A 72,089-nucleotide genomic window follows, 5' to 3' on the forward strand; every position below is an offset into this window, starting at 1 on the left:
ATTGTCTCAATATGGTATCCATTTTGTCGAATATCTTTAAAACTTAGTAAATTTCTTTGAGACTTAGGGGAGTATAATGCATCAATAATTTCCAATTTTGTTCCCCTTCGCAATAAAACATTTGCACTTTCGGAGCCTTCTATAATCTTTGTACTGCCCAATATAATATTCACACTAATTTCTTTCATCATCAATTGTGAAAAATATTTCTTATTCTTAAGTATGGTGTGATTGGTAGCACTATTAACTAGACATAAATCTTCACCATTGGTTGATGATTGAGCTCCAAATTAAAGCAACTAATATAAAATAAGATTCACAAAATCAAATAAAATTAATAAATGAATAATAATGATTATAATTAAATATCCGAAAACATAAATTGTACAAAAACACATGTCCCATAAGGCATATGTCATAGTACTACGATCAAATTCTATAATAAAGTAAATGCAAGCTAATAGAGCTTATTCACCAATGGGGATCATAATTTATTTAATTATTTTCTTCAGGAGTTGTAAAGAAATCAACCGCTTCCAAGTGGGTTGTATCACCGTAGTCAAAATCACCTTCGACATCCTCGTACACCAAATTTGTTTCCACTTTCTTTCCTTTCTATTTGATTGATTGTTGATAAAGGTCTACGAGATGTTTTGGTGTGCGACACACACGAGATCAATGGCTTTTTACTCCACAACGGTAGCATAAATTTACATTTTTATCCTTCTCATTCTTATTTCCATTTTTATTGTCCCACTTCTGGTGAGAGTATGAGTTCCTAAAATGACCACCTCGACCACGACCATATCCACGTCTGCGGTCACGGCCCCGACCACGACTGCTGACGTGGTCTCTATCCTTTTGCTCTTCCCACTATGGGATGTCGCATTCGCTTTAGGGAATGGAGTAGAGCCAGTTGGGCATGATTCATGATTTTTCATTAATAGTTCATTATTTTGCTCAGCCACAAGAAGACAAGATATCAATTCAAAATACTTTTTGAAACCCTTTTCACGGTATTGTGTCTGCGGGACAACATTGTTTGCATGAAAAGTAGAATATGTTTTTTCTAGAATTTCTATATCCGTGATTTTCTCTCTACATAATTTCAATTGTGATGTAATTTTAAACATGGCTAAGTTATATTCACTCACAGACTTAAAGTTTGTAATCTTAAATGTAACCAATCATAACGAGCTTTTGGTAATATCACAGTTTTCTGGTGGTCATACCTTTCCTTTAGATTGCTCCAAAGGACTTGTGGGTCTTTAACAGTTAAGTACTCAGTCTGGTGATGGCGAACGAATATCATAACTTTAGCCTTGTCTTGGCTTGTTGCTGTATTATTTTGTTTGATAGTATTACCAAGTCCTTTTGCATCTAGATGTATTTCAGCATCTAAGACCCAAGACAGATAGTTGTTTCCAGTAATATCAAGAGCAACAAATTCAAGTTTAGTAAGGTTTGACATGATTCACTTTTCTAGCGGAGGAATTGTAAAGTTGCTAATATTAATATGGCTCCTTCATACGTTTATTTAGTCGGCTATGGTGCTGATAACGTGTTAAAATATGGAAGAGAAATATAGAGAGATATGAGGGAAATTTTGTTACGTTGTCTATATTATTCTATCTAGTACGGGATATATATACAAGTATATTATCTAGGGTTCCATCATCGGATAAGATCAAATACCCAACTCTAGAATATTCTAAATAGTACATGGGATAATAGTTATCCACTTATTATTTCATAACAAATAAGAGATATTGTATCATATGTCTAAATTTTTTGCATTATCAAAAGAGACAATATGACCCTATTTAACATTCGAGCCAAAAAATTAATCCTAAAATTTTATCAACAATATCTAGGCATCGCCTGGACACAAAACTAGTATATAATAAATTAATTAAAGTAGGCATTTTTCGAGAGCATTCGGCGTGCCACATAAACAAAGGTATTATTTCGACCAATTTAAAATTAGATTTGTATTTTATTTAAGAATTAAAAAATTCACTTGCTACATAAGCAAAAGTGACGAATGAAATTTAAGAATTTTGCCACGTAAGTAAAAACGACGAATAGTGATTTATTAAGATTTAAATTATTTTGAAACTACAAAATTATCTTTTTTAAAAGATGAGCTTTTGATATTAGGATTTAAATTCAAAAAAAAAAAACTATAAATTATACAGTTTTTTTTTTTGAACAGCTAAATTATACATTACATACAAACGCTTTAAAAAAATATTTGAAATAATAAAAAATATGTTCAATTTATTTATTTCTTTAAGAAAACGTTCAATCAAAAACCATTTAAAAAAACATTTTAAAAGAAAAAAAAATTATTAATAATTAACCAATATTCTTCAGAAAAAAAAAGTCAATTTTTATCTTATCTAGAAAACCATATCATGATTAGATAAAAAAAATATAAGAGATTTATTTGCTATTCCGCATATATATAAGATAGGATGATATTAAAGATTTGTATACATCCTCTCGAAAATATAATTTTTTTTTCTATTATAAATAGACTCTATATATATACTTCACACGCACAACCAATCCACCTCACTATATATTGGAGCTTTAATTCATTAAAACTATATAATACAAAAATGCAAACATGTGAATATTATTTATCTAAAAAAAATCATATATATAGGGAATTGATAGAATGAGAAATGAGAAAATGAGAAAGCCTCTAGTATCCTAACACATGTCATTGTCAAAATATGAGAAAGTTAAGAATAAAAAGAGGAGGGAATATGAATTTAAACCAAGATGATGTGTCAAGAGATTAGTGGCTTTCTCATTTCTCATCTAGCAATTCCCTATATATATATATATATATGTATGTATATATATATATATATATATATATATATATATATATATATATATATATATGTATATATATATATGTATATATATATATATATACACACACACACACACACTATCTCCGTTTCATATTAGTTGTAATTTTGGGATATTTTATATTACACAAATAATACAACTAATATTTTATATATATTTTTCAATTGCAGCCATTTAAAGTTTGTATTTTGCAAATTGCAGCCCAAAAATATTAATAAATTGTAAATTACAACCCAATTCAATTATTTCATCGATTTGCGTATTGAAAAATGTTTTGTTAAGGTTTTAGGGTCCATTTTAGCCATTTAGGATCCAAAACGAGCTCGAAATTAGCAAAAAAATTAACATAAAGGCCTCGTTTCACGGCAAAAAATAGTTGCACACAAATCGATATATTTTTTATATGCAAAACGAAACACTTACATCATTCTTTTCCAAATTCCGAGCTCAATTTAGGTACTTAAGTACTAAAATGACCACTAAAACCGTAATGGAATATTTTTCGACACGCAAATCGATAAAAAATTGATTTGGATTGCAATTTATAATTTATTAGTACTTTTGGGCTGCAATTTGAATTTTTTTTTTTTAAAAGGCTGCAATTTACAACATACAAACTTTAAATGGCTGCAATTGACAAATTGGTTTTTTCCCTAGATTTTAGAGCACAACGTAGGATTTTTATTTTAAAAAATTATTAGAGAGCCATGTAGGATTAATATTTTTAAAACGCTACAATAGAATTATGCCACCTAAGATTAGTTAACGTGCCATGTAAGATTATAAATTGTAATTATATTCAATAGATAATTCAAATGCAACATAAGCAAAATTGACGAATTAGATTTTAATGTTTAAATTTATTAAACACAAAATATTATCTTTTGAGATTAGGAATTTCACCTATATTTTTAAACAAAAATATTAAATGATATACTACATACAACTAATAAAATAATAAATATAATCATATAAATATGAAAAATATTTTTAAAAAAAATACAAACAGACCGTGCATCGCACGGGCTTCATCTAGAAACACACACACACACACACACACACACACACACACACACACATATATATATATATAGCCTTGTAGGTTGAAATTTTCTTAACGCTCCATGTAGGATTATAAAATTTAGTTATAGCCTATCAAATACATAGTAAGAGATTTGAAAAATCTTTTAGAATTAAATAATTCAAATGCTATGTAAGAAAAATTTGCGAATGAGATTTTAAAGTTTAAATTAATTAAATATAAAATATTGTCTTTTGAGATTAGAAATTTTATCTTAATATATAACGTATGAGAGGAAATTCACAATTTTTTTAAAATAAAAATATTAAATGATCACTACGTACCAGAAACAAAATAACAAATTTTATCAAATAAATACAAAAAATATTTGTTTTAAAAATAAAACAAAACGTGCGTCGCACGGGTTTCATCTAGTAAACATTGAATGTTGCCTGCCCCACATAAACCGTAAGTCTTTAATTTTAGTTTCTCTTTCTAAAAAAATATTTTCAAAAAAAAAAAAAAAATCTCATTCATATTTTTTCATCGCCCAAAAAACTTTCTTTCATGTATATTTCTTGTGATGTTTATTATACTATACAAAGTATTATTTAATCATGTTCTTTATTATAATATACGATGAAATTTATATTGTCTGTAATGAACAATATGTTCAATTATGCTTTTCTCATGTTTGTTATTATATCTTTTAATAAATCATTTTGACTATTCATGTCCATCGATTATAATTGTAATGTAATTTTATTGTCACATAATATTCAATGTTTAATTGTTATAATGAAATGTTCATTTGAATTTTATCTTTGGACTTTACCGGTTTATTTCACATGATAATGTTCATTACATAGCAATATTATGTTTTTTATTAAAATTATAGATGTTCTTTAGATTTGAAAATCAATCATCAACATAGGTGGTACCAAAATTAAATCGTCATCAGCATGATCTTGATTTTTTTTTTTTTTTAAAAAAAAAAAAACTAAACAAATATTATATGATAATAAAAAAAATTAGATTGAAAAAATGATTTTCAAAATTAATAAATCAAATAATTATAATGTTCATAATAATTATAAAATGATGTTCAAACTAATTTAAAAATGACATCTCTGTAAGATTGAAATTGTTTAAGGAAAAATTTAAGCTTAACAAAATGAACAAAAACCCGAAAGAACATATGAGGCTTAAAACAAAACGAACATGAACCCCAAACATCATATATAATCAAGTAAAATAAAAATAAAAAAATATACTTTGTATTAACTCAAAGAACACTTTAAATTTACATACCTTTAAAAAACATAGTTTGATATGATAAAAGAACATAAATCATAATCCGATGAATATTATCTTTGACCTCGGAAATTAACACAAAAACAAAAAAATAATTAATACTTGTATAATAACTAGAAAAAAAATTGAAAAATACATTTTCTTTCCGTAATGAATTCACGTCAATTATATTTCTCTATTATTATATTCATTGAAACGAAAAAATTAACGATGCAACTACAATTTGAATCACTTCGAAATTCAAAATTCGCCATTGTTTTTCTCTCTATTAGCCTATTGGGGGTAGTGTTTGAGAGCGAGAAAAAGGACGAGTGCAATTAACTAAACAATACTAATTAAGTAAAATTTACTATATTTACGGTTAGGCTTGACATTATTGAACTTCCTAGGAGGGAAAGTATATATGTTGTCATATGAGGGTGAGGGATAGCTCATGCAGTTAGCCTGGTTAGAGCTTCTCTCTTTCAACTTCAGGGAATTGATTATAACAGCTACCCTTGTGGCTTGATCTCTAGCTTTATTACCTTATTTTGGGAAAGTGAAATTAAATTTGTTGAATTGAATTATTTTAAAGGACTAAAATTATTTTTGCTGAATTTAAATTATTTTTATTGAAGTGTAATTAATTTACTAAACTGAAATTATTTTTTATTGATTCTCTTTTATATTTTTTTTAAAATTACAGATTTTTATTGATTAAAAATTATTTTTAACGAAATAAAATTATTTTTACTAAACTGATGTATTTTTACTGAATTGAGGTAGTTATGAATTTTTGCCTCCTCAAATTGAAGATTTTTAATTAGACTAACAAAAAATGGGAGAAAGTAAAACAAAAACTTAAACTAATAAAATTATCTCACCAAGTCACCAGACTTTATGAAAATGCAAGTCCCTTTCCGATATTATTACTTCATGAAACCTATCAATATATCATATTATCACATTGTCATTTCTGTCAATCACGAAAAGTTATGATGTATAAGAATAATAAGATGAAGAGTTAACGTATTCTTTCTAATTGTAATAATATCCAAAAATAAAAACAAAAATAATTGACATACAAAAATAAAAACATGTTTAAGACGTGATAGAGTAGAATTGAGGCTGAGTTTAGCATGGATGATTAAATAATTAGTGATAACAATAACACCAATGATGTATGTATGCCTCACTTTAATGAAATAACGCCGAATTATAGAATAGAAGGTTGTTTATTTTAAAGATATTACTCATTACTTTTTACGAGTATATTTTTTAGAGAATACTATTATCCAATAGTTAGATCGATGTTATACGCCGAATTAATTTGTCTCCTTTTTCACTAGAAAAAAATTATTATTATTTTGTGATTGAGTTGATATGTGTATAGGATAATAAAAGGGGGGAATCATAATATTGTACATATGAGGTGTTTGATAATTAGCATTATACGTATTGTACCTATGTTTGTAATAAATGCATCATTTTGATTTTTTTATTTATAATACACTTATGTGACTTACAATTTTTTGTTTTCTAATATACAATGATAAAAGTCATTAATTTAATTGTTATTTGATTAATCTCGATGTATATTATCCAATTATCAAATTTATAAATTTTACAAATATATAGTCAAAGATATAGAAGTTAAATCAAGTTTTTAAACAATTTAAAAAGTCAATGTATGCATTCATTAAGAAATACTTCGTATATTCTTAAATAAGATGCATTAGTCATCTTATACTTTTATAAAGATCCATAAAATTATGTATAGTAATGCATTAGTGCAAAGAAAAACAATACAATTAATATTATATATAGTTATATAATATTTCTAATAATTTTCACCATTAAAAAAACTTAATATATTCATCCTCTCCCCTTTCCTAACCTCAAAATCCACCGAAAATTCGATTTTGTCTTGTTTAAAATGAACACCCCCTAAAGGTTGTATTATTACAAAATAATCCAAATGTTGTATTATTAAAAAAGAACCGGCCAAAGGTTATATTATTTTTGGCAATTTTTCTTAATATATATTATTTTGTAAAATTGATTATTAAATCGCAAAGATTTACAAGATTTGAAGGATGGTAATAAAAATATAAAATTATAATTTTTTTTACTTGAATGTGTTTAAGGGAATTATATACTCCCTCCGTGTTTATTTTATTGTTACACTTTGACCGGCACATAACTTTATGCAATTTAATGGACTTAAATAAAATAAGAGGTAAGTGGGGTTGTTGGAGTATTAAAAATTGTTAAAAAAAAAAGAAATTGAAATAATGAGTTGATAGTTTATTGAAAAGTAATAAATGTAAAAGAAAAGATTTACTGGGAAAAAAAAAAGGATAGTGGGTTTGGGTAGGGACAGGATAGAGATATATATTATACTCCCTTTGTTTGCAAATGTTCTTCTCATTTGGATTGTGCACTTTTGCCAAAATAAAACTTTGACCATAAGTATCGTTAGTGGCTTATTAGTGAAAAATATAATAATTGAATATTAATAAACTATTCATTAAGACGAATCAAATAAGACCCGACATGATTATGTTATGTTTCATATATGAAGAGTAATTTAGAAGATTTTCTCACCTTATGAATAGTGTCAAAATTACAAATAAGAAAAACAAATAGGGATGGAGGGAGTAAAAATGTAATTTTTGGCAAAGAAAGTGTAAGATTTTAAAAAAAACACGGAGGGATAATAAAATTACAAATAGAGGAAGAAGGATCTAAACTCACAAATTATGGTGCACAATGTCTTGGTCTTTAATATACTTTTTTTTTTTAAAGTCAAGTTATTTGTTTTTTTTTTTGGGACACAAAAAAAGTCAAGTCCCTAATTTTTTATGATAATACTTCGTAACAATTAGAGGTCTCAATTCGAATGATCAGATCGGATCTGATGAGATCGGGTTAATTTTTAAAGTTGAATCGTGCTAAATTATTGTGTCTACCCGAGTCTATATCTAAATCAGAAACTTCGATTATGGGGAGTTACCCCTTGGCTTATACTTCCTTAATTTTTTTATATACTTGCAACACTTCTCTTTTTACGCTTGTCGATAAATTTATATCAAGTGCTTATATCTCTAATTAGAAATATGTAAAATCATAAAAGTTTGATATTAAAATAGTATAAACCGTGATGAATCTAACAAGATTCCACATGACTATGTTTTTAACTAACTATAAATCATCAAAATTAGTCAAAGTGGAGCATATGAATAATGTAAAAGTCAAACTATTGCAAGTAATAAAAAAAAAAAGGAAATTTTTTAAAAAAACCACCCCCAAATTCACCTCTTTTCTAAAAAAACCACCCCCTTTTTTACGAAATTTAAAAATACCACCTGCAAAACACAAAACCAGTAGGCATGACCACCCCCTCCCATATTCCGCCCTGTTTCCCGACCTAGGATCCACCATATTGAAAAAAAATCCCAACCCCCTTCCCCTTCAGTCCTTCTTCCATCCTACTGGAAACACAACATCAAACCAACCACCTTCTGGACCACCCCACCCAACCAGCCACCACCCTTGTCGGCGAACCCCACCAAGCCCCCATCCTTGGCCTGCTCACGAACACCCACCAAGCCCGCACCCTACTCGCAAAATCCCAGCCAGCCCCCATCGCTGCCGTAAAACCCCCACGCAGGCTTGCTCTGCTAGACGACCACCCCACAACCTCCCTCTCTTCTCTGTCCTCTTCGTTCTCCCTCTCGTGTTCCATACCTTCTTCTTTGCGCTGCCCAGACCACCGCTAACACCACCCAATTCATATCCACCAAATCATTTCTTTTGTTCACTTTCTCTCTCCAAACACTTGCCCGCTCACTTTCTCTCTCCTCTCTTTTCTCTAGGGTTTTCTCTTTCGCCTGCTCCACTCTTCTTCTTCTTCCCCAATTTTTAATCAATTTTTTTCCTCAATTAGGGTTTTCATCAGGTTAGGGTAGTTTAAATTCTTCGTATTTCGTTCGAAAATGGATTTCGGTGATCCTCGCAAAAGAGGCGAACCTTCTCTTAACGGCAATGGCGGCTTCAAGAAATCTCATCTAGGTTTGTTGAATTTCTAGGGTTTTTTTAATTAAGTTTTAGTGATGATTTGGAGTTTGGACTTTTTTACTGCGAGCAAGGGTGAGCGCCTGGTGGGGTTCGCCGGTAGGAGAAGTGGTTCAAGGTGGCTGGTTGGGGTGAGGATGGTCTGATAGGTGGCTGGTTTGTGTGGGGTGGCTGCCGGGGCTGGGGGTTAGGGGGATATTTCTTGTATTTATTTATTTTTTTTTAAAAAATTGATTTTATTTAAATATATTTATTTTAATTTAATTTTGGCTAATAGAATAATGACACGTGGACTCTTGAATCGGAAAACAGGTTGGAAAAAGGGACGGGTGGTGATTCGTTTCTACTGGTATTGGGTTTTGCATGTGGTATTTAAAAATTTCCTAAAAAGGGGGTGATTTTTTAGAAAAGTGGTGAATTTGTGGGTGGTTTTTTAAAAAAAAATCCTAAAAAAAACGGAGGAAGTATAATTGAGATAGACATCATAAGCTTCGATTATTTAGTAATATCAAAAGTAACTTATCAAAAACTCGAATTTTAGTAGTGTACATACCCCACTTCCGTTATCACACGCACAAGTACCTCACCATCTTTTCCAGCGTCTCCTCCGCGGATTTGCCCAATCAAGGGTTTTAACTATTCACAAAGATCTTCTTTTTTATGGGTATTGTGATCATTGGGAAGGCCCCGGGCCTAGGCCAAAAAAATAGCGATTTCTCGGGTCGGGTCGAGCCAAACTTCAAGCCGTAAAGTTTGTTCCCAAAACCGCCCAAAATGGTCAGGCCGTGCGGGCTTTTTCGGGCCAAGCTAAAAAAATCAACAAAATTCGTTTTTAAACGTCTTCCTAAGTCCGTCTAAAATTTTGATAAATCAGGCCGAAAAAACCCGCCCAAAATCAGGTCGGACCACCTTTGATCAGCTCGATCTAGTATTTCCTCAATTTTCTCATCTTTATAACTTGAAGATGAATTTGTTACTTTTGGATATATATGTTGCTGTTGCCGCCTCCTTCCATGGCTAAGAGAAGTTTTGTTGATGTTGATGAGATCATCAAGAGAGAAAAATATTGATTTTTAATAACCATTGAAAAATGCAAAGAAAAATTTGATGAGAGGAAGAAATTGTTACATGATATATAAGAGAGAGCCATGGAACATGGAAGCAAATGAATAAATGATGATAGTGAGGGAAATCAAAGAAGAGTAGGCACCTAAAATTGTCATCTCATAATTCGTAGCGCCCGATGAAAACAAGGCGCTTTGTTCTTAATGGTCGCCCTGTCAGGCAACAAAAATCTTGTTAAAGGAGGAATAGAGCTTAAAATTGAACCCATGGGCCATGGCCCTCAATCTAGCCTAAAAACTGCAAATAATTACCGCTATATAACCTTAAACTAGGGCTTAAAAGCAAAATCAAACTCGAAAACGACTTTGGCCAAATTACAAACCTCCAAAAAAACCCTTTTCCTCAAGTGAAATCCTTAAGGACGGGGTTAAGCACTCATCTAACCCATACGTGTGCCACCTCCTGAAAAATACGCGAAAGGTTCCTTTCCTTAACCCCTAAACACCCTGGAAGCAATCTTGGCTTCCAGGTATTGGCGCAACACGCATAACCTGCAAGGCGTCTCTAGAGTAAAATCCTTATAAATACCCCCTATTTTCCTCATTTTAACAAGCACGAAGCATATGAAGCATACATAATTGCTTCCCAAACACACTCCTAAATTATTTCACTTTCTAAACACTAATCACCCTACTATCACTAGCTCGCTCCTAAGAAAATATTAAGCAATTGATTTTTGAAGAAAAGATTGGAGCTCGATCTAAGAGTTCCTTAAGACCAAAACAAAGCTGGTAATTTTCAAAGTTTTCTAAGCATGTTCTACTAAGAAATGTTTCACTAAAAGTATTCAAAACATATTTTACTAAGAAATTTACCAATACAAGTATAACCACTTGTAGCATGAACTAGGTTTCATTTATGGTGACAACCATGATTGGAGTTTTGCTCTTGGATTCCCTAATTATGGGATTCTAGCCCACACTAGTTTTCAAAGTTAAGAAAATTATTTCAAATCCCTTTTTGTTTTTAATCTTGATCTCTTCTTAATATAACCTAATCTTTGAGCATGAAAGCCCTAATCTTGGTTGAGGTTCATATTGCGTTCAGAGTTAATTACAAAATTTATGTTTTCAATTGAAATTACAAAACTCTTTCTTCTTGTCCAAGGAAAACCTCATCAAAGGCAACCCTTTATAGGGTGAGGACCCCCCCCCTTTTATGTAGTAATCTTCATGTTCATATCACTTTAGAACAAAATAATTCGATTATAATGTCATTATTGCTCAATTACTGCTTTAATATTGCCTAACCTATATAATTGTTTTACTATTTGCTATTTGAATTGTTGCGTGCATTCCTTTTTCTATTGCCATTTCTTTATGTATTCATTTAGACAAATGATAGATGTAATAGTAATTATGTATCTCTCTCTATACTAAATCTTTATGTGCCAAGCCTTAACCTTTGCATGTAACTTGAATAATTCAAAGTGGTCACATAGCAATCCTATTCAAAGTATGCTAATGTTAGAAAATAACTATGGGGATGAAGAATAAGGGACGTGTTTACACTGTCCTTAAAGCAATTTTAACCCCCACTATGATTGCTATGGGTTACCGGTTAATATGCTTCTAGGATTTTCCCTAAGTTTGAGATCAATTAAAGCAATGTAATTGAACTCCCAAAAACACTTTAAGAACAATTAGAATAGAAAAGGAAGAAGAAGATAAAAAGTGAAAAGTAAGTTATAATTTTGGAATCATTAAAATATATAATGAACAACCTTTTAATCCAAGAGTCACCCTTTCCAAAAAATAATTAATTAAGATAATCTGACTTTTAATGAATAGTCACTATTATCCTAATCAATTTAACCATAGAAAACTTACCGCATACACTCACCCGATCGGGCCAAGCCCGCCCAGTCAGGCAAATAAACAGACAAATCTTTTAACTAGGCTCGCGCCCGATCGGGCCATCTATACTTCAGAAAATAAGTTTGCTCTCGCGCCCGACCGAGCTAACTTAGCCCTATCGAGTGAGCAAATATTATTTTCCTAAGTATATGTTCGCGCCCGACCGGGCCCATGGTCATAAACCATGACACACATTAAAATTTTGTCATGCTCTAAATATTAAACTTATAGACTAGCTCCAAGTTAAATTTTTCTATTTAACCAATGTGGGAGTTTCCTCCCAACATCAAGTTAAATAGAATAGAGTAACTTATAGAATAGCTTCAAGCTAAACTTTTCTATTTAACCAATGTTGGAGTTTCTTCCCAACATCAAGTTAAATAGAATAAAGTAAGCTAATATCCTCTATTTAACCAATGTGGGAGTTTCTTCCCAACATCAAGTTAAATAGAATAGAGTAAGCTAATATCCTCTATTCAACCAATGTGGGAGCCTTTTTCCAACAACAAGTTAAATAGAATTGAACAAGCTAACTTCTTCTATTCTACCAATGTGGGACTTCCATCCAACATTTAGCTATATAGACTAACCTATACAACCAACTTCTATTCTACCAATGTGGGACTAATTTTCCATCATTCACAAAACCTATTATGAAGACTACTCTAACAATCCCCCACTTAGTCTTCAAAATTGGGTATGTTCTTAACCAACAAAATTATGCATCAATGAAGGTATCTTATCGATTTGAACCTCCACCTAGTGTTAACTTTCAAAGTAACAACAAAATTAATGGTAGCATGTAGCTTTGAACCATAATCTTAAATATCATCACCGAAAATTCTACACACACAATTTTGTTAAACCAAATGTTCTTTGAATTGGTAGCACTATTATGGCCATGTGCTCATCCTGGTATTCATGAACATCTCCAAAAATAAAATACACTTTTGCTAGGAATGACACCATTTCTATGTGTTCATATAGGTGAAGTACAAAAATAACCTTTGAAACTTCATTAAGAATCTAAAACTCACCCTTGCACATATATATTAATTATACTCAACAATAATCAATATATCATTAACAAACAACTTGTTTTTACCACATTGTACCTTTAAAATAGGGGTAGTACTATAGGAAAGGTTGGGTTTCCGTTGTTCTTGATTAAATAATTGGTTTCAAACCAATTTCCTTGGACATTGTTTGCACCATGTCCCTTGGTAATCCTTTTGTAAAAGGATCCGCCAAATTATTGCAAGACCTTACATACACAACAGTTAATATCCCATCTGATATTAACTGACGTACATATGCATGTCTTAAACTAATATGTCTAGATTTTCCATTATAAATCTTGTTATACGCTCTAGACAATGTAGCTTCACTATCACAGTTCAAAGAAACGGCTGACATCGGTTATGGCCACAACTCTATGTCTAATAACATGTTCCTCAGCCATTCTGCTTCTTTCGCTGCTGCTGCTAAGGCTAAAAATTCAGCCTCCATGGTGGAATGAGTAATACAAGTCTGTTTCTTTGAAGCCCAAGAAACAGCACCTCCACCAAGCATAAGAACCAACCCACTAGTGGATTTATTATCACCAGTACTAGTAATCCAACTAGCATCTGAAAAACCCTCAAGAACAGATGGAAATCTATTATAATGCAAACCAAGATTTTTAGTTCTCTTTAAGAAACCAAAAACTCTACCAATAGCTTTCCAATACTAGGATTGCTAGTAAATCTAGAAAGTTTGCAAATTGCAAATGCAATATCGGGCCTAGTACAATGTGATGCATACATTAAACTACCTATTGCACTTGCATACTCAAGTTGAGCAACCACTCTACCATTATTCTTTTCAAGTTTACATGACGAATCATAAGGGGAATTGGCTTCTTTGATATTCAAATGCTTAAATTTATCAAGCATTTTATCAACATAATAAGACTGACTCAAAGCATAACCCCCACTGTGTTTTATAGCATCGATTCCTAATATTGTATCTACGTCACCCAAATCTTTCATTTGGAAACAAGAAGATAAATATTCCGTAGTCTCATTAATGTCTTTTATATTCGTCCCAAAGATTAACATATCATCAACATATAAACATAAAATGACTCCATAATATTTTGTAAACTTAGAATAAATGCATCTATCAGCAGAATTATGATAAAAACCATGTGACAAAATTGTAGAATCAAATTTTTCATGCCACTGTTTTGGAGCCTGTTTTAATCCATACAAAGACTTAACCAACTTGCAAACTTTACTTTCATTGCCAGGAAGAACAAAACCCTGAAGCTGCCTCATGTACACTTCCTCATCTAAATCACCATTTAGAAAAGCTGTTTTTACATCCATTTGATGAACAAGCAAGCCATAAATAGAAGCTAAAGCCATAAGAACTCTAATGGATATAATTCTAGCAACGGGTGCATAAGTATCAAAATAATCCACTCCTTCCTTCTAAGTAAAATCTTGTACTACCAACCTAGCTTTAAAAGATATTATCTTCCCATTTGTGTCCTTTTTAATTCTAAACACCCATTTCCAACAACTTTGGAACCAGGTGGAAAATCCGTGAGATACCAAGTATTATTTGAAATCAAGGAATCCATCTCATCATTTATTGCCTCCTTCCAAAAAGCTGCGTTTCTAGAAGCCATTGCTTCTTTAAACGTTTTTGGATCATCCTCTACATTAACATCAACATTAAGTATAATGGATATCTTATTAGTAACCTCACATCTATCACCTTCTACAAGAAAGAGAATAGCTTGTGAATCAATAAAATCTGGACTCAAATTTTTCTCCTTCCTTGCCCTTACACTTCTTCTAGGTTCACTAGAGAAATCGGACAATTTTCTAACATTACTTGAGCTAGAAACATTATTAGGAGAAACTTGTGGTAGTGCCGAATCATCAATGTTTATGGAATCCCCACGAAATTTATTCTCAAAAAATTCAGCATCTCGGGATTCCACTATAACATTAGAATCCAAATCCAAAAATCTATAAACTTTTGAATTTTTAGCATATCCCACACAAACACTCTTTAAAGCTCTAGGACCTAAGTTAGTTTTCTTAGGTTCGGGAACCTTATAATATGCAACACAACCCGAAACACTAAAATAACTAATATTAGGTTTTTTTCCTTTCCACTGGAGATACTTTATTTTTCTTAGAAGGAATTCTATTGTGTACATGACATGCAGTTAGTAAAGCTTCCCCCCACAAATTAAGCGGGAAATTTGCATTAACAAGCACGGCATCTACCATATCACCTAAGACACCATTCTTTCTTTCAGCCAGTCCATTTTGTTGGGATCTATATGGGGCACTAACCTGATGTATAATGCCATTAGATTCACAAAATTCAAAAAATTCCGTGGGAAAATATTCTCCACCTCCATCACTTCGTAATATCTTAATTATCTTATCCTTTTGTGTTTCTACCATGGCTTTATACACTTTAAACATATCAAAAGCCTGATATTTTGTCTTTAGCAAATTAACATAGGTAAAACGAGAACTATCATCAATGAAAGTTATGAAATACCTATTACCACCTCTAGTCAAATTTCCATTGAACTCACAAATATTAGAATGAACAAGTTTTAATATTTCAATATTTCTATCAACTTTAGGAAAAGGTTTTCTCTTCATTTTCGATTGCACACAAACTTCACATTTATCATGACTATCATTGCCATAAGAAATCATACCACTTTTTGACATAATTTTCATAGTCTTATAATTAGTATGTGCTAAACGATTATGCCATGAATAGAAAGAAACACATTCTACATTTTGCACAACAAAGTAAGCATAATTTTCAACTTTATTGATAGATAATTTGAACATTCCATCACAAGCATAGCCTTTTCCAACAAAGGTTCCAGCCTTAGATAGAATTACATTGTCAGATTCTATTACAACTTTCAAACCCTTCTTAGACAACATAAAACCAGAAATTAAATTCTTCCTAATTTGAGGCACATGAAGTACATTGGTGAGAATGACTTTCTTCCCAAAAGTAAATTGCACTTCAACCGTTCCAGAACCTTGGTCCTTGGAAGAATGATGATCACCCATAAGAACTTCATGATTAGGGGAAGAATCGGTATAGGTCTTGAAAAGAGCCTTATTGTTGTACACATATGTTGTAGTACTCGAATCACACCACCAATCATCACTAGTAGTGAGCGAAGCCATATGCATTTCTTGGATCATACCAATGTTTAATTCAGAAATCATGGCAACAATATCATTGGTGTTATTTTCTACAACATTTGCCTCACCACCTTCCTTCTGTTTTTTTGTCTTCTTAGGGTTCTTGCAATATTTTTTAATGTGCCCTTTTTCGCCACATTTGTAACAAACAACATCAGACAAATTCTTTCTAGGCTTTTTGTTGGAATTTTTCTGCTTATTTTGATTATTAGCCTTTCTTTTCTTGCCTCCCCCCTTCTGATCATTACTTACATAATTTACTTTGGAACTAGAACCACCATCTGATTTTTTATCACGATTTCGAGTTTCCTCTTCAATTCGTAAAATGAATCTGAATTTGTTCCAAAGTAAAATCCTCAGAAGTATGCAAAAGTTTCTTCCTATAATCATTCCAACTAGCGGGTAATTTTGCAATTATTCCCCCACAAGTAGTTTTTCTGGAATGATTATAGCAAGATCCTTAAATTTAGAGGCCAAGATAAGAAATTCATGCACTTGGTCTAATACAGATGAAGAATCATTCATAGTAAATTCAAAAAATTGCATAGTTATAAACTTATCTGCCCCTTGCTTTTTTGAATTATACATAGTTTCCAAAGAGTCCCGGATTTCCTTTGGATTCTTCATCGGTATGTAGAGATCATACAAACAGTCTGAAAGATGATTCAGAATATATCCTCTGCATAATGTTTGGTCCTCAACACATTTTTTGCGTTCAGCCTTCACAACATCAGTTTCATCTTCATTCAGTTCGGGAATGGGCTTAAGTTCAACGTCAAGGATGTAGAACAACTTCATTGTGATGAGAAAGAACTTCATGGTCTCCTTCCAACGAGTAAAATTGGAACCATCGAATCGATCAAGTTTCCTAGCGTCACCAACACTCTTCATGACATTCTCCATGACAAAATATTAAAATTGCTTTAAGATTGTTAGAAAATATTTATGGGGTTTAAGGATTAGGGACATGTTTACACTGTCCTTAAAGCAATTTTAACCCCCACTATGACTGCTATGGGTTACCGGTTAATATGCTTCCAGGATTTTCCCTAAGTTCGAGTCAATTAAAGCAATGTAATTGAACTCCCAAAAAACACTTTTAGAACAATTAGAATAGAAAAGGAAGAAGAAGATAAAAGTGAAAAGTAAGTTATAATTTTGGAGTCATTAAAATATATAATGAACGACCTTTTAATCCAAGAGTCACCATTCCCAAAAAATAATTATTTAAGATAATCTGACTTTTAATGAATAGTCACTATTATCCTAATCAATTTAACTGTAGGAAACTTACCGCTTACACTCGCCCGATCAGGCCAAGCCCGCCCGGTCGGGCAAATAAATGGACAAATCTTTTAATTAGGCTCACGCCCGATCGGGCAAAGCCAGCCCAGTCGGGCCATTTATACTTCTGAAAATAAGTTTGCTCTCGCGCCCGACCGGGCAAAGCCAACCCGATCGGGCCCATGGTCATAAACCATGACACACATTAAAATTTTATTCTGCTCCAAATATTAAACTTATAGACTAGCTCTAAGTTAATTTTTTCTATTTAACCAATGTGGGAGTTTCTTCCCAACATCAAGTTAAATAGAATAGAGTAACTTATACACTAGCTCCAAGCTAAACTTTTCTATTAAACCAATGTGGGAGTTTCTTCCCAACATCAAGTTAAATAGAATAGAGTAAGCTAATATCCTCTATTTAACTAATGTGGGAGTTTCTTTCCAGCATCAAGTTAAATAGAATAGAGTAAGCTAATATCCTCTATTCAACCAATGTGGGAGCTTTTTTCCAACAAGTTAAATAGAATTGAACAAGCTAACTTCTTCTATTCTACCAATGTGTGTGGGACTTCCATCCAACATTTAGCTATATAGACTAACCTATATAACCAACTTCTATTCTACCAATGTGGGACTAATTTCCCATCATTCACAAAACCTATTATGAAGACTACTCTAACAATCCCCCACTTAGTCTTCAAAATTGGGTATGTTCTTAACCAACAAAATTATGCATCGTTAATAGTGTACAAAATTTGTAACCAAGTCAAAACGTAGGGAGAGGCTAACCCCGCATAAAAACGAGGTATAAGCCCATCAAGCACTTCTTGCCCCTCTACAGAAAACCAAAAAAAAGGATCGAAGATAGTGTTGGTGGCAAGCAGCAAGGAGCGAAATTAGGGGCCAAAAATAATTTCATATTCAAGGGAAAAAGTTATAGTCAGGGAAATCGGGAAAGCAAGAAGAAGAAACGAGATACCAAAGGTGGTAAGCAATAGGGAGTAAAATAGGAGGGGAAAGATAATTTCATACCCACGGGCAAAAATGTTTCTTACTGTTCATAAGCACAATAACATGCATTTCTTACGTTTATATACGTAGTAGATATTACAATAAATATCAATATATCTCTTGATATTGATGTTATTAACTATAGTATCCTGTTATCTTTGGTATAATAGGATATTATGTTATATAAATATCTTTGATTCTAATTTAATTAATAGTTATATAGAATAATATATGAATATATCAAATATAATAATACAATAGTTTATAACATACAAAGTCAAGAGCATATCTTTTGACCACTCTAATAATTTAGCTTCTACTCTATAAATAACCCTTCATTTCCCTTTGACATCTATCTCTTGATGTCCCTTGGTCCCTCACACACTTTGAAAATAAAATGTCTATCAACCCTTTTGATCTCTTCATTTTCTTCTATCTTTTTCTCTTCATTTCCTCTTTCATATACTTCCTATTCCTCACATCCAAACCACCATCATTCTCAACAAAACATTCTAATACTACCATATCACATGGTCCTCCTTCTTACCCTATTATTGGCTGCCTTATCTCCTTTTACAAAAACAGGAAGAGGCTCTTAAACTGGTACACCGACCTCCTCTCCGAGTCACCGACACAAACAATTGTAGTGAGCCGGCTCGGAGAACGTAAGGTGATCGTAACAGCTAACCCGAAAAACGTTGAATACATTCTTAAAACAAACTTCCCTAACTTTCCAAAGGGTCAGTCGTTTACCGAAGTTTTAGGAGATCTTCTAGGTTATGGTATATTTAATGTTGATGGCGAATTATGGGCGAATTATGGGCGAATCAAAGGAAGTTAGCGAGCCACGAATTTACAACGAAATCGTTACGAGAATTTGTTGTAAAAATTTTAGAAGACGAAGTTGACGGTCGACTTATTCCATTGCTTCAACTTGCTGCTCATGAAAATAGAATCATTGATTTGCAGGTAAATTGTTATGTTTAATTAGTTGTTAATTATCCATGTTGATTACTTATATAACATATGTCATGTTATCATAGTTCTTTCCTTTTATTTTAAATAGGATTATTTTCATTTTACCACCCTTCAAATCACCCCTTTTTACACTAGTACATAACTAATCTTAAGTAACACCCAAAAAGTGTTACATAAAGTGGTAAAAGTGTTATTATAGACAATAGGTAACACTTTAGTGGGTGATACATCCGCCCATGTTACCTAAGGTCTTATGTAACACTTGGGTAACGTATCGTAACACTTTTAAAAGTGTTACTATAAACCCTCTTATGTAACACTTTTTAATAGTATAAGTATCATTTTTAAAGTGTTACTTTTTATTTCTTACGTAACACTTATGTATCTTTAGTAACACTTTTAATCATATAGTTACACTATCTGACATTGTGTAGCACTTTTACGAACTAATATAACACCTTGTTGATTATTAGGTAACACTTTTCAATCATCTTTTGACATATAGTATCACTATATTCGACATTATGTATCACTTTTTGCAAAGTAAGGTAGCACCTTGTTAATTTATTGGTAACATTTATTATTATTCACTAGTAGAAAGTGTAATGGGCACTAGTTCAAAACCGGCTTAGGGTTTCGGTTTTGAACCGGTGCCTTTTTGGGGGTTGCCCATGACAGAGGTTTTGGCCACCGGTTCAAGGGCCAAAATGGTGCCCTTAATGTCAATAAAGGGCACAAGTTCTTCCCTTGAACTGGTGCCCTTTATGCCCAGAAAAGAAAAAAAAAGTAATATTGATAGACAAACCATTATATATACATATATAAAACATAGATAATATTATTAATAAATGCTTGTAATATTACAATTACAACAAATAAATAAAAAATTACAATGTGCAAAACAATAACAGCTCGAAAACAGAACATCAGCAGCTCGGAAACAGAACAGCAGCAACTCGGAAGCTGAACATCAGCAGCACATAAGCCGACCAACAGCAACAGGCAACACCAGCAGCAGTAGCATCAAGCAAGCATCAAAACCTAAGGACATATACTTGCTATGAAGAAGTGGGCAAGAATTTACTTCTCTCTGCATTAATTCAGCTATAAGGAAACAGCTTAATACAACAGCTTATAAGTTGGAAGAATAGACAATATTACAGCTTATAACAACCCTTTCCTCTGATCATTCTAAAGTTTGGATCTGAATAACGCGAAGAAAAAAAAAATCTCTTCTTAAAAATAAACTTGTGGTACTGTTTGTGCCTTCAATAGAAACAGAGTGAGATGATACTTGCTACACATGTTCACTAGAAGTGTAGACTTCATGAGTGGTTCTTAAGGTATATGTTTTCATATGCAAGCTACTTAATGACTTATAAAACAAGTAAAAAGATATGCCAATGATAACTGACATGTGTGCTGTGCTAATAACTGTCATCAAATTGAATGTTGAATAGCATACTTAGACATACAACTAGGTCATTATCATGGGCGAGCATAACTTCATTTATAAATACACACCAGAAACAAGGGAGAGTATTAGAACCAAGTCCTAGTCTGAAGTTCATTATGAGATGTTAAATTTACAATTTACCAGGCTTATAGTCAATAATCACAGAGAGAAGAATGCAGTGTACCTTGAAACTGCTGCGGACTATATATTGAATTGTCAATCCCTTGAGCATGATAGATGATGCAATACTAGCAACTATCTGAATTGTTCTGGACTTGATCGAACATTGTTCAATATTCAGAGTTCAGACTATAAAGTCCTACATAGTAAGACCAAGAGAATTGATTTGAGTATTTCATGGAATTACTGAAACCAAATCAGAACATATAAAAAAAGAAAATTTTCACCTTTGCAGTTATACAATATGATGGACAGGTAAATTCCACAAGCATCACTCAAACGGTTTGCTGATATGTTTAGAACCTCTAATCGACTAAAAAGCACGGGGCACTCACATCACAAAATCTGAGAATACAAAAGAGAACGATATATAGAAAAATCAAATGTAAACTAAAAAGAAAAGACACTAGTACATAATTAACCTCAAGTAACACCCAATTGAAGGTTAGTGTGAATTTTGTAGGATGCTTTGAAACTCATTTAAATTTCTTCTTTGAAATTTTTAATGTCCACGATCAATTTTTTTTAATCTAATTGTGAAACAACACAATTTAGATTACCAAGTACTCCCATGGACATTATTGATTCATTTAAAAGTGCTAAAATTTTGTTGTCTTCTATTTTAAAGTTATTTTATTTACCAGTCACTTATCTGCTGTTCCTATTCATTGTTGTAAGATTCAGGCTCTCTATAGTTCTTATAATTCAAGTCCTTCATAGAAATAATTCATTTTGGGATCTATTGTATCTTGCTTATTGGATTCTGAAAATGGCTTGGAAAGGAGAAAACAAGCAGTTCAGTTCCAAGGAAATTGCTGAAAAATTCTGAAATTCAGGTGTGATAAAGATCCTTACATACAATGTGTGGTTCAGAGTAAACTTAGACGTGCATAAGAGGATGCAAGCTATCGCTGAGCTTATTCAGCTACACTCTCCTGATGTTATCTATTTTCAAGTTTCTTTTTGTGGTTTTACAAATTTCATGAGATAACTGCTATTTATTTCTATGATATCTAGCATATGTAACTTGTTTGTCTTTGGCTTTTTAGTAGGTCACTCCCAATATCTATGACATTTTTCAAAAGTCTATGTGGTGGAAGAAATATCAGTGTTCTGTCACCTCTCAAAGAGCATCCTATGAGATGTACTAATGCATTCAGATGATTAATCTCAATTCCCCTTAAAGACCTCTTCACTACGAAACATTTTCACTTGAAAACAGTTTCACTTGACTTAGCTTGTTCTAATTATATTCTAAAAAAGAAATTGCATTTAGATCAGAGAATTCTACACGAATTGCATCAAAACAGTCTAACATTACAGTTGTCATGGTCAACTTCACTACTTGTATCCAACCAAAAACAACATCAGTTAAAAAAAAAAAAAAAAAAAAAAAAAATCCAAAATTGAATTTGAACCCAACAATATGTCCAACCATATTTATCTAATAATTTTAATTAAAACTTTGACCAATTGTCTCCCAAAATTCTCACTAATTTAAAATCAAGATCACCCACATAGAGGGGGTGTGATGAATGACTTTCAAAATTTATTGATCAGAATAAACAAAAAATCATACTTCGTATAATTAGAAAGAATAAATCAATATAATATGATTGAAATTCAGGTTTCAATAAAATAAATCTTTAAATATCAGAGATAAAGGTACTGAAATAAATCAGAGGAGTTGGAGGTGAGCTATTGAAGAACTCCTTGGTTGATTAAAAAGAACTGATAATGAGACTAAAAGGCTGGTTCATTTCTACCTCAAATGCGGACAACTCTGCTCCACCCATGGTTATGTCTGCCATTGACAAACCTTTTTTAAAAACCTATAAGAATTCCCTTAAGATGTTGGTTGATTTCTGATCGAAATGCGAGCATCTCTACCTCGATCACCAGGCCCATTGCTATATATGGCCGCCACACTGACAAAACAATAAAAACCCAAGAAGTTTCGCCTTAGAGAAGAAATAAATGTATAAGAGAAATAAATTACTACAATTTGGAATTAATTAACTCAATCAAATGCCTATTTAAAACAACTATTTTCATCAAAACCATCATATACCCAAGAATAGAACAACAATTCACAAAATTGTAATAGAAAGAAGAAAATTTGAAGAAAAAGGGTGAAAGTCAAGTAATAGCGGAAATCAGAATGAATAACAAAACACTAATCGATAATCAAAATTACTTAATCTTTAAAAACCCTAAAATTTTACCCCTTGCATTGAATAAGCACCAAAAACACCCTAGATTGAAAATATTGACAATGCGAAATCAAATATCAAAGAAAACTCACAGCTTTCTATTGTTAAAAGTGGCGTGCTTTCTGCAGTTGACGCCGCTCTTTTGTTGGTCCATCTCGTCGGTGCTATTGACTGTGACGCGGGTCCTCCACCTGCTCCGTCCTCTTCCTTCGCAGCTTGTTTTGCCTCACCTTAGAGGAGAGAGAAGAAGACATTAAGTAAAAAGGGAAAACTGAAACCAAAACAGAGAAAAAAGAAAAAGAACGGACAAAAATGTCATTTGTTACTAGGGGTGATATAGAAATAAGGTTAGTGACTTAGTGTTAGCATATTTTTCAAAAAAAAAAAAAAAAAAAAAAGTTTAGTGTTACCCTAAAATGTTACCTATTTCAAAAGTGTTACTTTATAATGTTACTTATGATAAAAGTGTTACATTGAGTGTTACATTCTAAAAAAAATGTTACCAAAGTGTTACTTATAAATCTAATAATTTTGCATTTCAAAAAGTGTTACTAAAACGTGTTACATAAACTCAATTATGTACTAGTGTTATTTAGAAATTCTATGGTAGTCATCCACGACTGTTTTTGTTATACTAATTTTATATTGATTGATTTTTATTAATTTTTATGTCAAAATTAATTATAAATGTTTTTCTTATTTTTAAAATTTATATTTTTATTTTTATATATTTTCATAATTAATTTATGAATTATTTTCTAGTTTCAATAATATAAAAAGTGAATTTTGTAAATTAGTTACGATAATTATAAAAAAAAAAATTCAAAAACTATTTCAAATTTAATAAATGATTTTTAATTAATTTTGACATTAAAAAATCAAAATTAACTAATAAAAAATTAGTATACTGATAGTCATTTTCAGAATAACTACCATAAAATCATATGTTTTTTTTTATTTAACATCCTTTAACTTTATTTAAAAATATCATACATAAAATTACATTTCACCACCTTTTACCTTGATGCCGATTAACTTTCCGGCTGTGAGGTCCGTATAATGACTATTTTGACCATTTCAAAGTCTTTTTCTCCTACATTGACTACTTCTATTCTATTTATTTCAACAAAAACGTAACATGCATTTGGATGAATAAGACGAGCATTAAGCATTAAATTTTAATAATACTCCCTCCATTTTCTGATGTTAGTCTCATTTACACACTACTAGAAATAGGCCAATTACCGACGGACTGTTTTCGATGGACACATATTTCCGTCGGAAATTTCTGACGAATTTTAACAATCCGTCTAAAATCCGTCGGAAATTTCCAACGGAAATAAAAATCCGTCCCTTAATTATATAAAAAAAACCAACCCTCCCCTTAATCTCTGATCTTTTCTCTCTCTCTCCTCTCCTCTTTCCTCTCCTCTTCCCCCTTCTCTCTCCTCCCTCCTTCTCTCTCCTCCGTCCTCTCTTTCTCTCTCTTCTCCTTCTCCTTCCTTCATTTCTCTTCTCCTTCTCAGTTCTCCTCTCTCCTCCGCCCTCTCTTTCTCTCTCTTCTCCTTCTCCTTCCTTCATTTCTCTTCTCCTTCTTAGTTCTCCTCTCTTCTCCTTCTCCTTCTCACACCAACACCACCACCGCCGCTGCGCAATCAACACCACCACCATGAGTTTTGTTTTGATTATTTTGAAGGTTTTTTAGGCCAAATTCGACCATTAAAAGCCTAGATCTATGTTAAATTGTTTTGGTGGTGAAATTCGAAACCCATTTCAATTCAACGTATGTTTTATGTTTTAATTTTTCGCTTTTCTGAGTTTTTTTTCTTTGTTTTTTTAAAAAAATTTGGGTTTTGAGTTGTTGTGTGTGCGTGTGTGATGTGTGGGCTGGTGGTGGGTGGCGATTTGTGAATTTTTGGGTGGTTTCGTGGTTTCTGGCGTGGGTTAGGGTGATTAGGGTTTTGGTGGTTTCGTGGGTTTGGTGGCGTGGGTCTGGGTGGTGGTTGTGGGTGGCCGTTTGTTCTAGATCTGGGTGTTTTGGGTTTTTTTTGGGTGATTTCGGGTGGTTTCGGGTATTTTTGGGTGGTTTCGGGTTTCTGGGTGGTCTGGTTGGGTTTGGTGGCGTGGGTTAGGGTTAGTTAGGGTTTTGGTGGTTTCGTGGGTTTGGTGGCGTGGGTCTGGGTGGTGGTTGTGGGTGGCCGTTCTAGATCTGGGTGGTTTCGGGTTGTTTCTGGGAAGGTTAAGGTGGTGGGTTCAGGTTAGGTGGGTCTGGTGGATGGGTTCTAGTTAAGCTGGTGGCGTGGGCTGGTGGTGAGGGTGGTGGGAGGCGTTTTTTTTTTTAAAGCAGTTTTTGACGGAATTTCCGTCGGAAATTATCGGCGGATTTGTATTCCATCGGAACTTTCAGACGAAGTTTCCGGTGCCGGAATTCCTCTTCCGATGAAAAAATTCCGTCGGAAAAGGTCGTTTTTCCTACAAGGGTTTTCCGACAACCGGTTCCGACGGAAATTCCGTCGGAAACGGGTTTTCCTACGGAATTCAGGATGATTCCGACGGAAAATGACCTGTTTTCTAGTAGTGACAGTTTTTTGACTATAAAAAATTAGAGGAAATCTTCTAAATTTCTCTCTATATATAAGAACAAACATAGTCACATGAGATCTAGTTTTATTCATCTCAATTAGTATATTATTAATATCTAATTGTTATAATTTTTTCTAGTGTGAGATTAAAGATATTTGCGATTAAAGATTTGCATCGATATACGTAAATAAGATTAACATTAAAATATGAAGGGAGTAGTAATTTATACTCCCTCCGTTCCTAAATATAGGGACCATTTGACTGACTTTTCACAGAATCCAATACGTGTCTTAAAACATCTATATGTATATTTATTTTCATACACGTAAAAATTATAAAAACTTGATATTAATAAAATATACAATGTGACGAATCCAGCTAGATCCTACATGAACATATAATCTTCTATAAATTAACGGAAATTTATGGTCAAAGTTTTCAAGGGAACTATATTTAGGGACGGAGGAAGTACAAAGTATTAGTTAGACTACTTCGTTATTTAGGGATTCAAAGAGTGGGGGTGTTGAATTTTATGGTCAAATGTGGTGTGTTTTACGAAAAGGTCAAATAATGTTGTATAATGCACATATTTTATAGGATGATAAACATAGCCCTAAGGGCTATGAATAAGGAGCCAAAAGTGGTAATATTTGATAAAATCAAGCATTTATTACATTGATTTGCGCGTGAATTTGTCATGAATTTACAAATTATTTCCATTTTAGGAAATATAATAATGGCTTAAACATAGCCCTTAGGGCTATGTATAACGTTACCCTATTTTATATAACATTATTTGACCGCTCCGTGTTTTTTTTTTTTTTAAATTGAAACATTTTGACATTTAGTACTATTTATTTAATTCACTTTGACTAATGTTAATGTTTTTTAGCTAAGAAAAAGTATAATCTTGTTGCTATTTGTTGGAATCATCTTAATAAATATTTTATTAATATTCAATTGTTATAATATTTACTTATCGATAATTAAAGATGTTATTGGTTAAAATTTTGCATTGAACATACATGCCTAAGAGTTCACTTAGAAAAGGGAAGGAGTGTACGGAGTACCTTTTTATAAATGATAAGTATTTTATACTACATAGTAATAGTAAAAAAAATATATATGTGATTTTAAGAGTTGTATCGTATATATTATATTTTTACTTTTATCGAATAAAAAATAGCTATTGTAAACTTAAATATTTGTTGTTTAACTTTTAAGTCATGGGTATTAAGGTTGTGATCAGATCTGATAAGTTCTATTATAGGTGGGTTATCTACGTTCAATTTACAACTTAAAAAGGTCTAATAATAAGGTTGAAGTTTTACTCCGTAATAAATTCGGATAAGATAAGGTAATTAAAAATAAATGTTATTTTATTTTTTTGATACAAAAATTTATTCAAAAATAAAATGTCATACGACATCCACAAATAGATCTAACAAATGCATGATAAATAAATAAAATAAAAAATCCTTTCAGCAAAGCTATGATCGTTGTTGCAAATCCTACATTCTTCATACAATAATACCATTTTTCATATCGTTATGATTTGCAATCTTTTTCGATGAGGTCTATTGATCTGTTGTAATTGTGAAGAACATGCTTGCTCGATTCAAACGTTTGTAATAAAAAGATTAACTTCTTTTTCAATCTCGCATATATTTTTACCCGTGAAACAACTTGTACAATACCAAACAACTGAACTTGAACAAGACCCAACACAATGACACTTACTACACCTGAAGAATGTAGTTTAATTAATATTAATAATGATAAATAAAAAAATAAAGGATCGGTTAAGGGTTGAAAATAGCCAAATTTCCAAAGAAATTTAATTATTTTCGGTCTAAAAAACACTAATTTTAAGAAACCTTAGAGACAGAAAAAGGAAAGAGAATAAGGGAAGACTAAATATATAAACTTGATAATTGAAAGTAATTAATAATTACTATCTTTCAAATAAGTTTAAATTAGATAAGATATGTTCAAATAAATGAAAATCAAGTGAATAGAATGCATCCTAACATGTAGATTATTATTTATATATTAAGGTGGCAGATATTTGTAGGATATAATGATATTAAATTTGAGTTAGTGCAATCAATATCAAGCACACTTAGGACTTTTTCTCCTCACCTTATAATAATAATTAAATTAAATTCAGTTAAATAATTTAATTTAGTAAAAATAAGTTTAGTTCTTTCTTTCAAAAAAGTTTAGTTCAGAAAATATAATTTATTTTCAATAAAAATAAGTTTTAATTGGTAAAAATTGATAACTTTAATAAACAAATATAATAGATAATCAAAAAACAGAACGCTTTGTCAAAGTGGTGTTAAAAAATAAATTAATTGCGAAAATAGTATTTACTAGAAAACATTTCTCAAACTAGTGTCCATGTAGGATTGGAAAATAACCCAAACCTATAATTTATTATTGCTTTGTGTTAAAAGTCTAAATAAAAAATAATTTGGAGAGATGTTATATAGACCCGAGTGAATCGTACACTCATGAGTATTTTGTTCTCATTTTGATGATTGTTTCTTTTAATCATTTCATGAAGAGCGAAAAATAAAGGAAAATTTAACAAGAACAAACCAACTTTTGTCCCGTTCTCCCAAAATGAATCAACTTTTAAATCTGCCCAAAATAAACACAAGTTTGTATTTTTTTTTCTCCCGTAGTGAACCTAGCAGGTCACTTGACCTGTTATAGTAGGTTGCAATCCACGTGTCACGTTCTCATTAGTTAATTTTTTTTAATTTTTCAAATTCTGATAGTTAAAAAAAAATTATTTTTATTTTTAAAATCTAATAATTAAAAAAAAAAAAACACCCTCCCTTCCGATCAATGCCAGCCCCCGCTCCCCACCAGCCACCCCCTCCCTTGCCGACGACCGGCAGCCGGCGCCTGGCGCCCAACCCATTCCCACGGGACCGTCGACCTCACCGCCTTTCCCTTTCCCCCACCCACGGCAGCCCAGCCTTCCCCTTTCCCCATTTCTACTGCCCCCGACACCACCCAAAGCGAGAAAACCACAAGAGTAAGAGCAATAGGAGAGAGAAAACACAACTAGAGGAAACGACAACATCAACAAAGAGAGAAAAACGCCTGATTAAAAAGAAGATTGAAGAAGAAGAAAAGAAGAAGAAGAAGAAGAAGAAGAAGAAGAAGAAGAAGAAGAAGAAGAAAGTGCAACCCTACGCAATTTCTGGTGCTTCCTCTGCCTTAACCACCTGATGCGGTGGTGCCCTGCTCGCTGCTACTATTGTTGTGCTGCTCTGCTTTTCCAATTCTTCCAATTCTCACTCCAAACTTCCTCATCGTATCACGCAGGTTTCTAGGTTTAATGATGTTTTCTCTTACTGGTATAAATGTATAATCCCCTTCCTTTTTCCTGAATTTTACAAAACATTGAATTGAATTTATTTATTTTAGTATGAGCAAGGTCGAGGTTAAATTTGTTTGAATTGAATCAGCCGGCGCCGGGAAGTGAGTTTGGCGCCGGCCGCCGGTAGGAGGAGGGAGGGAGGAGGGGTTGGCAGTGGGTGAGGATGGTTTAAGTTATTTTTTTTAATTTTATTTTGTTAATCTAAAAAAATAATTAAAGAAAAATAAAAAAATGACTGGATCTTCCGGTCACTGGTCATTTGGGTTTACTAGGAGAGAAAAAAACACGAACTTAGATTTATTTTGGGCAGATTTAAAGGTTGGTGCATTTTGGGAGAACGGAGCAAAGGTTGGTCTGCTGTTGTTAAATTTTTCAAAAATAACCTTGGGTTAGTTGGGTGTACGGTGCACCCGGGTGTATATAAAAAATTTTAGGAGTCTCAAAATTAGTCCTCTCAGGTTCACTTCACCATTGTTCCAGACATTGATGTTAGACGCAACATCGGCAAGGAAGCATAGTCAATCTATGATATCACTATCGCTCCATCTGTCCTATTCAGGTATGTTTTCCTTCTTTTCTAACTGAAATTTCTATGAGCTTACATGACAAGAAGATTAGAACTTTGACTAAACAATGTAAATTAGTACTGTAAAATTTAACCTAAAAATGAAATTGTTTCGGGGTTTTCTGATGTCCTGCGGGAGAGTTACAATTCCGAGACTGGAACCGGACGCCTGTACCTGCAAAATAACGGAGACTCCTGAGAGCTCCGCCTCCAACGGTCAAGTTAGTACCTGATTAGGGAGTAATTAATACGGAAATTAAAGTAATAAGATCTCTCTAGGTGAGAGTGTTTAATGTAGGTAATCTGCTTTGTTAGCGAGATTAGCCGGTTATTAGTGTTCCGTAATGTTTCTGTTCTGTTCTGTTCTTCAGGTGAGATTAGTTGCTTGATCAATTGCTCTCTCAATTGCTTGATCCCTTTAATGAGGATTAATTAAGTATTTATAGTCTTGAGAAGCGTGCCACTCTCTAGGTTTAGGGTAAACCTAGGGCTGACCGGGCCTCTAGACAGGATTGGGCCTTGTTGGCCGGTTTTCCCATTTGGCATGGGTGGACACGTGGCGTGCCTCGATTGGTCCGTAGAGGACGTATCTGTGATTGACACGTGGCAGGCTCCTATTGGCCTACGTGAAGGACACGTGGCGGAACCTGGTTGGTCCACTTGTCAGACGGTGATTGGTGGATAAAAATCCCCTAATCATTTGCCCCTCACAGGTGGCACGTGACTGGTCACGTGTCGCCTGTGACAGGTGTCGCACGGTGACAGGCGACGGCCTGCTACAGGTGTCACCTTGCAAACGGCTGAGAGATTTTCCCGCCCAAATTTTGAATTTGGAAGCGACCCTTCGCCTTCTCACTTTGCCTATATAAGGAAGTGCTGACTTCGGTCATTTTCACATTTGAGAACTTTGCGAGAACATTCGGACCCCTGAACTTGCTCTGACATTTCGGACCTTTTCTGCCTACCGCCTGTTCTGACAAGCCGACTGCACCGGATTTCCTGAACCTCATCAACCATCACTCGTTCAGGTAACTCAGTTCTCTTACTCTTAATTTTCTTTTTATTTTTTGAAATGGCACCACGGAAGCACACGACACGACCTAAGTTAGTGATCAGCCGGTCACCGGGGACGGCTGAATCTAGGACTAGGAGTGTCGCCTGCCCTTTTCTGGACCCATCTTTGCCCTTTATACAAAGTCCGACTGTATCTGTGTCTATGCAGAACGTGATGGCCAGAACGAAAAAGACTGCTATGATCTCAAACTCAGACGGCTCCTCCCAAAGGGTGCTCATTAGTGAAACATCTGACCAGGCGCCAGATGTAGAAGTGAAACGAGGCGGCTGCCAAGCCGACAGTTCTGAGAGAGGGGTCAAGGTGGTCCCTTCCCATTTTACCGTTGATATGTCTAATTTTCCTCCTACTCCTTCTAAGGGAGAGGAGGCGGGCCCCTCTGGGAGAGGGGAGGAGTCGTCCTCTTCGGACTCGTCAGAGGACGAGTCCGAGTCCAGCTCTTCTGGCCACAGTTCTCCAGGCTCAGAAGAAAGAAACAGCCGCCTACAAGAGGCGAGACTTTCTCATGCAGTTGAGAAGGGGGACAATTAGGCGGAGCCGTCCGCCTCTTACAGAGAGGAAAACGCCCCCTACTACTGCATGGTACCCCGGGGCCGGATCGCAACCATGCAAGACAAAGTGGAGAGCTTTATTGCTAACCACAGAATGGGCCCGGAATTTTTACTGTTCGTGCCGGATCCAGAAGACACTGTCGTCTGGCCGGCTGGTACCAGCTATGATGACGGCTGCTTTGGCTGCTATGTGGCGGCCATCAAAGCTGGACTGCGCTTCCCATTACATCCGGTTGTTCAGCGGATTTTAGATGGGTATGATTTGGGGTTATGGCAGTTAGCCCCCAACTCTTGGGTAAACGTACTCGGCTATGTGGCCGGGTGCGAAATGTACGGGGTGGAGCCAAGCTTTGAGGCTTTCGCCCACATGAACTATCTCAGCCGGACCCCTAAGTCGGGAGGTACCGGCTGGTATCAATTAACAAGCCATAGGGGTTACCTCATGACGAGAGGTAAGGCGAACAAATGGAAGGATTGGCAAAACACCTTCCTTATCATCGAGGGTTCAGACACGGAGCTGAACCAACGCTTTAACAAGTGGAATAGGGATCCGCCTCTTCTCGCAGGCGGCCGCAGCATGCCACCTGTTCCCCCAAAGGCTAAAAAAGAGATCCTAGACAAAGGACTCTTCAGGGGTACGAGAGCAAGTACCCCTAAACTGCGTCCCGAGCTTCAAGTGGCTCTATGACGAGTACTTTTTGGCCGCCTGTGGCCTCAGCAGTCGGTGCTCTAGAGGTAGTCGGCCTGTAAAATACTCTGTTTTTTCACGCTTTGTTTACTTGGGATTTTACTAACTTTGCTGTTCATTTTTTGCAGCTGACGCCATGAGTAAAATAACAGCATCCAAGACTGCGGCGGCCATGTTGCGGGCCTCTCTCATGCAACAGTCTTGTACCGACTCCCCCAACAAGGGGGCACCCTTGGTAGGCTTCGAAAACTCTTCCTCTTTTAGGAGTTGTCTTATGCATATACTAACTCTTTTTATTTTCAGTCGGGCACTCCAAGAGCTTCTTCCTCGCAACAGCCGGACCCCAAGGCCCGGAGGACGACTGTTGCAAGCTCTCCTGGGTCTTCCAGGAAAACAGTGGCGGCTGAGAAGCAGCCGGCCACTTCTTCTAAAACCCCGGCGGGGCCGCCTAGAAGTATGGACAATTACTTGTAAAAACTTTTACACTTGCTTCCTTCTTGACTAGGTCTAACTTGCTTTTTTACGCTTGATGCAGCCGGCCCTCAGGGGCTTGACTTGGTTGAGGTAGCCAAGTCCATGATCAAAGTAGTTCCTCCATCTGAAAGGGAGGCGGTCAGGGGTGCCGGCACCCTTGACCTTGATGGGATTGCAGGGGTCCTTGCTGAGGTATACTTTTTTGAGTATTTGAATTCCAGGACGCCTGTTATCTTTTTTGGAAACTGACGCCTGTTTTCTTTTTGTACCTAGGCCCTGCCCGAGTTAACAGCCTTCGCAAGCCGCTTGATCGGAAAAACAAAGAGGTAAAGGCTGCAAAAGCTATGGCCGCCTCCAACTGTGATAAGGTAATGTTTCAAATTGCCCAAAATGAAGTACTGACCATTGATATTCTTTATTATCAGGCGCAGGCTACCGCCGCTGTTCGGTCTCAGTTAGAGGCGGCCCAGAAGAAGAATGACGAGCTGGAGGCGACCATCACAAATCTTAAGGCCGAGCTGAAACCTCTTCGCCAAAAAATGCACTCTTACGAAGCCATGGAGAAATCCTTGGCCAACGTAAAAGAACGCATGGTGAGCCAAGAGAAGAGTCTTACCCAAGAGCTCTCGGAAAAGGCCGAGCAAGAGAAGAAAGAGCTCGTCCGGGAGATGGTGGAAGACTCCGCTCAAATCCAGCGCATGACCTGGGGCCGCCTGTTCCCCAATGCCGACTTTGCCTCATGGGAAAGAACGTACCGCCAGTGTTCGGAAACATATAATCAAGAGATCCTGGCGGCTGCTGAAGAAGAGGCGTTGGGAGATGCGTTGGAGGAGGAGGAAGAGCCGGTTGTGGCGCTTGTGCCACTTGGGGGTAAGGCATCAAAAGAGGATGCAGCTGAAGCCGAGTCCAGCAAGAAGAGTGCTGACCAGGCGGCAACTGCTAATACTGAACTGCCCCCTTCTTAAGCTTAATGTATCTTTTCCACGGCCTGCGTGCCGTTTGCTTTGTATTTACCCGGCCAGGGGGCCGGGGCTTTGAATATTTTGCTGGTCTTTAATGACCGGCTTATTTTTAATCAAATTTTTGTTTTGATTCAAATTTGTCTAAGTATTCCATATCTAATATCCCATTGTTCACTAGACCGACTGTTGTACATGGCCGAACGTTGCAGACAGGTACAAATAGTAAGTACGCCGCCTATGCCCCTGGACGGCTGGTTGTCTGTTTCCAGGATAGACGATCAGTCGGCCATTTATTCAATCGGTATTCGAACTATTTATTCAATCGGTCTGACCAAGTAAATAGTATTACCTAGTCGCCAAGGAATTAAGTAAGTAGGATAACAAGCGGCGGGTACCGGTTGTATCCCTTTATTGCCAATGTTGGCTTTTAACTCGTAATTTGTTAACCTAGCAAGAGTAGTGGTTGAGAGTCCCTGTTTGTTAAAAACAGGCGGACGACTCATACCTTTTAGGCTCCATACTAAGTTTGAGTGACTATTAAGTTAACATAGGAGTTACTTAGTCTTCGTCACACTCTAGATTGAATAGTAGAGGTACCAGGCGGCGGAGGCCGGCTGATCCTCTTGATTTGCCAATGTTTGTTGGCTATTAACTCAATAGGTTACCTATTAGGAATAGGGGTTTGAGTGCCCTTGTTTGTTAGAAACAGGCGGACGACTCAAACCTTTTAGGTTCCATACCAAATTTGAGGGAGTGACAATGAGTTAACGTTGGAGTTACTCAGTCGCCGTCACTTTTGTTTGAGAAGTAGAGGTACCAGGCGGCGTAGGCCGGCTAGACCCCTTGATTCGCCAATGTTTGTTGGCTATTAACTCAATAGGTACCCCCTGCATTTATCCCAAGTAATACAGGCGGTCATCTGACTCAGATGTCAACTGCTACCACTGGTTTGGTTAGTGATAGAGTTATCCTTGTCTCAAAGACGGCTACGTGGTTGCCCTTGGGGACAGTCGTATAGGTGCCGTGTAATTAGTTTATAGAACAATGTTCCACCCAAAAGGGAGCTGCTCTCTGCGACGAATTTCATCCGGAGGGATGCCGTCGGACGCCTGCTATGATGTTGGGACAGGTCGTATTAGTTTTGTAGATTTGATCAGTTGGCTTGGCGCCTGGTCTGATCATTCGGCCGGTGGCCTTGGTAAGTTCTTGGTGAACGTAGGTGCTAAGTAAAAGAAGGGTAGCCGCCTGTTAGGCACAGGGTCGGCCAGGCCCTAATCTTTTTAGCTAAGTATTGTGAGTAAAATACTCAATGGAGAGTAGCCGACTGTAAAGGTACAGACGGCATGCCCCTCTGAAGATAGAGTGAAAAAATCAATGGAGAGTAGCCGACTGTAAAGGTACAGACGGCATGCCCCTCTGAAGATAGAGTGAAAAACTCAATGGAGAGTAGCCAACTGTAAAGGTACAGACGGCATGCCCCTCGTAGTACAAAATTGAATAGTAAGTGCAAACTTTTATTAAGTAGCTCTTTACTTTACATCATTCAGAAGAAATATTTTTTAAGGTTATCTACATTCCAAGTTCGAGGCAACGGTTGTCCGTCTGGTGTTTCCAGACGGTAGGTACCGTCCCTGACTTCCTCATAGATTCGGTAGGGTCCTTCCCAGTTGGGAGTTAGTTTGCCAGACTCATTAGCCCTACCAACTGCTTCCATTTTTCTAAGTACAAAGTCCCCTACTTTGAGTGGACGCCTGTGTACTTTTTTGTTGTATGATCTAGTCATTCTCAGGCGATAGATCTCATGGCGCAAAACAGCATTGCCCCTCTTTTCAGGAAGTGAGTCTAATGCCAGGCGCATGGCATCCCAGTTTGCCTCTTCATCATATAGCATTACTCGAAGAGTCGGCTCGTAGTGTTCTATTGGAAGAACAGCTTCCGCACCATAAGTTAGGAGGAATGGAGTTTCTCCAGTCGCCCCTTTTTCAGTCGTCCTAATGGCCCAGAGAACATGTGTTAGTTCATCCGCCCATAGGCCGCCTGCTCGTTCAATCTTTTTCTTGAGACCGTCTGAGATGATTTTATTAAAGGCTTCTACCTGGCCGTTTGCTTGTGGACGGCCGACAGATGCAAAGTAGTGTGCAATTCCTTGGTCTCCCAACCAGCTTTTGAGAACAGGCGTCTCAAATTGGGGACCATTATCAAAAACCATAGACATGGGAACCCCGAACCGAGTGATGACGTTTTTCCAAATGAATGAAATTATATCTTTCGTCTTGATTCCCTTTACAGCCTCCGCCTCTACCCATTTAGTGAAGTAGTAAACGACAACAAGTATGTACCTTCTGCCGCCTGTAGCAGGCGTATATGGACCCAGAATGTCCATGCCCCACTTAGCAAACGGTAGTGGGCTGTGAATGGTAGTGAGGTCAGTAGCCGGACGGTGAATTAGTTTGCCAAACCTTTGGCACTTGTCACATTTTTTCACCATCTCCATTGCATCTGCTTCCAAAGTAGGCCAAAAGTAGCCATGCCGCCTTGCCCTTTGAGCAAGCATCCTTCTACCTATATGAGAAGCACAGTAACCAGAGTGAAGATCATCTAGTATCTCTCGTCCCTTTTCAGGAGTAACACACTTTAAGAAGGGTTGAAGGTACCCCCTCTTGTGAAGTTCTCCCTTAATCATTTCAAAACAGGTGGCTCGTTTTTTCAGTGCTGCCGCCTGTTGAGGATCATCCGGCAGTGTACCGTTTGTCAGATATGCCCTGATTGAATCCATCCAGGTTGAGCTTCTGTCTAGGATTCCAATAGGGTTTTCCTCGATGCTTCTCTTCTCCATTACTTCCCAAAAAACAGTTCGAGGAGTATCGGAGGAGGCGGATGATGCTAATTTTGACAGTGCATCCGCCTGGTTGTTTTCTGATCTCGGCACTTGGATCAGATGGAAATCCTCAAGGGAGCCGACTGCTTGTCGGACCGCCTGTAAATACTTGATCATGGCCGGATGGGTTGCTTCGTATTCGCCATTGTACTGACTCACTATCAATTGTGAATCAGAACAGGCGTCTATTTTTCTTGCCCCTGCCGCCTTGCACATGCGGATCCCGGCTAGTAAAGCTTCATATTCTGCCTCATTGTTTGAAGCCTGAAAACTGAAGCGTAGAGCATACTCGAACCTGTCGCCCTCTGGAGATTGACATACGACGCCTGCTCCACAACCATTTGAAGTAGAGCTTCCGTCCACATATACCTTCCATACTTGGTCTGGAACTTGAGAGTCAGGAGGACGAGTCATCTCTACAATAAAGTCAGCAAAGGCTTGCCCCTTCACTGCTTTTCTAGGCTCGAAAGTAACTTCGAGGCTCTGTATTTCTATGGCCCATTTGATCATTCGTCCTGACGACTCCATGATGGTAAGGGGCCGCTTGATTGGTTGGTCTGTATACACGACGACTGCATGTGCCAAAAAGTAGGGCTTCAATTTTTTAACAGCCATGAAGAGTGCAAGACCAAATTTCTCCACTAGGGGATACCTCAACTCGGCATTTTTCAGTACGTGACTGACAAAGTAGACCGGGTGCTGACAGTCGTCCCTTTCAGCAAGGAGAACAGCGCTTAACGCATGATCAGAGACGGCCAGGTACATGTAGAGATCCTCTTTGGGCAAAGGGCTGACCAGCCTCGGCAAGGAATGCAAGTGAACTTTTAATTTCTGGAAGGCGGCCTCAGCATCCGGCCCCCATTCAAACCTTGCCTTTTTCTTTATTGCTTGGAAAAAGTATAGGCATTTGTCGCCTGATCGGCTTAGAAATCTTCCCAAGGCCGCCAGACAACCTGTTAACTTCTGAACCTCTCGGATGGTACGAGGCGACTGCATGTCGATGACCGCCTGCACCTTCTCAGGGTTCGCTTCTATTCCTCTCTGATTGATAAGGAATCCGAGAAATTTCCCAGACTCAACTCCAAATACACATTTCTTGGGATTGAGCATGACATGGTGCCGCCTGAGTGTGGCGAAAGTTTCTCGGAGGTCCGTCAGATGATCTTTCTGAAGTTTAGTCTTGACAATCATATCATCAATATATGCCTCGACGTTTCTCCCAATCTGATCAAAGAACACAGTGTTTATCATTCGTTGGAAGGTAGCCGGGGCATTCTTAAGACCAAACGGCATGACCGTGTAACAGTATAACCCCTGATCAGTGACGAAGGCCGTCTTCTCCTGATCTTTCTTCCATAAGGGAATTTGATGGAAACCAGAATAGGCGTCCATGAAACTCATCAAGGCATGGCCGGCTGTTGAGTCGACCAGATTATCAATTTTAGGCAGAGGGTAACTGTCTTTGGGGCACGCCTTGTTTAAGTCTGTGTAGTCTACACACATTCGCCAGGTGCCATTCGGCTTTTTAACAAGTACCACATTTGCAACCCAGTCTGGGAAGTAACATTGCCGAATGAACCCTGCATCAAGTAATTTTTTAACTTCGGCGACTGCCGCCTGACTTCTTTCTTCGCCATGGTTCCGCTTCTTTTGCCGTACCGGCTTCTTTTTCGGATCCACAGCGAGTTTATGTACTGCCAGATCAGGACTAATGCCTGGCATTTCATGGACTTCAAATGCAAAGATGTCCTTGTATTCTTTCAATAGGTTGTGAAAGTCGTCACCAAGGTTTCTCAGAGCAGTCGTCCCAACTTTGACTGTTCGGTCAGGACGTGAGTCGTCTAAGATCAGGTCCGCATGCTCACCAGCCGGCTGAGGGCGGAACTCATCCGGCCGCTCCTCTGCCAATGATTGCTATTTTCTTGCTTTTCTTGCGGACTCTGTCTGGGACGCCTTTCTCTTTTTGTCGCCTGTTTCTTGAACAGGCGCACTCTCCTTGACATTGTCAAGGTCTGTTTTTTCTCCACTTGACCTAGTGGCCATAACAGTGGGCTTGACATCCGAGAGATAGCACTCTCGGGCCGTCCTCTGATCTCCCCTTAGGGAGCCGACTGTTCCATTATCCCTCTCAAACTTGAGCAACATAAGAGACGGGATTATAACAGCCTTGGATTTATTCAGGGTTGGTCGACCCAGAATCATGTTGTAGGCCGAGAGTTCCTCTACTACTAGGAACCGGACTACCATGTGTCGTCCTTCCCCTTTTTTGCCCAGGCGAATGGGTAAATCTACTCGTCCCAGTGGGTGGACGACTCCTCCTCCAAACCCTATTAAAGGGTGGGAGGCCGGATGTATGCAGTCCGTCTGATATTTCAGTTTTGACAGACATTTGCTGCTGATGAGATCTGAGGAGCTCCCGGTATCTATGAGGATTCGGCCAACTCTCTGGTTGGCCACTTTACATTCAATAACGAGAGGGTCGTCATGCGGCCCCCTTACCCCTCCTAGATCCTCTTCAGTGATGACAATCTCAGGAAATGTATATTTGGACGGCCGTTCTTGGTGAACGGAATTTACATCTAACCGCCTTATATTATCTTTGTTGCCCCTAATAGTGGGACCGCCTCCTGAGAAGCCGCCTGCAATGGTGTAGACGACTGCATCATCTGTATCGGAACTGTCGGCCTGTTGATTCTTTTTGGCCGACTGCTTTTTTGAGGAAGAGTTCCCCGTAGATTTCTTGACATAAGTGTCAAGATCACCTTGCTCAGCCAAGCGGTCTAGGTACCGCATGAGACTGATGCAGTCATTGGTGTGATGACCAACGTCATCATGATAAGCACAGATTTTATCTTGGTTCCGGTTGTTTGCAGAACCCTTCATGGGGACTGGCTTCTCAATTGAGAACCGTCCCTTTATTTCTTTTAGGATAAACTGGTTATCCTTGTTAAACACATACTTTGGGGAGTATGGTTTGAATTCTTTTTTCTTTTTCTGGGCCGGCTGTTTAGAGGAATCAGCCGCCCAGACCTCTTTTCTTTTCTCATCTTTGTTAGACGACTGTTTCTGTCGTCCTTCTCGTTTGTCGAACCTTTTCCCGTCCGACTGTTTTATCGTACACAGATCAGTCGCCTGTATATAAGCTTCTGCTTCAATCAAGGCCTCTTGAAGAGTCGCCACCCTTTTTCGAACTAAATCAAATTTGAAGGTAGACCCGTCTTTGAGACCTCTAAAAAAGTCAGTATAAGCTACCTCATCCGGTAACCCTTGAATCTGTATTCTCATCAGGTTGAACCGCCTGATGTAAGAACGAAGCCCCTCCTTCTCGCCCTGCTGAATTGTTCCCAAATCAAGGGTCGTTTTCTTCGCAGGGATGTTCATGGCGAAGTTGGAGGCAAATAAGTAAGCAAGCGTCCTGAAGCTGTTTACACAACCAGTCGGCAGGTTGCCGAACCATTGCTGTGCGATTCCCTTGAGAGTCGCTGGGAAACACTTGCACCAAGTGGGATCATCCAACCCTTGAAGGTACATCAGGTTGGTGAATGCCATCAGATGGTCTTCTGGGTTAGTAGTGCCGTCATAGGCGCCTACTAGTACATTTTTTACTTTGGCCGGCTGAGCGGCTTCAGTAATTTCCTTGGAGAAGGTCGACGGCTATTCACCAAGTCTAAGCAACCGTAGCTGCCAGTCCATAGGTTGGACGTTTTTTGCTGCAGGTCCACCAAATGGAGGTGGCTGCATAAAATACTGTTGTTGCGGCACAAATGGTAAGTTTGGTACCGCCTGGGCACTATGAAAGCCGGACTGACGGGAGGTGCCGCCTGACTGACTCTCATGGTTCGACTGAGTATGCCTCATCGAGGCATTTCGCAAACTGTCTTGAAAATTTGAAGTAGAAGCCGACTCTGACAATCGGTCACTCTTCTTCTGCTCTAGCAGTAGCCGAGCATCTGTGAATGTTTGCTTTGACCCGTCCGCCTGAATATGACGAACCGGTTTCCTTTTTCCTGTAGGATAACGGAATTTTGTGAAATCAAGGGCAGGTGGCTCCCGCTTCCTAGATTTAGGATGAGGAGTCGCCTCTCGCCCTTGAACTGGCTTCCTCTTCTGTGAAGTGGAAGGTTTCTTGGCCGACTGCTCCTTGACTGAAGCAGGCGGCTTCTTGTTGATCAACTCTTGGATCTCTCCCTTGAAGTCCCTCATGAAGGTCATGAGTTCGTTCCTTGTGATGGGAGCAGATCCATCAGTCGGCTGTTGCCGAGCAGGCGGTGCGCCTGCTGGCTCGCTTCCTGTTTGAAGATGCTCCCGTTCCCTCCTTTCGGTATGACGGGTACGTCGGGCCCTTAGGGTCCCGTCTGGAGCTGTATGAGTTTCAACTTCAAATTAACTTTCGGTGTCATGGTCCGACTGAACTTGAGGGTCGTTTAGGGGACGCCTCTCTTCAGGAGTCGGTACAGACTTGGATGCCATCTCTGAAGTACTCTCCCCACAGACGGCGCCAAATGTTTCGGGGTTTTCTGATGTCCTGCGGGAGAGTTACAATTCCGAGACTGGAACCGGACGCCTGTACCTGCAAAATAACGGAGACTCCTGAGAGCTCCGCCTCCAACGGTCAAGTTAGTACCTGATTAGGGAGTAATTAATACGGAAATTAAAGTAATAAGATCTCTCTAGGTGAGAGTGTTTAATGTAGGTAATCTGCTTTGTTAGCGAGATTAGCCGGTTATTAGTGTTCCGTAATGTTTCTGTTCTGTTCCGTTCTTCAGGTGAGATTAGTTGCTTGATCAATTGCTCTCTCAATTGCTTGATCCCTTTAATGAGGATTAATTAAGTATTTATAGTCTTGAGAAGCGTGCCACTCTCTAGGTTTAGGGTAAACCTAGGGCTGACCGGGCCTCTAGACAGGATTGGGCCTTGTTGGCCGGTTTTCCCATTTGGCATGGGTGGACACGTGGCGTGCCTCGATTGGTCCGTAGAGGACGTATCTGTGATTGACACGTGGCAGGCTCCTATTGGCCTACGTGAAGGACACGTGGCGGAACCTGGTTGGTCCACTTGTCAGACGGTGATTGGTGGATAAAAATCCCCAAATCAGAAATTATTCTTATATGTTGCCCAATTATACTCATATAAGGTTGGTTAATTAGATTTTGCAAGTGGAACTTGTTAGACATGCACCACTTACACTTACACTTGCACTTAGACACAGAGTCATAATACCCATTATACAAATGCATGTATCAAATATACAAAAATGCTAGACATTTTTAAACATGTATAATATTTCGTATTCATAATCCATATGGTTGGTTAGTGATTATTGTATCCATTTTTACTACAATATTAAAATACAGAAGCATCAATTATTAAGACTCAAGGCTACAGAGATCAAGATATTGTAAGCGTTAATGATAAAGAATTTGATGCATACGTTAATACATATTTATTAGGATTTTATTAGAAATAGTCATCTCTTCAATGATTTTTCTAGCCATTAAGTTATAACTCCTAGCTTCGTATTTTCCAATCCTACATGAACACTATTTTGAGAAATATTTTCAAGTGAACACTATTTTCGTAATTTATTTGTTTTTAACACCAATTTGGCAAATCGTTCCAAAAAACAAAAACAAAAAAAGAAGAAGTTATAATTATTAAAATAATTAAGGAAAATTTGTCAAGAATAATATGACCTTGTACGGGTCTTCTAAAAATAAAATAATATTTTGATTATTTTGGAATAAAACGACTTTTGGCATGCATCTGCTCAAAATAGAATAAAATATCGTTTACCTGTTAAACAGGTTAAACCGGACATGTGTCTTGTTGTGAATTGTTTGGATTTTTTATTTATGTTTAAAATTTTAATTTTCTTTTTAAAAAAATTATTTTAATTATTAAAAAACTTACTTTTAAAAATTAAAATAAAATTCCCCTCCTCTCCAAAATCCCATCCCGTTCAACATGCACTCCTATTTAGCCTCCTCCTCGCAGCGCCACCCAGCCCACTCCCCCTCTCCCTTTTGCTTCTACTTTCCTTTAAAACCACCATATTCCCACACCGCAACCACCCTCTATCAGCCACACCTTTTCCTCCGCAGTTCCGCCCCTAGATTTGGTTTCGAGGGTGGCTTCAAGGGGTAAGGGTGGTTTTCGAGGGGATTTCGGGTGAGTTTGTTGTTTTTAGGGTGTATGTTGACGGGGATTACTCAGGTGGTTGTGAGAAGTGGGGATGAGGGGCGGGGTTTCATCGTTTAGTGCAGGGTTTGGACGGTGCAGTGGGTGCGCGAAGGGATTTGAGTCATGTTTGGAGGGGTTCGAGTCAGTGTGCGGTGGGGTCGTGGTTAGTGGGGTTGGCGTTAGTTTGGGTTGGGGGTTAGCTGGTGATAAGGTGGTGGTTATGGAGGCCTTAGCTTGGAATAGACTGAAGAACTGTAGGAGGAGGTGATGGAAGAGAAGAGGAGGAGAGAGAAAGAGGGTTTATTTTTTTAAGAAAAATTTACAAAAATATATTTCTAAAATAGAAAAATATAAAATTAAAATTAAAATTAAAATTCATGATCAATCACAATGTGACACGTGTCACATTTAACCTATCAAATAGGTTATCATCCGGTTACATTCTATTTTTGGAAGAATTGTGAAAGCTCGTATTATTCTTGACAATTTTTCCAATAATTTAAGTCTAATAACAAATAATTTCAGTTCAAAAAAATTAATTTTATTTCAATTAAAATCATATTAGTTTAACAAAAATAACATAAAGAGAACGTAGCTTTAATGTAATAGACTAACCACTAGACAAAAACTAATGACAATCTCGCAACATATACTCCATCAACATTATTGGAAAATAACATACAATAAGAAATTTGGATATCCGATTACATTTGGTGGGATTGTAAGCAATGTTTTAGATTTCAATATCATTGTCAAATTAGATTAAGCAAAAATTTGTACAACTCGTTATCATCAAATACATTTCTCACAAATTCCATAATAATAATAATAATAATAATAATAATAATGATAATAATAATAATAATAATAATAATAATAATAATAAAATAAAAGTCATACTTTTCACAATAAAAAAAGATGTAGACCTTTTGATTATCATTTATTTTGGGCGTTTGTTGGAAGTATATTACAAAAATAGAAAGTTGTAACTTGTAAGGCCTTTAATATTATATATCTTTGGCATATTGCAAGCTAAGTATTATTTATATGATTATTTCATGTGTGAATTGTGTTCGGGGAAGGAACTTTGATTAAATGATTTATAGAGGTTTTACTTAGTTATCTATCCAATCACACTATTCACTAACTAATCAGTGACAAAATGAAACTTAGATATGTTTAACAACGATGTCTGAAAAGAAAGTAAAATTGATAAATGAAACGACATTAATAAGGCTGGAATTAAAGTACTTAAGAAAATTTTCTTAATAAAAAAAGTACTCTAGAAAAATAAGTTAAAAACTTGTTTTGGGATGGAAATTAAGTAGTGAATCAATTTAGGTCATTTTCTTTCGCTCATATATTATTTAAGGTACTTGTCAAACAATTCAAATAATGTTTTAAGGTGTTGAATATTTTCAATCTTACCCACCTTATCATTTTGGAAGAGGGGTTTTTTTTTGTTTTTAATGAGATTTGAGGTATTTGAGATGTCATAGTCTAGATATTTGGTTAATTAGATTTGTTACGGACCCTATCTCCTTCCTTTCATCTTTAGTTGTTAAATCAACATTTCCCTTATTCGTCACCAACCAAAAATTATTATATGTACTTTCTTCAAAAAAAAAAAAAAAAAAATAATAATAATAATAATAAAAAATTATATGTACTTTAGATTAATTTTATGATATTATTTACAAGTTGATATTACCAATATTTTTAGCAATATCTTCTCAGATTTTTAATTTTTTTTTTATCCTTTATTTAAGCATAAGTTGCATTAAAATCTCAACAAATGCAATTATATTTGCTATCAATGCTAGCTTCTTAACCTTCGTTTACTTACAGGAAGTACTAAAAAGATTCACGTATGATTCAATATGTAAAGTCTCCTTAGGGATTGATCCAAACTGTCTAGACCTCTCAATTCCCACCCCGCCAATCGTTACCGCCTTTGAAAGCGCGGCCGAGATCTCGGCAAAGCGAGGTGCTAGCCCAATCAATGTCATATGGAAGCTCAAGCGAATTCTTAACCTTGGCTCCGAGCAGCAACTCAAGCAATCCATCAACATACTTCATAATCATGTTAGTGATATCATTTGTACTAAGAAAGAGTCACTTGCTAATTCAAAAGAATCAGAAAATCATGACCTCCTCTCCCGCTTTCTCTTGCCGGTTACGACGGCGATCTAGCTAGGGATATGGTGATCAGCTTTATTATGGCCGGTCGTGATACAACTGCGGCTGCAATGACATGGCTTTTTTGGCTTTTATCATCGGTGGACCCTGCTGCTCGGGAGAGTATTAGGGCTGAATTGGCAAGTGGGATAAACTCGAGTTTGGGCCCACTAAGGTATGAGATATTAAAGAAAGAATTAAGATATTTGCATGCTTGCATATGTGAGGCAATGAGGTTGTATCCTCCGGTTGTATGGGACTCAAAGCAAGCCATAAACAATGATGTTTTACCAGACGGCACTAGAGTAAGAAAAGAAGACCGTGTTACATATTTTCCTTATGGTATGGGGAGAATGGAGACAATCTGGGGGAAAGATTATATAAAGTTTAAGCCGGAAAGTTGGTTTGAAAGTCAGTCTAATGAAAAATCACTTTCAGACGATGAGAACGATAAAAATAATCATGCAAGAAAGTTAAAGATGGTAAATCACTACGAATTTCCGGTCTTTTAAGCCGGACCTAGGGTATGTCTTGGGAAAGAAATGGCATTTATTCAAATGAAGTATGTCATAGCCTCTATCATAAATCGTTTTACTTTTGAGCCGGTTAATTATGAACCTCCAATATTTGTGCCCCTTCTAACTTCCCAAATGGCTGGGGGCTTGAAAGTGAGGGTCAAGGAAATAATAAATTAAGTAATTTAGGGAATTGTCGAATGATGCACATGCAAACCCATTATTGTAATTTTTATTTGTTTTCCTTTTTTCTTAGAAAATAAAAAAATCAATCAACCATGCATTGTCATATCATAGGGCATATCAAATTCTATATTCCCTATATTTGCCCCAGTTTTTTTAGTCCATCCCGTTTAATTTGTTCATGCTATTTGTAACACCCCAAATCTCCGTCAACAGAAATATTAGTATAATAAGTATAATTATTATATCGTAGAGATAGAGTTAGGCGTATTACCGCCACGTGATAATGTAAAATTACTTTAAAAACTCAGCTCAACCCAATAATAACATGCAACAGAAATCAACTCTTTCTTTATTATTACTTCCAAAATAACCAAACCATTGTCATGAATACTCAAAATTAAATAAAAAACAAGATCTCTAATCTAGGTGAAGTAATCCCTGGACTTCCATATGTGCATCCAGACTCTACCTTAAAATTCACTACTGCTTACCAATAAGGCAAATTCGGCGAATCAAAACAAAGTAGAAAATACAGATTAGCAAAATATGTTAAGTACACTTAAGTGCATGATATGTAAACTCAATTTATTCACAAATATGCTTTCAAAGATTCAATCATGGAAATCAAATAATAATTCCAATAATTTAATTCTCATAATTTCAAAACAATTCTCAACTCAAATTTAATAAATCAAATATAGTTCAGAATGTTGAAAATCAATTCCTTTATATCCAATTCCTCTCCTAAGTGTGTACACCCCCCAAGTTAGTATCTTTCTGTAGAAAGGTTATACTTGAGGAAATATTAGGTCATACAAAGTCTATAGTTTTATCAACCAAATCTGCATAGTGGGATCTCATAAACATGCTTATAAGCTTTAATGAATAGTTCAATAATTCCTCATAAAATCAACCTTTAAGAAATTCTAATTCAATCCTTGTCTTCACCTAGATTAGAGATCATATGGAAGTCCAGGGATTACTTCACCTATTTCTAAAACATTAATAAAACATACTCTTTCAAATCAATTTAAATCCCAATAAAACATACCCTTTCTATCTCAAATTCTAATAAAACATTTATAAAACATACTTTTTCAAATCAATTTCAAATAAATAAATCCCAACTCTATGTACATGAGTCACTTAAATTCTTTTTACTAATTCTCAAATTGATTTTCTATTTTTATTTAATTATTAATTAAAAAATTATGTATAATTATTTATAAAATCATAATATTAATACTTAAAACAATTTAAGAAAGAAGAAGAGAAGAAAATCCGAGAAGAAGAAAGAAGGAGAGGAGGTGCGACAGTGGTAGTAGCTCGACTGGCATGGCTATTGGTCGAGGCTGGAGTTAGACGGTGGTGCAAGGTGGTGTTAGTGGTGGTCGGATCAAGAACCGATAGAGAAAGGTAGAGAGAAAACTGTGGGACATTAGGGGGGAAAAAGACAATTTTTTGAGGTTTTTGTGTGAATTTTTGCAACCAAAAGAACTCAAGAACTCTCACCAAGAACACCCTACAAATAAATATAACTTTAATTAATATAAAATCATCAAATAATCAGAACAAGACTAAAATATATCCCAACTCTATGTACATGAGTCACGTAAATTCTTTTTACTAATTCTCAAATTGATTTTCTATTTTTATTTAATTACTAGATGAAAGCCCGTGCGATGCACGATTTTTCATACATATATCTCAAGAAAAGATATTTTCCTATATAGTCTAAGTTTTATTATTATTATTATTATTATTATTTGATTTATTTTACAATTGAATAATTTCAGACAAAAAAAAATACTAATTTAATTAAAATGATATTGCCAATTACAAAAGTATAATTTTTGTAAGTATATTTTGGTTTGTAACATCACACAAAAGGCTGAAAATGTTTTTTAACACCCCCCAAAAAACTTTTATTTTAACACCACGTAAAAATTTAAAAATTAGAAGTTACCACCAATTAACGTTATCTGTGACGGAAAACTGACGTGGGTCCCATAATTTGGTTTTAACTCCAATTTTCACCTCTGCATTCCACGAGTTCTTCCTCCTTCTTCATTCAATTCTCAAATATTACACAATTCTTCCTCCCTCATTCAATTCTCAATTATTACACAATTTTAGGACCATCACCAATCAACAAATTGATGCCCCAAAAGTTGAATAAAATAAAAAAATTAGAGTGCGAAAAAGAGAGAAATCATACCCATACCCAGAAATCATACCCAGTACTCATAGTCATTAAGACCACCACCACCACCGGACACTTTCCGGCGAAGGCAGCAATAACAGAGATAAAAAAAAAATTCAAAAAAAAAGGAAAAGAAAAAAAAACAGAACATCTAAATCACCGGATTTCTGCCCAAATCACCAAATTTCTTCCCAAATCACCGGCGTTCAATGACCCTAACCCTAATTCCCGGATTTCTGCCAAAATCACCGTATTTACTACCGGAACTTGGCCAGTTTTTGCCTGCAAAGTCACCGGGATCTGGGTGCGAATTCGACGGACTTTGAGCAGCGAAACTCGTCGAATTCCATCCTAAAATTGCCAAATCTTCATCTACAAACATAGCCGGATCTTTACCCTCGAATTGCGTGTTTCTTGGCCTTCGAATTGCTAGTTCCAGGCCTTTGAATTGCTGGTTTTTCGCTGTTTAATTCGTCCGGCATTGTTAGAAAGAGAGAATGAAGGAGAAAGAGATCAGAGAGAATGAAGGAGAAAGGGATCAGAAAGAATGAAGGAGAAAGAGAGGAGAGAGAAAAAAATTAGAGAGAATGTCGTGTGAAAATTGGAGTTAAAACCAAATTGTGGGACCCACGTCAGTTTTCTGTCACAGATAATGTTAACTGGTTTTAACTTCCAATTTTTAAATTTTTATGTGGTGTTAAAATAAAAGTTTTTTTTTTGGGGTGTTAAAAAGCATTTTCAGCCTTTTGTGTGGTGTTAAAATCCAAAATATCGTTTTTTTTAATGTAATTTATAATGCTACTTAATTTATTGTTGTTTTGTATTTTATTCATTGTTGTTAGTTATATGACAATAATATGATATCTTTCAAAAAAAAATATTGTAAATATGATGTTTCATTGATTACATATTAAGATAAAATCTTTAATATGAAAAGATAATAATTTTTTATTTTTAAAATAATTTAAATCCTAAATCATTATTAGTTGCTTTTACACTTGAAATTAAACTCTCAAATCTATATATCATTTTGTATATCTCTTGTGATCTCTTTAGACATAAAATGTTTACAGAAGGTAAAGTTTTTTTATTGCGTTATAAGTTTTAAATTTTTTTATGAAAAAAACATCTCATAAAATAATTTTTATTTTAAATCCTAATATCCCACGGTTTTTTATACATAAAATCTCATAAAAATAATTTTTGTAGTTAGATCATACTCATAATATTTTTTATTACTTTGCTATTGTTTGTAAAGGATAATTTTTTATTAATTTTATGTAATTTATTCCCCTAATAAATATTTTGATAAGAACATTAAAAATAATAGTTATTAGATGTAATAATTCGATGTAAAAAAATTTGTATTAAAAAATAATCGATAGGATCACCAACTTTGTTCACACCCATATCTTTTCCACCTAATAAAAGTGGATAAATTGAACATGTTAGCAAAAATAAAATTTATATAAAATTAATCTTTATAGTCATATAAATAAATTAAAATATTTACCAGAAAGTGAATAATTGTTGTGAAATTAATCTAAAAATTGTAATTATACAAAATTAAATCTATGCATTGGATTTTTTTCATCGTCCCCAATCGCCCAAACAATAGTATTTTGGAAAATTGAATCCTTATTTTGTTGTTGCTGACAATGCGTGCGATACTGCTTCTTATTTGTAACGACTGAAAAGTATCTAATGGAGTAAACTTTTCCTTCAATCAATTTTGAACAAAATTGTAGAACAAAGTTAAATTTAATTGAGGCATGAACGTAATCACCCTGTAATTAAAAATAAAAAATTAAGTTAATTTTATGACTTAATTAAGCTACCTAAATCACAAAAAAAATTGTTTTAATCATAAAATTAATTGATAAAAACTAAAAGATTCATTAAAAGATTTAATAAATGTAAACGATTTATAAAGATATAATACCTCCTCATCCAATAGGATCATTAGGCGAGAAACTCGTACTTTGACATTCCAAAGATTTTGCTCGAGTATAATTCTCTGATTAAATTAGATCTAGATTTGCATGTAAAAACAAAATTCAGTAAATAAAACATAAACATATAATCATTAAGTATCCCAAATAAACACAATTTAAGCAATAATCACAAATATACATTTTAACATGGGTTTTAAAAATTTAAAATTAGGCTAAGTATTTCCCAGCCATTGATGGCCTAATTAAAATGACACAAAATTAATGACGCAAAATTTGCTTGGTTTGGTTTTGTATTGATACGAAATTTTGTTGGTGTCATATGATGCATCAATTTATAATGGTAAATATCACAAATTTTAATTTAATTATAATTAAGGAATAATTTTTATTTCTTATCATAACCACTATCAAAATTTATCTTATAATAGTAAGTATATAAATCCTATATCTAAAGATGATTATTTTAAGAGATAATTTTTAGTTTATTAAATAAATTAAATCCTAATAAATAAATATTCGTTGTTTTTACTTACGTGGCAAAATTCTTAAATCTCATTCGTCACTTTTGTTTAGGTGGCAAACGAATTTTTTAATTCCAAAATTAAATAAAATAGAAATCTAATTTTTAATTGGTCGAAAATATACCTTTGCTTATGTGGCGCGCCGAATGCTCTTGAAAAATTTCTTTATATATATTAGATTAATTAAAACATTATGTATAATTATTTATTAAATCATAATATTAATATTAATACTTAAAACAGTTTAATAAAGAAGAAGAAGAAGAGAAGAAAATTCGAGAAGAAGAAAGAAGGAAAAGTGGTGCGACAGTGGCAGTAGCTCGGCTGGCATGGCTGCTGGTCGAGGCTGGAGTCAGACGGTGGTGCAAGGGTGGTGTTAGTGGTGGTAGGAGCAAGAACCGATAGAGAAAGGCAGAGAGAAAACTGTGGGACATTAGGGGGAAAAAAGACAATTTTGTGAGGTTTTTGTGTGAATTTTCGCATTGGAATGAGGAAGTATTTATAAATTTATGAATGTAGAAGAAATACGGTAATTTTAAGTTATATATGGAATTACTTGGAGAGTTAAGCTTGATTTTAAGGACAATGTGAACTCGATGACCAAGTAAATAAGGAAATATGGAAGGCAAAAATATATAGTTGCTTATGGAATAATTTAGAGGCAAATAAAATCAAAATATCTATGATCATATATTTGATAGATTTGAGTAGGGAAATTTTGGAAAATATGAAGATTTAAGTAAAATACTTGTCTACAAAATCTAACCAATAATCTAATTAATTATATTTAAATTGGCCGAAATTATTCAGACAATTATGCTCTAATATTTCCGGACCTCTTAGCTAATTAATTAGGTATTATTTAGTTTTAAGAAAATCCGAAAGTTACTTAATTAAATTTTTGATTTTTAATAAAATATTAATATAGGAAAATCTTAATTATTCTAACCTAATTAATTTAATAAAAATCAGATTTTCAATGCTAGATAATTTGAAATCTTAGGCTAATTAGGCCTTGTTCACTTCACCTTATTTTTGTTGAATTGAAATTATTTTTACTGAATTGAAATTATTTTTGCTGAACTTAGATTAATTTTACAGAACTGAAATTAATTTTACTGAACATAAATTATTTTTGCTGAACTGTAATTAATTTTACGAAACTGAAATTATTTTTACTGAACTGAAATTATTTTTATTGATTTTCTATTATATTTCTTCTTTATAGTTACTGAATTTTACTGAACTGAACTTTTTTTTACTAAACTGAAATTATTTTTACTGAACTAAAATTATTTTTACTGAATTGAAATTATTTTTACTGAACTAAAATTATTTTTATAGAACTAAAGTTATTTTTACTACTTTTTTAAAGTTAAATGAATAGGGCCTTAGCTAGGAAAAATTCAGACCATGTAACAAATATAGGAATTGTGTTTTTAATAACTAAAATATCTGAAAATATATATATTTTTTGGTTTTTATTAAAAAAATGGATATTTAATCTTATCCAAAATAATAATTGAGTTTGAAAATGGTTTTGGCAGCAAAATTCAAATATCATTTTGGCTCCAAAATTCAAATAATTAAATAAATTACCAAAATTCCCTTTCTAGAAATTAATTAATAATTAATTAATTAGAACTAAAAAATATGGGGTGTTATACTATTTTTGGTTATAAGAACCACACCTTTACTCCCAGGCTCTCGCAACCACTGTATTATCCCTATCACTTTTGCTGCACCTCAATTTATTTCAAATAAAAATTAAAAAATTAACCCTTCCCCAATGTGGCAAACACTACAAAAATCTGGCATTTTTAAACTACTAACGGTCTATATGGTCATTGACAATTTTCTAACCACGGATGAAGAAATAGACGGCTAAATCGTAGGTTACAACAAGCCCAATTGGTTGTGGTCGTCGTTGTCTGCTTAGAATTTTGTTTTTAATAAAAAATATAGTACCAAAAACAATCAAAGTTTTATTGGGAAATTCTGTTAGGTAACATGGAATGTTTTATTTTTCTCTTTGATAAAAAATAAAAAAATTAAAAATTAAAAAAAGAAAACAATTATATTTGGTAAACTTGTATTATTGATATTAAGTAACACATAGTATTAATGATGATTTTTTAATGAATTTTTAACTATAGTTAGATATTTTTGTAATTTTAATAATTTAAATAAAAAGATAAAAATAATTTAAATTTTTTTAAGCCATTTATAAAAAAAAAAAAAAAAAATAAATAAACAAACAAACAAACAAAAACCACCCCTCCCCACCAGCCCACCCCCTATGCCACTACCACCAGGGCCGACGCCGGATCCCATCTCCCTCCCCTATGCCGGCGTCCGGCCTTTTCCTCCGTTGGCTTTTTTTATTTTATTTTAATTTTTATATTTATGATTCTGAGATGTTTATATTGAATCTTTGGTGAATTTGTGATTGATTATTAGAAGAAATTTTCAGATTTTGATTTAGAGTAAAAAGTCCAAATACATGTATATATTATTGCTAAATAATCGACTTAAAATGGTCTTTGAGAATATCAAAGCTTATCAATGGTGAATTGGATACAATACGAATTACTAATAATTTCTTGTAATCAATAAACACAAGATATATTACTTTAAAAATTAATTCCTTAAATTATAATGTGAATTACTAATGTTTTAGTTTGACGTGATTAACAAACCATAGGCATAAGGATGTAGGTTAATGATGATTTGAAGTGAAGTTGAAAGATTAAGGTTGAAGGAGCGTGAATGTTGATAATGGAATTGATTTTAATAAACTTTGGCAATTAAGATGAGATTTGGATGAAGAATAAAGGATGAAGGTTGAAAATGAAGTATGTCGCCATGAAAGAAGGTTGAAGCTATTAGTATGAGTATGAAGCTATCAAAATGATTTTGGATGAAATCATACGACAATTATTCACTTGATTTTTAAAATCAAGATAATACTATATATTGTTAAATATGGAAGAGAAATAAAGAGAGATAGGAGAGAATTGGGGAGAGAATAAATCAGTATCACTTATTCCATAGAGTGAGGGATATTTATACATACAATATAACAAGGGTTTGATTAGATAATAATAATAAACCCTAGATTTTGAATATTCCGGAATAATAAAAAGAAGATAATGGATATCCATACAATATTTCATAACACTCCCCTGGGATGTCCATTATCGAAGAGTGTGCCTCGTTAAAACCTTATTAGGAAAAACCTTGTGGGATAAAAACCTAATGAAGGAAAAAGAGTACAACATTCTTCGTAATACGCTCGAGATGCCACCTCATTAAAAACCTTACCAGGAAAACCCAATGTGGGACAAAACCATGGTCAAGGAAACAAGAGTGCAGCGCATATTTTCACCCCCTGATGAATACATAACTTGAGATCTTCTAGTGTCGCAACAATGAATCTAATATGGTTGGATATATTCTAATTACACTAGACGAAAAAGGTAAAAAGACATCGGTTCAAACCCCCCCTTTGGCACCGGTTTTGAACCGTTAGGTATTTGAGGGATGCCAAATCCATGAAAATTTGGCACCAATTCAAAACCGGTGCCAACTAAAGCATTTATCACCGGTTAACCGGTGCTAACTACATGATTTGGCACCGGTTAACCAGTGCCAACTACATGCTTTGGCACCGGTTAACCAGTGCCAACTACCATGGCGCCAATTTATTTTTTTTAAATTTTCAATACTATTGGCACCGGTTCTGAGTGAGAACCGGTGCGAAAAATTCTACTTTAGGCACCGGTTCTTCCTTTGAACCGGTGCCTAGAGTCTAAAAAAAATTTTAAAAAAACTTTTGGCACCGGTTCTGGTCCAAACCGGTGCCAAAAATACCCAAAAAAAATAAAAAAAAAAAATTTGCATTTTTTTCACTTAAATTGATATAAAAACATTAACATATATATAAAGTTACATTTTTTCATTAAAAAAGGCTAAAATATTACAATTTTCATCCAAAAAAAATTTTGAGGTGTCCAAAGAAAAAATTAGGTCCTTTAGAGTGGTCATGCTCGGCCACCAATCTTGGTCCTTCTTATCACCGTGGCCTACTTCTCTGATTTCCTTCCACCAGAGCTGTTCGATTAAAGCAAAACATTGTAGGACTCAATCGAACAGAGGCGAGGACTTGCATGTCCAAGAAAAAACCGGCATCTTCAACCAATGATTTGTTAAATATGCATAAAATACAATAAGAAGAATGATTCAAGTATCAGCCAGAACACTGCAAAAGATCCAAAACTAAGCTTAATTATATGGGACAGAGAAAGTATTCATTACAAAAAAGTGCATCAGCAATTTAGTCCTAAGTACGATTTTAAAATAAGCAATTAGGCCTAAAATATGTTCTGTTTTCAGTATCCATTAAGAAAGGACCAGAGGATCTCATGGCCTCATGCGAATATGGAATTATACATAAACATTGTTCAATGTAGTTAATTAAAAGCGGCTTTAGCATCTGCCCCTGTTGACAGAATCGACCACCAATAGAATTCATAGTTCCAGTATTTCAGCCACATAAAAATACACATTAGTGCAACACTAATCATAACACCCCTCTTGGCCATCCAAAGATACAAAATAACTCTTACACCGTTTGGATAATTTGGAAGGTCATTACACAGTTACTCCACTTAGAAAATTATTTATACTCAACCTGTTTCTGAATAATAAGCCACCTTTCTTATTTAGATCATCCCAAAATTATAGGTTACTCTCTAAGTTTATTAAGTTAAATCTTATGTTTCCGTATATTAAACTTAACAATCCCATTCACTCAGAATTTCACAGAAAAACTAATATAAATCGAAGCTTTACTAAATCTTCATGTTTGTCTGGAGGGGTATTGTTGTGTAATTTTTCATGAATTCCATATTGCTACTACTACAAGTACTACCTTCTCACGTCAAGGAAAGTCTCAGCAGGCCAGCTACAATAAACAAGTTGCAAAACTTTTATTGTTAGACTTGAAAACCTAATTACAGCCAATCAAGAGAAAGATGTAAAAAAAATAAGTCAAACCAACCTCTATCTAGTATCCAGCTGCACAAATTAAACAAATAATCACACGACTACCATAATGACACCCAATTAATTAGATTGTGGAACGTACCGTAAGGGAATTCTTTATTCCGTCTCCACTGGATCTCTATGTGATCTCCAGGGTGTAGATCATTTAAGCAATCAGATGCATGAAGATCATGTGGTGGAGTATCCACTGGTGCTGCCCTTAGCCTTTCCCATTAAATACCACTCCCTATCGCCACTGCCCTTCTCCCATGGGGCGGATATCTGCAACCATAAGTTCGTTTAAACACACATAATTCGACCATAAAATATGTGTATGGTGTTCTTTAAATTTTCATGTACGTGTATGACTCCATTAATATAATATATGATGTTCTTCAAATTTTCCTTGTAAATGCATAATTCCATTGATCAAATGTATGTTGTCCTTCGATTTTTCCATGTACAACTTGATTAATTAAAAAGTTCTCCAAATCTTCCATGTACATATATACCTAGAAGTTTTTTTTGCCTTCCATTAATGAAATGTAGTTTTTATATGGAAGAATATCTAGAATTCGAAGCTTGGATTGAATTCCTTACCTTGCCTGGAATGTGTCTATTTGGGGATCATAGCTAAGCTCAGCATCATAGCAGGACAACATAAAACAACATGACCATTCTGGCAAAACAATAGTAAAACAGAACTTTCTTCAGTTTCTAAAGAGGAAAAATGACATATTGATCATAAAAGAAACGTCAAGCACATATTCAGGATGAATGATTGTGATCAATATACCTCACGGTTGTAAACTTGGGCAGGGAACCAGAATTTGCCACTTTCAAGAGCCAAAAACCAGGACATAACAGTATCAACCAGAGGAGAAGCAGAATCCTTATTATTAGACTTATCAAATTTTGATGCAAACCATGTCAAAGGCCATGCATACCAAATATATTTCATAAAGCCTTGTGATTTTTTCCCAGCAGAAACACTCGAATTTCGTCTAGAGGCAATAAACCATTGCCATTCGCGGGAAGCTGCAGAACCTAAAACCCTCCCCCATTTATGCTTCATGTGTCTATCCCAAAGGTGATCACTGATGCATCTCTCCCTCAATGAGCTACAAACAGCAGCCATACTACACAACCCGGCAGGCAAAAGCTTCTCAAGAATACAATCCAATGCTAGTTCAGGCAAATCCAAGACTGATAATTGCTCATTTTCATGAACATTCTCAATTTTAGAGCTAAAAGTGCCCTGTTTTATTGCCATAATAATAGATGAAAATGCAAATCCAAGACTGATAATTGCTCATTTTCATGAACATTCTCAAATTTAGAGCTAATCAAACAAAGAAAATTGTTGGAGTAAGAAAGAGCATAATGCTTGACAGTAATGAGAAACCTTTAGTGTCACTGTTAGTTACTACAAGTCATAAGACTAAATATTTGTACCTGGAAAAATTACAGATAGGCATGCAGAGGAAGTATTTCCTTTTCTGTAATCATACAATGTTCCCCTGTATGCATCGATCAAACTACCAGCAAAAAATGGTCACACAGAAAATGCTTACTAAAGGAGTAATAATTACCTAATCTCACAAAAGAAGCTGCACGAATAAGAAAAATTTATGTTACTAGCTAGGAAACTAAAGTTCAAGAAATTACAATAAAAATTTAAAAGATCAACTAAATTCAGCTGTATGAACCTAGCCAGATACTTACTTCAGAGATGGAATTCTCCCTTTGCAAGCAGCAAAAACCATGCATTTCAAAGACAGCAAAAGTATATATGAGCTGCAAAGTTGGTTTCTCATTACTACAGTCATCAAGTATATGAATCAAATCCAGTTCAATCTAACTTCATACTTCCCTAAGATCCTCGACTTCCATTCTCATTGTAGCTGGGTTAGGTGGCATCATAGTTTCATTCATCAATACTGAAGGTTCAATCTTGGATAAGCCATAATTTAACCAAAATGAGGTGTTCAAATCAGACGTGGATTGAGTACCAGACCTATTAGTACTACCTTCACGAGGTAATGGGGTAAGAGTAGAATGGCTGTCAAATCTATTCTTATTGCAAATTCTATCTTCAACAGTCTCGTAAAAATCTACAGTTCGGACTTCTGGTGCCAGAGAACACCAGCAGCAAAAGAGCCACTGAACACAATCAGCAACATTTGATTTTCCAAAACACATGTTATTTGGTGGCAGGTTGAATCGTTTTCTGATTTGAATACGCCAAAATCCTCCATAGAGCAACCCAAAAACACAAAGTGCAATACCAGTAATGCCCAAAATGCCTCTTACTGTTTCATTATCAATGTTGGCAGCAGCCAAGTTAAAGATCCAAAAAGGGGCCATGCAGAAAAGTAGAAATGTTGCTATGTGAACATACATATTCCCAAAACCTAGCCTTTCCAAATTCCAACCAAAAACACAAAAGCAGCAGAAAACTAAGAGATATGCCACAAAAAAATCTTCCCATAAGCTAAACAGACTAGTAGATTAATTATGTGATTTTGGTAAAATCCAGCAGGGGTTTTATTTTCATCCAAAAACTTTTCAAACTGTGTTACCTCAACGGACAAACAGGAGCAAATCACAATGAGAAGCTGTACGATGAAAGTGAGTCCCTTCATCATATGGATTATCCTAGTGTAACTATTTACGGCCAAGCTAAGGGACTCAACGCATTGGTTTGCTATATAGGGGTCAGTTAAAAAGGGACATAGTCAAGGAGTATATTCCAAGCAACATTAATCAAGGGACATAATCAAGGAACTCAGGCCACACACCAACATCAATAGCAACAACAACATATCACAATCATACATCCCCTGGCCAGCAACAGATCACAGTTGCTGGCAACCATTTATCAACAAGCAACACACAATCCTCCATCAACAAACACTTGATAAATTACCAGGGGGTTACGGGTTGTTATGCCACTACTGCAGAAGTTTAGACGACTAATGATGTTGTCACAAACTTCAGCACATTCAATATATAAATAAACAGAACTAGCCAGTCATATAAACAAAAATTCACCAAATATCTTCATATAATTAATAATAGGAACACATACTATCATGCTTCTGCTGCAGAAGTTTCAATCGATCAATCAAGTGGGTCCCTACATCAGAACAGTGTTGTTGACGTTTTTCCTTGTCAATTACCCTCAGGACTGCAAGACCACCTGCAGAGCACACTGGGTTTCCTCCATAAGTATTAAATTGAATTTTCTGAGCCAATACGCTAGCAATCTCAGGTGTGGTCACCACTGCTCCAAGGGGTAGGCCATTGCCAATTCCCTGCAACATTATGTTAAGTTCTGGTCAGATAAAAGACATTATGTTAAATCAAAATAAGTACTACAGCTAGAGTATACTAAAAGACCTTTGCCATTGTCACTATATCAGGAATAACGCCTTGTGTTTCAAAGCCCCAATACTTGCTCCCTGTTCTACCAAATCCAGTTTGAACTTCATCAGCAATGCAGACTCCTCCAGCCTTACGTACCATATCATACACCAGCTTCAAATATCCAGGAGCTAATTCAACTGCTCCTCCAACACCCTAAACATAAATAACAAGTACCATTGAGTTACATTAACTAAAAGCAAGTAACTTTTGAAGCACGAAACAAAGAGAAAGGTAAACCTGAATTGTTTCAGCAATGAAGCCTGCTATTTTACCAGATGTGCCATAATCAATGTAATCTGAACTGTCAAAATCGACCACCGCAGCCACCCTGACCACCCAAGAAACCCCTAAACCCCCCCCCCCCCCCACGAAACTGCCTCCCCATTGACTACCTAAAAGAAAGTTAAATCCAGAAAAACCCCAAAGTGAAACCCAAACCCAGAGAACCCAAATCGAAATTAAGAGAGTTGCAGTAGTAAACTAACCCTATTATACAAGAACTAACCCTAAATTCGAAAATCAAATAAACGACAAACCCTAGATTGCGAAAACAAAAGGACAAAAACAAATTTTTACCTCGAAGCTGCTTCAATGAAGGTGAGAAAGCTCGAATCCGCTTCAATGGAGAATTAACAGTACGCGTAGTGGAGGAGTGATATGGACAGAGCTCAGAATGCGCTTCAATGGAGAACTACGAGCACGCGTAATGGAGGAGAAATATGGAGAAAGGTGGTCGAAGCTAAGAGAAGGGCGAAAACGAGAGTTAGGGATAACGAAAATGAAATGCAGGGGGGAAAGAAAGAAAGAAGAAGAAGCAGAGAAATGAATACCCCGATTTTTATTTTTTTTTATTTCGCCCGGTTTTTTATTTCAAAAATGGCACCGGTTTAAACCGGTGCTAAATACCATAGTTGGAACCGGTTTAAGGCGAACCGGTGCCAACTCTATTCTACTCTTTTTTTTTATTTTATTATTATTTTTTTAAATTGGCACCGGTTTGAACCGGTGCTAATTATATGATTTGGCACCGGTTTGGTTGGAACCGGTGCCAACTCTTAATTTTTCAATCCCGCCCATTTCTTTTGGCACCGGTTTTCAAGAACCGGTGCTAAAGGGGGGGGTGCCTATTTCATTTTTTCTACTAGTGTAATATGTAGTAAAATATCATACGTTGGTCTTCAATCCTCCTAAACTGAAATTGCATCTTCAAGTCTTCAAGTGAACATGTGAAGTGTCTTCATTTCACCATACATGTATATATCTCTATATCATTCCCAACCTCTGTTTAAATAAAGTTACTTTAAAAGTTAAACTTATGCGGTTAGGCCTTCTTCTGGAGGTCGTGAATAATAGAAATCGATGATCATTATTTGATCAAACATTCATTAATAATAATTTGATGACAAAAGTTGATATTATTAATGTCGTTCTTCAATCTCATATGAATTATGATATAACACATGTAATTATATACGCTAATCATGGTTCTTGACCATAAGAAAACATTCTCACGCATACGTATTCTATTGATATTTTTTAGACGTTTCATAATTGACATGACAACTTTCTTGCAAATACAAAAAGCAAATCTCACTAACTTTCATATGCTCAAACTTCAGGTTGAAATGTCAATGATGTAGTCACATAGACTTTTCAAGAGTTTGATAATTATTGCAATATTCAAGATGTAAAATTTGTAGGGTTATAAATACGTTGCATATAAGTTCTTTGGGAACTTTTCTTACATGATTCATAAATAATATTATATCAACGTCATATATAATTTCATCATAATTATAAGCCCATTGGAATAAAAATACGTCTTTCTAATTTTCCATCAAAGTTGTAAATATGCCTAACTATACTTTGAATGAACATTCACATACACCATAATTATTGTATAGAAACTAATGCATGCAATATGAGATGTATAAAACATGATAACATATTAAGCAAAATATACAATAAGTAATGCATCTAACAACTACTGACATATGCAATGAACAATCCGTTAACCTATGACTCATACATGCATATAAATATACATAGGACTCAAAATAATGCAAGACACTGTACAGTGTGGATTTAAAAATCCATATTTCATTGGACTTCTGGTCTATGATAAACTTATGATCATTATCATTATGTCGACATCAAAATGGACATATATTTCAGATCCCTTATTCACTAGTCCACTCTATTATGCATATGCATATTATTCATCGGTTCCATTGTGTACCGGTATCATAAAATTCCTTTAACATACATTTCACATGTTATTTTACTATGATATCTAAACGCATTTCTTATTGGTACCATCATAACTTTCTTACATCATAGGCCATCTATTGTAATAATTCAGATATCTATACCACTTTTAGGGTATTTCATACACTATGGTATTTATATACTATTACGCTATTAGTGTTAACTGCACTATCTTACCATATATCATATCTATTAGACATATATTTACTTTGGAACCGATCATACAACCTACACTTCAGGTGTAGTGATTCAAGTATAATTGGCAAGATTTTATCTCAATGTATACACATAATATGACCAAAATGTATCTTCAACGCTATGCAACATGAGTCATAACTAAATACAAATCAAATCATAAATGTGCAACATATCTTGATAATATATAGACAAAAGTTGGCATATAACTTTTCAAACTACCTTTATAGGGATCATTAATTATATATTTTCCGATTTTTCCAACTGTTGCTAATTCTTCTCCCCCTAAGTTGGTAAAATATCTCATTTATAGGGGCGTTTAATTCTATACCAACTTAGTATACAAATTTGCATTAAAATTCCTTTCATCCAGAGGATCACAATCAAAATAATTATCTCAGAAGATTTATATTAAACAAATTTTATCTCTTCGAGAGAACAATTTAAATGAAGAATCATTTCTTCATTAACTTTACGTTGCATGTGTATTTATTGTTACACTTTCCATAATATGTTCCCTTCTAGAAATCATTGTCAATGGGGAGACATGTGTTGTGTAGCTGTACGTTTTTCCTTCTTTTCCAATTTCTTATATGCTGACATATAATAGCCCCAATCAAAAGAATTTTTATACAAGCTTAAATCACTTGCTTGGAATTCTGCTAGGCAGTGATTTTCGAGATCTTTAAAGATTTAAATAGTGTATTTGGTGAGATCCTGGTCACCTAATAGTTGACAATAACATATTCATTTGTTATTCTGGTGAACTTTTGGTCACCCATTACTCTTTCGTGAAAAAAAAAATCAAAACCTATTAACTCTTGACATTTTCATCAATACAAATTATTATAAATCACTATTCAATAATAGCTCAATCTCAATGTTATGTCTTGCCATTTAATTCATTTCATACATTTAACATGAGAGAGCGTCAGCACATTATTTCTTTCATATCAAGTGAAAGTTCAAGTTTCCATGACGGGTAATTATTAAACCCGGATGGCCTAATTTTAATTATCACATCCAGTCACTTCTCTAAATTTGAACTCTGATCAGTTTTCCAACACTAGTGATCACTTTATTAAAATTACTTTATGCATGGTCATGAATATGATGTGATATTAGAACACCAACATGTGTTTCTTTATACAATTGGCAAGACAATCAACTAATATTTTGTCCAATAGTTACTCATACTCTGCTGCAGTTTTGACTATAATCTTGATACATGTTAATCTTGTTGGACATTTCATGCTCTTTTAGAGTCTTATATATAATCATAGAACATATAAATTTTACTAAAAATGATTTCTTCTTGAAATGTAACGGGATTTATCACTTCCTCAAATTTTTCATTGTCAATAGTGACTTCTTTCCTTTTCAAAGATACTTAATTATCTTTAGAACTTATTGATCTATCACGCTTCAGGCGTGCTATAGGTTCATTAGCAATTGATATTGTCCTTATGGGGCATCAATTTTAATTGGAGCATTTACAACTAGTATATGATCAATGACATTTATATATATATATATCCATCTTTAGGATGGTATCATTTCTAAATATTTAATTAACATGTGGCCACTTCTATTAAACAAATCATTGATATTTAAGTTGATGTATGTACCAAACTGACCATCAATATATTTTATTATTTATGTGCAAGGATTACATAATTTAATGGAATACATACAATCTCCCCCTAATCCTTGCATATGGGGCATGAAATGAATCCAACAACCTTTAAATCTCTTCCACCTTTTGAGGCATAAATTCGATCTTTTAGCAGTGCATGTATCAAGCATAATACAATTATTCTAATAAACTCTTACTCGTAACTCTTGCCCAATTATATTAATCTATATATTGAAATTTCTTAAAACTATGGGCATAATAAATACATTTTTCAAGCAAGTTGCTCACAATGTCATGTTTAATTACTTGAACTCATAACATTATTTCTCGGTCAAATAGATGATATATATATATATATATATATATATATATATATATATATATATATATATATATATATATATATATATATATATATAATCATGTTTGCAATTTTTTTGTGAACTTTTTAACGAATTATAATCAAGAAAATATCATGCAAACATGCTTGTTACCTTTTTAACCATTCCAATTCTCACCCAGAGTTCAATAACAGCTTGAATACTATTCAGTATCTTTTGTATAATTATTCTCATGACATTGTGTTTTTAAAATCACATTAGCATTATGACTTAAACATTATTTAAGAAACATAATTTAAAAACTAATAGAATTTTCTAAGTCATATATATATATCTTCATATTATTTTTGAGGGTTTATGATCCTTTATAGATTTTAAGGAACTTCAGGTCCATATGTATTTCACATTCAATTTATTTATCATTTCTATAACCAACTTCATGCAGGCAAATAATATCATATTATCAAATTCAATCACACATCAATCAATGTTTCAACAAGTACTACAAGTATAACGTATCAAAATATTCTAGCTCATTACTTTAACCAAATCACTACGGTAACTTGATCACTAATAATTCAACCGCCAAGAAGCAACTACATGACCAATTTCAACAAAATCACCAATAATAATAATAATAATAAGCAACCCTTTGGCAAATTGCAACAACCAACTTGATCACAAATATTTTAACCGCGAATAAGCAAGTCGAAATAAAGAAAATTACAACAATAAATCAACTGATGATGAAAAAATTAAACCTCAAACTTCAATCGAATACTACCCAACCATTCAATCATCCGATCACAGACACTGAAACATCCAAATTAGTCACTAAAAAGCACTGAGTAGTAATAATATTCCTAAAAAATAATCACTAATCAATAATTAATTAATAAAAAGTCAAACTACTTCATAATCAAATTTGTTGTATAGAAATTTAACTTTTACCCAAACTTATATTTTTGGTTAATAACGGGTTTGCGGATTGTAAAAGTACAAGTATATTACGATCGTCGCTAAGGACTTCAATGTATTCCAATAAAATTAGTCCAAGATTTATCACCCAATATGTATACTCCTTAACAAATCAAAACTAGCTTAGTTTGACTTTCCTTAACAATGAACTTAATATACCAATAGAATAATATACCAAACACGTCATCTATAATACAAACTAAACATACGATGAGAAATAAGTTAGATAAATATATATTCATAATAAAGTATCATGAATAATTAATAATCTTATATTATTAGTAGTAAATGTATCAAATAAAGCTAATCAACAAGCATAAACATAAAATAGACTAATTATACTGGCATAATTCGTTGACTATACCTTATGCAAAACCAAATACGAAGTGAACAACAAGAAGCAACCAAACTTATCCAAGGTAAAACTAGGATTATTCTAAAAGTCAACTAAAACTAGGAAATAATTATTAATCGAACAGATGGAGTTCTAATACTTCGTAACGTCTGCTCCATAAACGCAAGGCAGACTTAAATTATACAAAATTCAAAATACCTTCACTGATTAACTCCACCAATAAAAAATCCAATTAGAAGTCATGCATATCAAACACAATCAAAGGGGTTGGTAATATGAAGTAGCTATCAAGCACAAAAAACATAAATTAGTGTTAGCGTGCCGCAATATTTAACATAACAATACGACTGAAAAAAATTACCACAAATACATGATCGATCACTCACAACAATTAACAAATTGTACAGAGCTAAAATACATTATGGCAGTATTTCAATCGTAATATCAAGGGAGTGTTAAACGTTGCCCTAAATCTATAATTATATTCCCTCATTTACGTTTCTTGATAGGGGCTTACTGAGTCGGGCAATAACACAACAAAAAAATAAAAGAAGAAATCATAAAGAGCCAAAGATCCTAGAGAACTCTGAACCGAACCATGCTCTCTACAAACACAAAAAAATAAAGTAAAGTAATAATACGAGTAGGATGATACAGAGTATATGCATATCTTTGGAGGTATGATTTCAATCAATATATCAACAACACAAATAGCAATTTGGGTTGAATTTCTCCAATTATTAGGAGCCAAAATTCCGATTGAGTTCATGACAATTAATTGCCTTCATATTGCTCCAATTCAATTTCCAATGACAAGTGGGAAAACACTATAAGAATGCCTTTAAGATATTCATCAGAACTTTGGTGCTAATAACGTGTTAAATATGGTAGAGAAATAAAGAGAGATAGGAGAGAAATTGGGGAGAGAATAAATCAGTCTCACTTATTCCATAGAGTGGAGGATATATATATATACAATATAACAAGAGTTTGCTTAGATAACAATAAACCCAGGATCTTGAATATTCCGAAATGATAAAAGGAGGATAATGGATATCCACACAATATTTCATAACATATATAAGTATGTAAAAAAAAATTTACACTTAAAAAGAAAGAAACCAAACAGCACAATTGATGACATGTCATGACATATTAGATTTTCTTATAAACTTTTTAAATGTCAAAAATAATAGCTGAGATTAAACAAGAATTATAATCAACTGTTCAGATTTAAAACATTATCGTAGTCGAAAATAATCAACCATAGTCGATGACAATCGTAGAAGCTTTGATCTCATCATTGATAACATATAATTAGCAATATCAATTTTCAAACCAAAACCATTTAAGTGCCCGAAACCAACCGATCCAAATGAGAACCAACCCGATTAAAAACCGATTATTTGAAACCGAAAATCAAACCGTATTTTAGTTAACCCGAAATCGAACCAATCCGAACAATGTTAAACCGTGTTAGTGCCGAACCCATTAACGAACCGAACCAGTTCTAAACTGAATTGAAATTGAACCGAAACCAAAAAAGAACCAAATTGTTGTTAATCTGAATCGTTTCTAACCCAAAATCGTTTGATTGGGTTAAAAAATTGTTTACACCGAACCACTTATAAAACGAACCGTTTACAAAACGCTTACTTTTATTGAATTGGTAGTCTTAATAGAATTAATCTTGTCATCTTAATCTAAACGTATGAACTATAAAGGGAAGATTAGAATCATATAAAATGTTAATATGCCCACATGTTTACTACGGAGTACATTATTACTAAAGTATCGGTTAAGTTAGTAATTAGTTCTTTGATCAAAAAAAAAAAAGTTAGTAATTAGTTCATTGTTAATTTATTTTACTCATAAATGATTTTAGACTATGTTCATGCATCGTTAATTTTTTTTTTTTTTGATAGTGTTCATGCACATTATTATTTCATTAGAACATTTTTTTTTTTTAGAAATCAAAACAACTATAGAAGAAAAGAAAGTATTGAAAGTGTTAAAATTGATAATGTTGAAATTGAATAAATTACTAGATGAAAAATATACAAATAGAAAGTAATGAAATTAAAATTGTCATTTTGGAAGTAAATTTTAGGATGGTAATAAATAACTTTAGTTTGGAAGTGAAAGGTTAGAAAGGACCGTCAAATTTCAAACCAAAATTGTTTAATTGCCTTAAGCCGATTCAGCTAAATGAGAGATGAACCAATTAACAATCGATTTTTTGATACTAAAACCGCCCCGAACCATATTTTAGTAAACCTGAAATTGTACCGATCCAAATAATGTTAAACTGTATAAGAACGAAACCATTGTTAACACAAACTGTTTCTAACCTAATACAGTTTGAACCGGGTTAACAACCATTTACCTCGAACTGTTTATAGACCGCAACCCATTTGTAACGAACCGCTTACTACCAAACCGAATTAAAACTACACAAAAGTAAATAAATCGAAATCGAACCAAACCGATAGTAATTTGAACTTAACAAAACAACTCGTAGGTCACTAGATCCGAATTTAAACCGACCCGTTTTAAACCTAACCGAATTCGAACTATTAAACTGTTTTGACAGTGCTGCATATAATGATTTTACATAAATGTGCACCACACATTCACAATACTTTTTTTCATTTTTTTAAAAAAAAGTGAGCACAATGACAATAATGTACGCAAAAGAGATTCAATTTCCATTTTTGAGTAACACTCCCCAAAAATATAATCAATTAAACTAGTTAACATTCGATTAAAGTAAATATCAGATAGTGTTTGATCAACTGTATGTCTAGAACTCTAGATATTTGCTCTCATTTTAAGATTAAAAACCACGTGACAGAATACCAGTTTGCGGCTCAGCAAATGTGTCGAACTCCCGCAGTTATATGAGTACACATGCGGGTCCCTTTCTAATCACTGTTTAAAGAAGTCAACCATTAATGAACAGTGTGGTCCATTTTATTGACCTCGTGCTGTATACATATGATGACAAATGTTGTAAGAAATGATTTCGAATTTCAATATCGTTTTTTTTTTTTTTTTTTTTTTTGTAAAAAAATTTATGTACATTGTAAAAAAAGGTAGAATGAGAGCTGAGTATTATATACCATATGCATTGAAATATGAAGTTTTTAATTTGTCCACAAAAAGAAGGAAGAATAAATTTGACTTTTTTTTTTTTTCTTTCTTTTTTTTTTTTTTTTTTTTTTTACTATAATAAAACCATATGTTGATTGGACTAATTTTATCATATGTGGTCATATTACTATAACTTTTTGAATTTTATATTAATTGAGAATTAAAGAATCTTAACAGTTAATACTATTATACATTAGCAAACATTCTACTTAATCAAAACATTACAATTTCGGAGTATTTTGAAGCAATAGAAGTAACTGAAAACTCATATTACATACATAATTATCTAATTATAATAATGTTGAAAAACAGTCAATCAAGCTTAACTCTGTCAAAAAGTTATCTGATACGAAAAAATCATATCTAACTCGACAGTAAATGTTGATTTTCATGGACACAACAATTTAATATTTAGCATGACCCAAATCAAAGTAGTGACTCAGATTAAATCAGATCGATAACCTGAATTGACTCCTACATAATTTATCGTTCTTTATATTATAACAATAAATAAATAAAACCCGACTACCTCCCTTCTTCCACCACCGTCGACCTCCCCACTCCCCACAACCACCATCGAAACCCTACCCCTGCCTTCCTCCACCATCGCCTGCCATCCATCTATTTTCCCAACCTCGAAACCCCCCATCTGTGGTAGGTTCATTGTGAGCCACCCACATCTCCTCCCCTCCCCTCCCCATACCAGTACACCACCCCTCCCCTTCCCTAGCCCGGAACCATTGCCCCACTTCTCTCTCCCCCTCTCACATATCTTTAATGTTTTGATGCATGGGGAGGAGAGTAGTTTCATTGCCAGTGGTCATGTAATGAAGGCGGGGAGGGAGCAGTTGCATTGCCAGTGGTCATGTAATGAAGGCGGGGAAGGGGAGAGGAAGGGGATGTGGTGGCTAGGAGGAGGTGGTGGTTTAGGGGTGGGGGCGGGGGTGGAGGGGCGGTTGTTGACCGGAGTCAAATGGGTGGGAAAAAAAAAAGAATTACTTATTAGTTAACCGGTTATAGGTTAATTAGGCTCAAAGAAAGCAAATGAACCCCAAATTAAATTTCGATTATTTAAAAATATTTCAAATTTGGGATTATTTAAAGCCAACAAGTGAAAGTTCATACTATTTTCCTATAGGTAATATGTTTTTTGATGTCAATGATTTATTTTTTTTTTCTAAAATCTAGAATATAGGCTAATATTGAATTGCTATATATAATTAAGGTTTTCAATATCTTAATCAAAATTTTTAACTTTATCAAAAGTGTAGATATGTATACTTTTTTTTTTCTTCTAAAATCTAGAATATAGGCTTATATTGAATTGCTATATATAATTAAGGTTTTCAATATCTTAATCAAATTTTTTAACTTTATCAAAAGTGTAGATATATATACTATTCAAAATATATATATATAATAGACATTATCTAAAATAATTATATTAGCCTTTTAATAAGTAATCCCTTCATTACTTTTGTATATATTAATTGATTACATTTTGACTTTGCATATTTGCCAATGCACTTATTTAACCATTAATATTATCTTTCATTGCATACTTGTTAAAATTATAACGATTAAATATTAATAAATTATTCGTTGAGACGAGTCAAATAAAACCTCACATAACTATATTATTTGTATCTTATATATTGAAAAAATATTTAACAAAGTAGAAGATTTTATCACTTTATAGACAACGTCAAGAATCAAATCGTAACCAATTAAAAGCAACAGTGGAAGTTATTAATTGATGATTGATATAAGCCCGGAGAAGATATTTGTGATTTAAAATCACACCCCTTTGGGTATAGCTAATACTCTCTAGTAGTCCCTAGTATTACCAAAGAATGGGCTTTTGATGTCCCACTAGTTCCCAACTACCAATCTAACAAACTTACCTCACAATTTTTTGTATGCGGTCTGTTGTACCGTGCGACAGAGATTACTCGAGTTACTTGGTCAGGGGTTACTCAAGTTGCCGGAGTTACTCAAGTTACTCAATCAGGGGTTACTTGAGGGGTTACTCGGTTAGTAACCCCTGACCGAGTAACCCTTCGAGTAACCCCTGACCGATTAACCCCTCGAGTAACCCCCGATTGAACCCTCGAGTAACCCTTGACCGAACTCCTTAAGTAACCCTTGATCGAATTACTCGAGTAACCCCTGACCGAACTCCTTAAATAACTCCTAACCAAGTAACTCGAGTAACCCCTGACCGAGTAACTCGAGTAACCCATGACCGGGTAACCCCTAACCGAGTAACTCGAGTAACCCCTAATCGAGTAACTTGAGTAACCTCTGACCGAGTAACCCCTCAAGTAAACCCTTGATCGAGTGAACCCTCCGAGTAACCCCTGAACCCCTCAAGTAACCTATAACCGAGTAACTCGAGTAACCCCTGACTGAATAACTCGGGTAACCCCTAACAAAATAACTTGCGTAACCCCTGCACACGGGGTGGCCTGCTGCACCAAAAAGTTAGTAAACTTACCTAAGGTTATGTTTGAATTGCTATAATTAAGGTTTTCAATATCTAATTAACTTTTTCTAACTTTATAGAAAGTGTAGATATAGAATAGAAATTACTTAAGTAATTAGCACAACAAAAAAAATTATATTTGCATGTCATTGTTGGTATGTCTTTTAATATATACTCTCTTCGTTCCTTTTTATTGATTATTTTGATGTAGCATATTTGTCAATACACTTGTTTGATCATCAATATCTTTCATTGGATACTGATAAAAATTATAATTATTGAATACATAATAAAGTACTTGTTGAGACAATTCAAATAAGACCCCTCACACGACTATAATATTCATGTCTCATATATTGGAATAAATTAAAATATTTCATTATTTTATGAATAATTATGTCAAGAATCGAAAGATAACCAATAAAAAGAAACCATGAAATAGTTATTAATTGATGATTGATATAAGCCCGAAGAAGATATTTTGTGATGTAAAATCACAAATCACGCCCCTTTGGGTATAGCTAGTAGTAGTCCCTAGTATAACCAAAGAATGGGCATTTGATGTCCCACGAGTTCTCAACTACCAATCAAACAACTTACCTTTATATCTTCTTTTTTACCCTATAAATAACCATTCATTATTTAGCTCCGACATATCTTCATCTCTCTTATACTCCTTGAAATTGACAACTACCAAAACTCCAATTAAAATGTCTTTCAACCCTTTTCATCTCTTCATTTTCTTCTCTCTTTTCCTCTTCATTTTCTCAATATTACACAAATTTAATCCAACATTATTCTCAACAAAACATTCTAAAACTACAATATCACACGGTCCTCCTTCTTACCCTATTATTGGTTGCCTTATTTCCTTCTACAAAAACAGGAGGAGGCTCTTAGACTGGTACACCGACCTCCTCTCCATGTCTCCTACTCAAACAATCGTAGTGAGCCGGCTTGGAGCACGTAAGGTGATCGTAACAGCTAACCCTGAAAACGTCGAATACATTCTTAAAACAAACTTCCCTAACTTTCCAAAGGGTAAACCCTTAGCTGAAATTTTAGGTGATCTTTTAGGTAATGGTATATTTAACGTTGATGGCGAGTTATGGGCGAATCAAAGAAAGTTGGCGAGCCACGAGTTTACGACTAAATCGTTACGAGAATTTGTTGTAAAAATTTTGGAAGAAGAAGTTGAAGGTCGACTCATTCCTTTGCTTCAACTTGCTGCTCATGAAAATAGAATCATTGATTTACAGGTAATTAAGCTGTAATTATTTGTTAATTAAGCATGTTAATTACTTATATATATATATATATATATATATATATATATATATATATATATATATAAAAAAATATATATATATATATATATATATAAGCTACTTGGTACTTGTTCACTGTTTTTTATACTAATAAGATAATTCTGCCATAATTTAATACCGATATTTTGAGATCTTTATACGTCATGTTCATGTATAATTGATTCTTTCCTAAATTAAAAATATGTTAGATCATTTAGAAAATTGTGAATCTAGACAAATAATATATGAAATTATTAATCATATTATAAAGTGTAGAAGGTAAGATTTTCTGACTTGGAAGATATACTTTTCTACATCGAACTTTGTCTTAAGAAGATTGTGATTTTATTATGGTGGATTGTTAT

General features: G+C 34.5%; 4 protein-coding genes, 1 long non-coding RNA gene and 1 pseudogene across 7 annotated transcripts in view; 2 read left to right on the forward strand and 4 right to left on the reverse strand.

Annotated features, from left to right (window-relative positions):
- Nucleotides 1-19,177: 19,177 nt before the first annotated feature.
- On the forward strand, nucleotides 19,178-45,846 carry LOC110739739 (annotated as a pseudogene).
- Nucleotides 20,626-24,015, reverse strand: LOC110739740. Of its 3 annotated transcripts, XR_002514890.1 has the most exons (4): nucleotides 23,716-24,015; nucleotides 23,177-23,338; nucleotides 21,638-21,755; nucleotides 20,626-21,549 (listed from the first exon to the last, which is right to left on the reverse strand). It is a non-coding gene; the product is annotated as an uncharacterized LOC110739740 (long non-coding RNA). The 3 variants fall into 3 exon arrangements; XR_002514889.1 differs by lacking the exon at nucleotides 21,638-21,755; XR_002514888.1 differs by having other exon boundaries at nucleotides 21,638-23,338.
- Nucleotides 45,847-54,463: 8,617 nt separating the features above from the next.
- Nucleotides 54,464-58,222, reverse strand: LOC110739811. Its single transcript, XM_021920293.1, has 4 exons — nucleotides 58,143-58,222; nucleotides 56,374-58,080; nucleotides 56,178-56,256; nucleotides 54,464-55,859 (listed from the first exon to the last, which is right to left on the reverse strand). The coding sequence occupies exons 1-2, from the start codon at nucleotides 58,220-58,222 to the stop codon at nucleotides 57,441-57,443; spliced, it is 720 nt and encodes a 239-aa protein (XP_021775985.1). The 3' UTR covers nucleotides 54,464-55,859; nucleotides 56,178-56,256; nucleotides 56,374-57,440.
- LOC110739810 (F-box protein At2g32560-like) lies at nucleotides 55,767-57,394 on the reverse strand. Its single transcript, XM_021920292.1, has 5 exons — nucleotides 57,303-57,394; nucleotides 57,170-57,187; nucleotides 57,046-57,115; nucleotides 56,374-56,835; nucleotides 55,767-55,859 (listed from the first exon to the last, which is right to left on the reverse strand). The coding sequence occupies exons 1-5, from the start codon at nucleotides 57,392-57,394 to the stop codon at nucleotides 55,767-55,769; spliced, it is 735 nt and encodes a 244-aa protein (XP_021775984.1).
- LOC110739741 (alanine--glyoxylate aminotransferase 2 homolog 1, mitochondrial-like) lies at nucleotides 58,075-59,481 on the reverse strand. The gene is made up of 3 exons (XM_021920208.1): nucleotides 59,244-59,481; nucleotides 58,980-59,159; nucleotides 58,075-58,894 (listed from the first exon to the last, which is right to left on the reverse strand). Exons 2-3 carry the CDS (start codon nucleotides 59,103-59,105, stop codon nucleotides 58,649-58,651), a joined length of 372 nt encoding a protein of 123 aa, XP_021775900.1. The 5' UTR covers nucleotides 59,106-59,159; nucleotides 59,244-59,481; the 3' UTR covers nucleotides 58,075-58,648.
- Nucleotides 59,482-70,886: 11,405 nt separating this feature from the next.
- LOC110739743 (cytochrome P450 94B3-like) overlaps nucleotides 70,887-72,089 on the forward strand; it is a 6,092-nt gene continuing 4,889 nt past the window's right edge. The window contains exon 1 of the mRNA XM_021920209.1: nucleotides 70,887-71,676. Coding sequence (XP_021775901.1) covers nucleotides 71,128-71,676 — 549 coding nt within the window. The 5' untranslated portion in view covers nucleotides 70,887-71,127. The remainder of the gene's footprint in view (nucleotides 71,677-72,089) is intronic.

This window comes from Chenopodium quinoa, unplaced genomic scaffold (genome assembly GCF_001683475.1).
Source record: "Chenopodium quinoa cultivar QQ74 unplaced genomic scaffold, ASM168347v1, whole genome shotgun sequence".
NCBI classification, from domain to species: Eukaryota; Viridiplantae; Streptophyta; class Magnoliopsida; order Caryophyllales; family Amaranthaceae; genus Chenopodium; species Chenopodium quinoa.

Coding starts and splice junctions, on each gene's coding strand:
- LOC110739810 (XM_021920292.1), bottom strand. CDS start 57,394: ATGAGAAACCAACTTTGCAGCTCATATATACTTTTGCTGTCTTTGAAA. Junction 56,836..57,045: donor CTTCCTCTGCATGCCTATCT/GTAATTTTTCCA, acceptor GCAATAAAACAG/GGCACTTTTAGCTCTAAAAT. Junction 55,860..56,373: donor CCCAAGTTTACAACCGTGAG/GTATATTGATCA, acceptor TTATGGTTGCAG/ATATCCGCCCCATGGGAGAA.
- LOC110739811 (XM_021920293.1), bottom strand. CDS start 58,222: ATGAAGGGACTCACTTTCATCGTACAGCTTCTCATTGTGATTTGCTCC. Junction 58,081..58,142: donor GAGGTAACACAGTTTGAAAA/GTTTTTGGATGA, acceptor TTAATCTACTAG/TCTGTTTAGCTTATGGGAAG.
- LOC110739741 (XM_021920208.1), bottom strand. CDS start 59,105: ATGGTACGTAAGGCTGGAGGAGTCTGCATTGCTGATGAAGTTCAAACT. Junction 58,895..58,979: donor ATATAGTGACAATGGCAAAG/GTCTTTTAGTAT, acceptor ATAATGTTGCAG/GGAATTGGCAATGGCCTACC.